General features: G+C 36.3%; 1 protein-coding gene, 1 long non-coding RNA gene and 1 pseudogene across 2 annotated transcripts; all 3 read right to left on the bottom strand.

Moving 5' to 3' along the window:
- Window positions 1-38,388: 38,388 nt before the first annotated feature.
- Window positions 38,389-45,776, bottom strand: LOC101696769 (olfactory receptor 8H1). Its single transcript, XM_021251594.1, has 2 exons — window positions 45,696-45,776; window positions 38,389-39,363 (listed from the first exon to the last, which is right to left on the bottom strand). The coding sequence occupies exons 1-2, from the start codon at window positions 45,774-45,776 to the stop codon at window positions 38,389-38,391; spliced, it is 1,056 nt and encodes a 351-aa protein (XP_021107253.1).
- Window positions 45,777-61,114: 15,338 nt separating this feature from the next.
- Window positions 61,115-67,301, bottom strand: LOC147828851 (uncharacterized). The gene is made up of 3 exons (XR_015449996.1): window positions 67,217-67,301; window positions 65,222-65,294; window positions 61,115-62,832 (listed from the first exon to the last, which is right to left on the bottom strand). It is a non-coding gene; the product is annotated as an uncharacterized LOC147828851 (long non-coding RNA).
- On the bottom strand, window positions 63,006-64,137 carry LOC101714550 (olfactory receptor 8H1-like; annotated as a pseudogene).
- Window positions 67,302-72,089: the final 4,788 nt, after the last annotated feature.

Raw genomic sequence — 72,089 nt, 5'->3', positions numbered from 1 at the left:
TGTCCCATGTTTCCAAACTATGATATCTTTAGCGACATTTGGTCTCACATTATAGGAGCCAATCATTATAAAGCCCCAGTTAGGCCAGTAGAAGTCATTTGGGGACTTGCAACCATGCTGTCCAAATGGATTGAATCTGAGATATGTATAAAAATCAGGAATCTTTAGGATTTGTGTGATTGAGAACACATTTCCAGAGACATATTTAATTAATGTCAGACTCTAAAAGATGGAACAATACAATTTTCACTAGAAAATATTTTGTATTTAGAAGTATGACATGATGCTAGAAGTAAGGCCTATTCATTTTTAAAAAATAGAAAACTGAAAATTTTTGACAAAAATGAAAGAATGCAAGACTTGTTAACATTTTGTTTACATACTAGTAATTTTCCCCATTATTTTCCTTTGTGCTCTTGAAGCTTATTTGGATGTGTGGATATAGCTCTATAGGACTAATGTATTCAGTCTCATTCTAATATTTTAAATAAAATATGACAATCTAACTTGACGTATGTTAGGTCAGCCTTTCACTATCCAACACCTCCCTGTGTTACATAACCATCAATTCACAGGTCATAAATGCGTATTCTGAGGCTCCACAGGAATGGGAGGGAGTCTCCATTCCAATTGGCCAGTTTCACCTTTTTCACCTACAAATTCTATGTGTGGAATGTATTTTCCTGTTTTGTGGCACTTGTTTTTGTTTTCTATTTTACAAAAGTAAAATGACTGGAAAGACAAAATCAGCACGGAATCTAGCATAAATTTTGTAAGGAATTCAGCAAATAAACACTTGATTTGGATATATATAATCAAATCAAATGTTTTAAAAAGATAAAAATAAATAAAATATAATAAGAAAACTAATATTTCTTTCAATATTATCTGTAGAAGAAGAGGAAGCAAACATAATATTGGAAAAAGTAAAGAGTGAGAATCAAGGAGCATAGATATTGCAAATCTTGCATTAAATCCCATGAAATCAACTGTGACTTATATAGAATATTTCCCCTCTGAGAAAAAGAATGTGTTCTGGAAATTTCAAGACAAAATTTGTCATGTTGAATTAAAGCTACTTCTGTCAAGTATTATATTTTTCAGGGACTTGTAGAAATGCAATGCTGTTCTTCCACATTGTAACAATCTTAATCCTAATCCTATCCATAACCCTAACAATCTTAACCTAACTGTAACCATAACCTTAACAACCCTCACCCTAACCCTTTAACTAACAATGAAGTTTAGGCCAAATGAGAGGCTGAGGGTGAATATCTAAGCTACTTTCATATCATTAGGCATGAGATTGCAAGATGCCACAAGGAAGGTTATTTTACTCAACATTTTCTATCATTGCAACACATTAGGGCCATATGTAAAGTTGCTTTAGATAGCAGAGGAATTCTTGTAACTTCTGTTTCACAGCAGCAGCCAAAATCATACCAAGGATTTATAATCCCTTTCATTATAAACATTTCTACAGTTTAACTACTAGTTTACACAGTTTTAATTCCTACTTATTTACCTCTTTTTTGTCTTATCTCCCCTCACTATCTATAATATTGTTGCGGTAGTTTTATTTTCTTTCATCTTTGGCTGGTTAAATAATCAAAGTTTTGTTTATCTTATTTTCATTCCTAAATGACAAAATTTACACAAATTTATGAGGTAGATTATAAAAATTTGATTTATGCATATGTGTAGCAATCAACTCAAATGTATTAACATATCCATTAAAATACACCTTTATATATCATTGTAGCAAGTAATTTACTAATCTTTTCATTTTTTGATAAAGTGTATATAATTTTTGGAAGAATTAGTTTTATATGTTGCATGGTACTAAAATATTTCCATTCATTGTATGCCTGTCTGTATTTTTCACATATGTGTTTTGGGTTGGCTCTCTACCTTTCTTGTACATTACCTATGTAAAGTGTATTTTCCATTTTAATGGCTAAATAGAATATGAATTTCTGAATTCTCTTTAAAATACATATTAGTTAAAACAATACATATTAGTTAAACATTTTTCAATCTCTGAAATATAATTTTTATGTTCCATTCCATCATGGGTAGAAAGCAGGACTCATTTTACTTAAGTTTAGCAAACTTATAGAAATCTATGGAACACTTGTCATCAACTGGTATAAATAACTCATAGATCAGGTAAAGATTCAAAAGGTGATCTGGGGATCTGGTTTTGACAACAGTGGTAGTCATAGATGATAGATTCCCCTCAAAGCAGAAAAATACAAAAATAAGTGATACAACATATTAGATCAAAAAAGTACTATAATTGAAGAAATTACTAGTGAAAGAACTCAGTAGTAAATGGGGTTCAGTAGTAGGAGCAGTACAAAGCAATGAGCAACAGTGTGATCAAGGAAGAATTCAATGGAAACGTGTCAAGGAAGCAAACAATTGAAAGAGGTGTCTTCCAAGTAACTGGGAGGAAGTTGTTCCAGCTGGACACACTTCAGTTGAAAAGACTGCATAAATGTTGGTATACAGAGTTCGAGGAAATCCACGGAGGAATATATAGTAAAGGTAAAATGATTTGGACTTAAATTGTAGTATATGCTATTAAAATGAATTCACACATCTTCATTGGAAGAAGTAAAGTTATGTAGCAGAATCTATATGCAAAATTTCTCTAAAACTAAAGCCATTTGATTTTCAGGCACACAGTACTGACTACATTACAATGTTATGAATGAAAACTAAGCTAATCAGAGTCATAGTTACTTCAAATTCATTCTCTACATCATAGCATTTTTTCATTAAGTTTATTGTTACATTTTAGGTATATATTATGGTCACATTCATCATTGGGAATTTGTACCTGTACATGATATATCTTGGTTCTTCCTTTTCCCATTCTCCTTCCTTCCATTTCATCCCTCACCCTTCCCTATATATAAAAAAAAAAAAATTGTTTCCATTTTTTCCTTCTTTACTCATTTTTTTAAATTCCCTTCTTTCCTTTCCCCTTCACCCCCTACCCTCTTCCCTCTTCCCTTTGGAACACTTCATCCTATTTCACATTATTGCTTATACATTTGGTCCTCATTTACACTTTCAGTTTCTCTAACCAGAGCAAACATTCAGTATTTACACATTTGTGTCCTATTTAATTCACTTAAGAGTATGGCCTCAATGTGCATCCATTTCACTATAACTGTCTCCAATTTATTCTTCTCTATGGCTGAGGAGTACTCCATTTTATAAAAAAGAACAACAGCAACAGAAAACAAAAACATCTTCTTTATCCAGTCACAAGTTGATGGGAATTTGGGCTGTTTCCAAGACAAAAGCTGGTGTAGTTGTGGGGGAAAAGGAAACTTTCTGCACTGTTTGTGGGAGTGCAGACTGGTTGAACCACTCTGGAAATCAGTGTGGATATTCCTGAAAAAACTAGGACTAGAGGTTCAATTTGACCTATCTATTCCCCTGCTGGGTATCACTCAAAAGGGTAAAAAACACCAGACCATAGTGATATATGCACACCCATGTTTATAGCAGCACAATTTGTAATAGCTAAATCTCAGATCATAATATTTTAAAGAGAGTTTTCTGGAAGAAAGAAATAACCTGCATGATATTTCTGCATATTCCTGAATTATAAAATTCAAAAATTGTCCAGCATTACAGGTTCATTCTTTAAACTCTTTTCATGCAACAGTTCAAGAAATGTTTTAGCCCAGGTTGTCCTCTGGACTATCAGTGTGTAGTGCTTTGACATTAAGCCTAATAAACATTATCTAGGTAATGAGAATGGAGAATGAAAAACTAGGGCGATGTCATCATATTTAAGAATCTGGTTGGTATTAGTAACAAATTCATCAAGTACTGATGTTTAGTTAACTTGCAATAAAATTCAAGGATCAATTTTATTTGTCACTACCACAGAAATCAAATTTTAGAGAAAGCCAGTTTCTTTTATCTGTTATTTTCTAGTTCAATATAACATAATGTAAAATAATGAGATTACTCAACATTCAATTTACTAAAGTTTCATTTCTCAAGGATAAGCTACTTTTCCATTTACAAAATAATTTGATTTTCACTATTCCTATGCACTTTCTCTCTGACCATGTAGCAGATTTATTGTATTATTTTGGTTGTGAGTTTTGGTTACAATTTAGATTTACTAATATGCTGCCCTCAAGTTCGTGAAGCTATATTGTGTCTAATCAGCTCCAGAGTTGCACCATGTGCCTGAGACTTGTGATTAACTCATAAATTTATTAAGTGAAGAGTGAATGAATGAATGGATTATGCTTGTCCTTATGTGCAGGGATTGTTTAATATTCTTATATTAGTTCTTTCTGTTTCCCTATTCTCCTTCCTACCTCTGCCTCAGTCCTTGTATGAACAGTTTAGGGTCCACGTACCCACCCCACTCTCCTCTCCATTCCCAGTGCTCTACTCTCAATTTTTGTGAATCTTCTACGGAAGCTCAATATGGAAAAATTATTACAGATCAAAACATAGCCCCACTAGGTTCATGTCTTTGGCAGACTGAGCACTTTGAAATTAAGTAGTTGGGATGATTCACAGAAGCAATATCTCTCTAACCTTCCTCTAATAACGCTTCTCACTGCTTTCACCCTTAAAGCTGGCTGTATCAATTACCACTCAATTTCTTGATCTCTACTGTATCTTCCTTAATATCTCTAAATATTTAAATATTTGATTAATTCAGCTCCTTAGTTGCATCATCTTTGCTGTCACTGATAGATCATTTTCACTGTCACTTGTCAAAATTTTTGAAATTTCTTCCACTGCAACAACACAATGATCAATTTTTGAGAGTGGATTATGAATTTGGGAAACACTGTTTCCTTGTTTTCTGATGATTCTTTGAGTGTGTGTGTGTGTGTGCGTGTGTGTGCATGTGTGCACTGAAGTTTGAAGATCACTGGAAAGGCAAAGTAGAAGACCTATTGTGTGGAGATCTTTTGAGTAAGTGGTTTGTTTCTGTGATGCATCTTAGGCTGTGGTGTCTCAGCATGATAGCATGCAGTCCAGCCCATGGTTTGGAACTTTGGCATGGGTTCAAGCTCTTAGCACTTTATTTTGAGGATGCAATAGCCACCAATAATGTTAATATCTGACCAACACACCACATATCAACATGTAATTTAAAACTTCTTTGAAAAACTAAATACCCAGGAACAGAAATGGAGAGTAACAAGGAGTGAGAGGAGGAAAATAGGCCTGCATGAGAATATTTATGTATAAGAAAAATGGAGGGAGGGGATATTTGAGAGAGTATCTGTAAAGAAGGAATAAAAAAAGAAGAGAAAAGAGTATAAATAGGAAATGAGAAAAGGTATAAAGAGGTTGAACCCAATTAATAATCCAGCATATGCATGTAACTGACAAATGTTATGTAGGGGTCTATAGGAATGGAAGGGACTCATTAAGTTTTTTGGCTAATCCTGACTAGAAAGAATTAAAGTGTTGCTGGAGTGAACAATGAACCAGACAAGAGAGAGCAGAAAAAACAGAGCACTGAGGCAGATAGCAGGTGCCATAACCAGCTTAGCCTCCTGTCCCCACCTCCAGTAAAATTCCATGGAGTTGAAAGGGAGAGTGGACTACATAACACTTATTTAGTATATATCTCTATATATTTTTTTTCACACTTTAGGATCAATGTATTACTGCCCTAGATACTTAATCACTAACTACAAATTGTATGTAAATTTCCTCCTCACCAATCTATAAATTCCAGAGATAAATCCCTGATAAGGACAAGCTGGCCCATCTAGGAATGTGCATGTAAACAGTGGAACCTCAGGGTGGGGTTCAGGGCCTGGAATCCATCTATGCCAATCCAGAGAGCAATCAGGTTGTGACAAATTCCAGCCATGGACCTGGGAGAGAGAATCATTTTGATTAAAGAAAGCTGAAGACAAAGGTTCACAAGTATTAGCCTTTTTGAAGCCCCTATGTATATGTCACAGGGTAGCTTTCTGTGTTCTCCTCACTTTCCTCTTTCCTTGCAAATACAATAATTAGTTTTTCTTTTTGAACTTTGTTTCCTTAACTTCTTGGGGCTTAGTATAAGATCCCAATGATCTACTCACACAGCAAATCTGTGGAGTATATCCCCAGACATAACAGTTAAGAAACCACATGAAACAACCCTGATATGAGAAAAATTGACCAAAGTAACACCCTATAGCTACAAAAGCTGTAGTTTTAATTATAATATAATTACACACACAATCACACACACACTGATTATTCCTCCTTGTGGGGGGACTCCTGACATTTCAATGTCCTCTGTATTGAGAATGAGGGTGACAGTAAAAGAGAGAATCTGTATAATCTGTGTGCAAGTCCTGACCAATGGCCCAGGTTCCTCATATACCCAGCTCTTGCTGTGGTTTGTGTGGCTGCCCAATGCCTATGAGCCACTCAGGTTAATCAGAATGGCACCTATAGATCAATAGATTACAGTAGGTTCATGAAATAACATATTATAAATGTTTTCCACTCTATGTAATAAAGAAAATAAATCAGATTTAATTTAATTTAAATTAAAGAATTTTTTAACATAAATGTTGCCTAAAAAGTCACACATTCTATTGATGGGTTTGCCAAGATAAACTGATACAATGTATTTTCTAAATCATTAAAATACAATTAAATGGGTATAAGATAAAACTATGGCTTATAAAAATAGGTGGAGTTTGGAGAGTGAAGAGTTGAAATAGTCCATAAATATATGAAATTACCAAGACCTTTATGTGATAAAAGAAGACCCCAGCAATATATCAAACAATAAATATTTATTAAATTCTTAATCCTAATCACAAAGACAACCAGGAGTATCTAGAAATATTGATGGTTAGAAAAGACAGATATTTAAGGTAAATAATATATGATTTTAAATAATATTGATGTAATAATAGGCATAATTTTGTAATTGATTTGAAAATAATTTATATTTTAAAATTATTAAAACATTGATAAACCTTAATTCTTAATGTACAGATTTTGCACTTTAGACACCTAAAATGATGAAATATGTTTTATATAAAATAACTTCAATTTCAAAAAGGTGATATTTTTATTATCACGTGTTTGGAGTGAAGCAATCTGTGTAATAATTTTTATACAAATTTAAATAAAATATCTTCCTTGGAAAATGGAACTGTATATTACAAATAACCTTGAGATTCCAAAGTGAAATTTTAAACTGACATTACAAATCCAGATATAAAATTTTTTTTTTTTTTTGGTACCGGGGATCAAACTTGGGTCCTTGCACTTGAGCAGCAGGCGTTGAAACCACTGAGCTAAATCCCTGGCCCCATAAAATATTTTTTTAAATAAGGAGATTTTTATCCCTCTTCTTGATCTCAACTTATAGACTGCCACATATTGTAAATTCACTGTCAATTCTTTCCTAAGCAACAGATTTAGTTTAAAAGTATAACATATGAAGTGAACATAATAAGCATCAGTTTACTTTAAAAGAGTACTATAAAGCTGATGAGATCAGGAGAAAGGCAAAAAAAGCCAGTGGCTGAAGCCCATTGTCATGTCACTGAAAGGTTTTTTCTCATGGCTCACAGGAACACACCTAACTGCTACTATTGCTCACTGATATACAAATTGGATAAATTCAGTAGATTTCAGGTTCAAAGCATTATAAAATGAGAGGTAAAATTTTTCTCATATACTGAGAAAAATTAAATACTTGCTCAAGGCCACATATCTCTATAGAGTTATGTCCAAATTACAAGTTAAGTTGCCTAGCAACAGAGCTTAGGTATTTAAGTTTACTTTGCATAAAGAAATGAAGGAATTGCCTGATATTTTCACTTTAGTATTGAAGATGTTCATTAACTCAGTGACTGAAATAACCGTGACATTATATTAATACATACAAAATACTTTGTAGGAGTTATTTGCACTGGATTTGATGTCGTTGCAGTGATTGGGACATTACACATTTTGGTCTGAGTTAATAGGATACAGTCCCAAAAATATAAGAAAAAGGAAGGAAGGAAGGAAGGAAGGAAAGAAGGAAAGAAGGAAGGAAAGAAGGAAGTCAAGTGAGGAAGAAAGAAGAGAGGGAGGGAGGAAAGGAGGGAGTGAGAGAAGGAAGGAAGATCGCAAGAAACAGGAAAACCAGAGAGAGAGGAAGGAAGGGTGGAGGAAACATGAAAGAAGGAATAGAAGAAGGAATGAACAAAGAAACAGTGTAGCAGCAGAAAAGAGTGGCTAGGGTTCGTTAGAAAAGGGCTGAGTTGAGGTACCATTACATTTTCAAGATTCAGAAGTGGATAGTGCACTGATAAATGTGGTGTTATACAGAGAAAAGACTCTCCAAGTAATATCATGGTAAGAGATGGATAAGAGATGTTCCATTTGCACATAAGTTGTAAAAACCTACAATAACACTTCTTCTACCCTTGTTTAACATCCAGTTAATTTACAAAACTGATAAATTTTGTTGAGCCTTTTGCAAATTTGAATTCACATTCATTCACATAATCTAAACTCCAAAGACAAGTCCCTTCCAAGAATACATGGAACCCATGAAATTGCCCAATTTGTGCAAAGTGTGGAAGTAAAATGTAACCACTGCAGTCACAGGAATCTCAGCTACATATTAAAATGTAGCTAAAGCCAACTACAAGTAGATGTGAAGCCAGTGAACCTGTAATTGAGAGAGCTTGTATTAGCTCTCCAAGTGTTCTCCGTTTATCACTATCAAACATGTATAAAAATAACTAATATGATCAACTGGTTCAAATACACATGTTCCTGGTAGTATTTGTCTAAAGGCATCCAGAGTCATTTTTGTAAGTGTTCTAGTCATGAGGGTAAACAACATGCATGAATTTGTCAGCATTTGCACTAGGTAGATTGAAGTTAAGGAAAGTATTCGGTATCACACTGAAATACAGATGCATACACACATGCACTCACCAACTAACGCACAAAATCAGATTCATGGAATCTTATAACAGGGTCATCAGTGGAGTCACAGCACATTAAGACATAATCATGAAGTAGAAAATGAAACAACAGAACTTATCTGAACAGAATGAACATTAAGAAAATAGAATAAATAAAAGTATAAAGTAACTTCAGGGCACTCTCAAGTAATCTAACATAAAGCAGTAAAGGAACAGAAAAAATGTGAGGATATACATGTTAACAGTTTTTTAACAATATGAAATTTAGGAAGCCATTAATTAAGCAGTTCAAAGGATCCTGGAAAGGATAACTATGAAGGACACTTGAGTCTATGCAGAAACAGAAGTGACAAATGTAACAATATAAAATGAAATTTGGCAAACATTTTAAATTTTAATTTTAATTACTTCAAAACTAAATGACTAAGGAAAATTATACTATTGGATTATGAATTTAAGTCACACATTAAAATAACATTTATGAGAAAAATAACAAAGAATTGTGGAAAATTGATCAATATTATTGAAGCAGTATTTTATTGCTGATTGTTTAATAAAGGATGGATATGTACCTTAAAGGTATAGTGCTTCCTATTATTGTTCATGACATGGGTTCAATTCCCAACACCAAAAAAGAAGAGTTATATATAGTTTGTTTTTGGTAGATATTATATAATATGGGGTTGAAAACAAATGTTGTTACTACATGGAGAATAACAAATATAATATCAAGAATAAAAAAACCCACAGGGTCCCCACAAAAATTAAAATGGAAAGTAAGATATAATATAAAAATATTCTGCTAGTAAATTTGATGATAAAAAAATAAAGTTCATCAAAGGTACATTAGAAGAAATAAGTAATATGAGTAATTATCTATTTAATAAAGTATTTTATGAAAAGCATTCATACGAATACAACCTGCACTATGGTTTTTCCTTTGTAAAACATATTCTCACCTGTGCTTCACACTGAATATTGGATGAACTCCCTCTGATTATGTGGGAGAAGATAATGGAGCAAAAACATAGGAGAACCTGAGCACCGAGTTACCTGCCAAAAACAGTCAATCCAAAAGTAATCTGAGCAACTGGGTGAGTATGAAACACCAATAAATTCAGATGATAGCCATGAACATTGTTTTTTGTTGAGTGAGTCTATTCCTGAATATTTTATCACATGAGGAAAACTGTTTCCTAATACAGTTATCCTGCCTGTCATCATCCACCATCAAATAAGTTATTCTTTATTGTACCAAACTCATTTTCTGTATCTAATTTATATTTGTGTCTCTGGAGCTTTATCTCCCAGTGCCAACCACAGTGTCTTCTATTAGAAACTGTACAAAACATTGAACTTTTCAATAATGTCTGTATTAGTAAAATATAATAGCAGTGTTTCTATCTAGCTATTAATTATTAGGAAGCAAAACTAGGTGTTCATATTTTGGAGTACTGCATTGTGGCCTTTTAAAAACTCATATTTATATTACATAGCACACTAACCTGGCACCATGAAAGAAGGCATGAGATCTCACATCATTTCAGGAAAATAACTTCCACTATATGAGCCAGGTAGTGATATGAGAAATAAATGTGTGGGCAAATGCAAATAGTTTAAATGTATCTTAAGGCTGAGATTTTATTATGCTTATTTAATAGCATGTTATAAATGCTTTATACCCTATGGAATAAAGAAAATCAAATACCACTAATTTAATTAATATTTAGGAATTTCTTCAATTTAAATATTGTTTTCCAAGTCAGAGATTCTATTGGCAGGTTTACCAAAAAAATCCATAGTATAAATTTTCTAAATTATATAAGTACATTAAAATAAATTAAGAAAAAAAACACATTTATGAATGTATGAAAGCGCTTGAAGTGAGAGTCTGAAAATTGCTCCTATAGTGAAAACACATTAATCTTGCATGATACAATCAGGCAGAATATTGGATAAATAACTTTAAAGTAAACAAAGAAAGCAGCAAATATTATACAAGAAATTAAAGAAAAATTATAATTAAACATGTAGACATATATTCATAACCACTGATCTAGAAGAACATGCATAGGAATATCAATAAATAGCATGACATTTATCTTTTCTCTAGAAATTGTCATTGTCCAAATTGTATTCAATATAAGGACACATTACTTTCCTATAACTTCATTCTAATTCAATGTTTAACTTTATGCTGAATCCAAAACTGGGAACTCCTGGCTTCTGTATTTTCCTTTTCAGGTGTTTTGGTTATATATTAAATTAATAAAAATTTGCATAACATGAAGTAATATTATTCAAAAATGTATTATGTATTAAATATCATAGTAATGCATATCAACTGATCATAATAGCCAGTATTCATTGTTATTGTCCTCAATGATTTACAAACACATTCTGACCAGACAGATGGAATTATTATACCTGTTGTGCAGTTGTCTATCTTCAATTTTAGAATTTCAATGAATTAATGTGGGCTGTATGCTAGAAAGTTGGCAGATCTAGAATCTAAATGACTGAATATTGATTTTAAATCCATTTCTCAAAACACTGCTATTTAATCTCTATTATAAGATGAATGACTAACAAAATTCTCTAAAATCAGAGCATGCACTAATATGGTGTGATGTCATTTTCAATAAGACAAACATATTTTCTTGATTTTCACATTAGTTGCCCTTAAGCCACCTGTATTTCCTCACAGATTAACTCATATTTCATGATTGCCAGATGAGATATAAATGTCTAAACATCTGTGCCTGGAAATGTCCACCCTCATATTTGATAAGGAAAGTACAGCTCCACAGGAAAAAAAAAGAATAAAAATTCTCACAATTTTTGGATGAAAAACAGACTAAATAATTTCCCACTAGAAAATGGAAAAGACAAGTGTAGATACTCACCACTAATGTGATATAAACTGCCTGCAACACTCTCTCTTATGCATGATTCTAACAGCAGAATTTTTCACCTCTTTGTTTCTGAGACTGCAAATGAGGAGGTTCAGCATGGGGATCACAATCATGTAAAACACAGAAGCCACCTGATCCCTTCCTAAGGAGTAGGACATCTTTGGTTTCAAGTAAGTAAAGACGATAGTGCTGTAGAAGATGGTGACTCCCAGGAAATGGGAGGCACTGGTGGAGAAGGCTTTTTATCTTTCCAGTAGTGGAATTAATTTTCAGGATAGTGTAGAGAATGGATACATAGAATCCAGATATGGTGACAAGGAACAGCACTATGGTGGAGCCAGCACAAATGAATACAATGAGTTCAACCTCGAATGTGTCACTGCAGGGCAGGGCTAAAATTGGGGATGTGTCACAGAAAAAGTTTTGGATGATATTAGAGTTGCAGAAGTGCAATCTGCTTATAGAAACCACATTCACAGTGGAATCCACAAAGCCAATAGCATAGGAGCCAGTGAGCAGGGCACAGCACAGTCCTGTGGACATAATGACTGGATAGTGCAGGGGGCAGCAAATAGCTACATAGTGATAATAGGCCATTGAGGAGAAAAGAAAGCATTCAGTGCTACCCAAGAGAATAAAAAAGAACATCTGGGTGAAGCAGCCCAGGAAGGAGATGCTCTTGGTGGAAGTCAGTAAGTTCTCTCAGGTTTTAGGGATGACCACACTTGAATAGTTAAGGTTGAGAAGTGACATGTGAGTGAGAAAAAAGTACATGGGTGTGTGCAGCTGGGGATTCAGGCAAATGATCAGTATCATCCCCACGTTCCCCAGTATGGAGATCAGGTCAATCAGGAGAAAGAGCAGGGAGAGTACCAGCCCTGTCTCTGCAGTGTTTTCATTAGGATGAAAACAGGCACAGTGGTGGAGTTCCTTCTATTCATGGTGTAATGTTTTAAACTATTGTGAAATCCAATTCCATCCTTAGCTTGAGTGACTGAAAACAAATTTTATTTGTATGAGTAGCCCAGTATTTTTTTAATTAGTTTACTCTTCCTTGGCATTGACAAAACTTTGCTAAATGTTAAGAAAAAATTCAAATGTCAGATAGACAAGGATATGGTATGACCTGAGACTTGATTCTGACATAATAAAAGGTTCCATCCTATAGAATTAGCTTTAATATGATACACTCTAAATGTTTTCCTCATTAACACATTTAGTTCACATATAAATTTTATGCCATGATCACTGCTATCCACAGAATTTTAGATAACAAGAAGGGTACAGAAAATAACTTTTTGTGAAATCAGAGCAGTTCCTTCTTATCACTGAAATCCTACCAAGATATTTTGCCTCCTGAGATAATGCTAAAATTTCTATATTCCTGTTTATAGCTTGTTTTTGTAAACTTGTGCAAGGATATATAATAAACTATAAGGAAAATAACTTCAGTTTACCTTTTATTCTCATGTAGTTCCCAATTCTAATGGGCATTAATTACAAATCAATTTCACATTTCCAGAAACTCAGATGAGTCCCCCTTACATTATATACTAAATATAGTTATGAATTGCTGAATAAATCTATCAAAACTCAGAGGGTAAAATAACTTTTTAAACATTAAGATAATTTTAAACTGGCTGCTGCCCCACATTCCTTCGGCTGGCTATTTATGCCTTTGGCCTTAGGAAGCCACTTTTCTCTGAAAGAGGAAAAAAAAAGCTGTAAGATTATATTTTGCAGTGGTGATTACAATTTTAACATCTCTCTATTCCTGCTTTGTATATATAAATTTTACTTAGATAAGATTTAAAAGTAGTTATATGCTTATTCTTATGATAAAAATCCCTATTTTATTATATCTTTTCTAAAACACTCCAATTTTAAGAATGATACTTACTCTGAGTCAAGTTTAGTGAAAACAGTATTTTCCCATACAGTCCATCTAGAAATTTTGAAAATTACAAATTTTTTTCTGACAGAAAAAGTGATAACAATGTAATAACCTGAGATGTACTGTAAAATTTCTTTTTCTTGATATAAATTACTTTTATATTCTTTTGACGTAAGTGACTGTTATATTTTTGTGTATTCTTTTTAAATTCTGAGGTAAATTAAATCGCCCTAGGAGATATGATCAGGTTATGTTGTTCCTGTTCCATTAATAGGAAAATAATTAAAGTTAATACTTAGCCTAAGATGTTCTTGGTGCCAGGGAAAAATGAATTTTTAAGCATTGGGATACTTAATAATAGGCTACTTCTTCAAATTTCTTCCACTCAGAATTCAAATATCCACCACTCCTGATGTCACCTCAGAAGAGCAGCCAGAGAAGTGATTCTGTGTCAGAAAATTATCAGATCCCTTTGAAAGTCATGTGCAGATTGAGGCATCAGGAAGCCAAGGTCTGCATTAATTTGTACAAGAGAGGAAGGGAGCTGTGAGTGATCAGGATATAAACTCCCTGGGAGCCCTGGCATGGGAGGTAGAGATTCAAAATATAACAGATACCATTACCTAATTTGAAGCTAACTATTCAGAAACACTTTTCTTCCAAGCAAAATAAACTTTCTCCCACTTTAATGATGTTTAGGGGTGGGAGTGAGGGCAGTATGGATATCTGTCTTCTACCACATTTTCTTAACTTGACTGTTCAAAAGGACATTTCTTCAAAATATTACATTTTCAAAATATGTACATTGCTTGTAGATTATGAAACCACCAACAGTGTATTCTTGCTTCACAGATCTTACCATTACTCACAGTAAGTCCTAAGAGATATGGGAATACAAGTTTTTCTGATCAAATAACCATTTTATTTTTTAAAGATGTAATCAACTCCAATGTAAACAGTGGTACTTACTGTGACACAAAGTTGCTAAAAAATAAAACTTCTTCCAAGATTATCTGGGTAAAAGGTGTTCAACCTCAAAATACTCTGAGAAATAAAATATGAAAAATATATAAGTTTGAAAATTTCTCAGCCATATTGGTTTTACTTGATGTAATTTATTGTTATATATTAGTGCAGTCATTTGTTAATGAGTAAATTATATCACAGTAGAAATTTTTTTTCAAGGCCTGGTCAAATAGAAATTTCAACAGGAAGTCTTGTCTGAAAAGAATGGGGAAAGGAACAGTGAATATATAGCAAAGAATGCATACCTTCCCTCCCACCTGGTGACCTCAGGGTACCTCATTTAATGGGCATTCAGAACACTAGATCATTTGGTCATCCTCAGGGCACAGTGTCCTAGGAAGGATTACTTGGTCTGGTTCCAAGGACAAAAGTTGAAGGACTAAGTAAACAAAGTCTTTGCCTGTTCCATCAGATGCTATACCCTGAAAGCCAAAATCACTTCATGTCCTCTGGAGATGCTCTAAACAGTGGCTGAATTGCATTTTATTTACTTCTTAAAATGACACAAAACTGTATTAATTTCCAAAGAACAATATGTACATTCACTTGTCTAATCAGGAATTTTTTGGATCAGAGTGATGGGGAACACATTTCCAGAGACATATGTACTTAATGATGGACTCTAAAGGATGGAACAACACAATTCTCACCAGAAAACATTTTGTTCTTAGAAGTAAAACATGATGAAGTAAGGCATATTCATCAGAAAGAAATAGAAAACAGAAAATTCATTGACAAAATGAAGAAATGCAAGATTTGTTAAAATTTTCTTTCCATACTAGTAATTGTCTCCATTATTTTCCTTTGTGTCCATAATACTTATTTGGAAGTGTACTTATAGTTCCACAGAATTATTGTTTTCAGTCTCATCCTAATATTATGAAAAAAACACGATAATCTAACATGACATATAGGTCAGGCTTTTACTACCCAACACCTCCATGTGTTACATATTCTATGGTGCCTCATCCTTCATTAAGTGAACCATCTATTTACAGGTGACAAATGCACATTTTGAGGCACTACAGGAATGAGAGGGAACCTCCATTCAAATTGGCCAGTGTCACCAGTTTCAACTGCAATCTATATGTCTGGAATGTGTTTTCCAGTTTTGTGGGCACTTGATTTTGTTTTCTATTTTTCAAAAGTAAAATGATCAGAAAGACAAATCAGTGTGGAATAAAACTTAAATTTTGTAATGAATTCAATGGATAAAAACTTGCTTTGGTAATATATAGTCAAATGCTTTGCAAACTTAAAAATAAAATATAATAATTAAACTGAAATATTTCCTTGAATATTATCTGTCCAAGAAGAGGGAGCAAATGTAGGATTGGAAAAAGTAGACAGTGAGAATAAAATTGTATAGGTATTGTGAGGCTTGCATTAAATCTCATAAAATCAACTGTGATTTATTGAGAAAAGTGTCCCTCTGAGGAAAAAGATTGTTCTGGAAATTTCAAGAGAAAATTTTTCATAGTAAATAAAAATTACTTCTGTTAAGTATTATAACTGTTCATGGAGTTGTAGAAAGGCAATGCTGTTCACCCACATTGTAACCCTAACAATCTTAATCCTAAAACTAATCCCTAACAATCTTAACCTAACCCTAACCATAACTTTAACAACCCTCACTCTAACCATAAACCATGACCCTAACCCTAACCCTAACATCAAGGTTTAAGCCAAATGAGAGGCTAAGGGTTAATATCTAACCCAATATTACCTCAATAGTCATGAGATTGCAAGATTCCATGAAGAAGATTTTTTGACTCAAGATTTTCTATCATTGAAACACACTGGGGCTGTGTGGAGAGTTGCTTAAGACAGCAGAACAATTCTTGTAACTTTCGTTACACCAGCAACCAAAGTCACACCAATGATTTATAATCCCTTTCAGTGTAAACATTCATGTAGTTTACCTACAAATTCATCACAGTTTAAATTCCTACTCTTATTTACCTCCTTATGCTTTTCTCTTTCTGTCTTTCCATCGCTCTTTATAATATTGTCATGGTAATTTTTCTTTTATTTCAACTTTGACTGGTTAAAGAATCAACTATTTGTTTATCTTATTTTCATTCCTGAATGAAAATATTTACACAAATTCCGCAGGTGGATTTTGATAAATAGATTTATGTCTATGAGTACCAATCAACTCAACTGTATTAGCATATCCATCAAAATACACCTTTATTATTTCTTTGTGGCAAGTAATTTGCTACACTTTTCATTTTTTGATAAGCAGCATGCAATTTTTGGGAAATTATATTTTCATTTCTGTGTATTATTTCTCCAATTTTTCTAGATTTAACTTATTTTTCTTTCTAGTATATAGTACTATGAACTGCTCTTCTTAATTTGTATGATTCATAGTACTAAAATATTTCCATTCATTGTGTGTCTGTCATTGTATTTTTCATTTATGTGCTTTGGTTTGGCTCTCTACTATTCTTGTAATTAACTACACAAAGTGTGTTTTCCATTTTTATGGCTAAATATAATGTGAATTTCTGAATTCATCTTTAAAATACATATTAATTAACCATTTTTATCTCTGAAATATAAATTTTATCTTGTATTCCATCATGGTTAGAAAATATGACTCATTTTAATTAAATTTTTCAAACTTATAGAAATCTATGGAACATTTCTCATCAACTGATATAAATAACTCATAGATCAGGAAAGGATTCAAAATGTGACCTGGTGATCTGGTTTTGACAACAGTAGTAGACATTGATGATAGATTCCCCTCAATGCAGAAAAATACAGAAATAAATGATGCAACCTATTAGATCATAAAATTTACTACAATTGAAGAAACTACATGTGAAGGAACACAGTAGTAAATGGGGTTCAGTAGTTGTAGCAGTACGAAGCAATGAGCAACAGTGTGATCAAAGTAGAATTCAATGGAAAGGTGTCGAGGAAGCAAACAATTGAAAGAGGTATCTTACAAGGAACTGGGAGTAAGTAGTTCCAGAGGAACACACCCTCAGTTCAAAAGACAGCATAGACGTTAGCATACAGGATTTGAGGAAATCCAAGGAGGAATATATAGTAAGAGTAAAATGATCTGGACTTATGGTAGCATGTGCTATGAAAATGGATTCACACATATTTATTGGAAGAAGCAAACTTTGGCAGCAGAATCAATGTGCAAAATTTCTCTAAAACTAAAGCAAGTGGATTTTCAGGCACACGACACTGAGTACATTATAGACACAATTTTATGTAATGAAACCTAAGCTACTCAGAATCAAAGTTCCTTCAAATTAATTTTCAATATCATAGCATTTTTTATTCATTAGATATATTGGTACATTTTAGTTATATATTATGATAATATTAATCATTGGGAATTTGTACCTGTACATGATATATCTTGGTTTTTCCTTTCTCCCATTCCCCTTTCCTACCTTTCACCCTTCACTGTTCCTTAATTGAAAAATCTTTGTTTCCATTTTTCCTTCTTTATTCAAATTTTTTCCCTTCCTTTTTTTCCCCTTCACCCCCTTTTCCCACTTCCTCTTCCCTTTGGACATTTTCTTCCTACTTCAAAATGTCTATTGTACATTTTTGTCTTTATTTACATTTTCAGTTTTTCCACACTAGAGCAATCATTCAGTATTTACACATTTGTGGCCTACGTAATTTACTTAAGTATATGTCTTCAATATGCATCTATTTAGCTATAACTGTCTCTAGTTAATCCTTCTTTATAGCTGAGTAGTACTCCATTTTATTAAAAAAATCTTCTTTAAACAGTCACTAATTAAGGGGCACTTGGGCAATGTACAAGGCAAATTCTGGGGGGAAAGGAACCCTTCTTCACTGTTTATATGAGTGCTGAATTGTGCAACCACTGTGAAAATCAGTGTGGCAATTCCTCACAAAATTGGGATTAGAGATTCAATTTGACCCAGCTATTTCCTTGCTGGGTATCACCCAAAAATATTAAAAGCATCATACCACAGAGATATATGCCCACCCATGTTTATATCAAGCACAATTCATAATAGCTAAATCTCAGATCATAATATTTCAAAGTGAGTTTTCTGGAAGAAATAAATAACCTAACTGAACATTTCTGCATATTCTTGTATTAAAAAATTCCAAAATTGTCCATCATTCCTTGTTCATTATTTAGACATTTTTCATGCACAAGTTCAAGAAATGTTTTACTCCAGGTTTTCTGCTGGAACATTAGTGTGGTGTTCTTTGACATTATGCCTAATAAACATTATCTATGTAATGAGAAGGGAAAGTTAGAAACTGAGGTGATCACATTTTATTTAAGAATCTGGTTAGTATTAGTAACAAATTCAAGTATTGATGTTGAGTTAACTTGCAATAAAATTCAAGTATCTTTTTTTATATGTCACTACCACAGAAATCAAACATTGGAGAAAGTCAGTTTCTCATTATCTGTTATTTTTTAGATCAATATAAAATAATGTAAACTAATTAGATTATTCAACATTCAGTTGAATCAAGTTTCATTATTGAAGGCCAAGTCACTTTTCCATTCAGAAAATAATTTGGTTTTCACTGTTCCTATGCACTTTCTTTCTGACAACTCAATAGCTTTACTTTATTATTTTCCTTGTGAGTTTTGGTTACAATTTAGATCTACTAATATGCTGCTGCTGAGTTCATGAAGCTAGACAAGGTGTCTGTTCTGCCTCAGAGTTTTACCTTGAACAATTGAACATGTTCCTGGGACATGCGATTGACCTACAAATTTATTAAGTGAAGGATAATTGAATCAATGAGTTATACTTGTCCTTGTGTGCTTGAATTGTTTAATATTCTTAGGTTAGTTCTTTCTGCTTACCTATTCCCAATCCTATGCTGTCTCAGTGCCCATATGAATAGTTTACCATGCATTTACTAACCCCACTCTGCTGTCCATACCCAATGCTCCACTCTCAATTTTTGTGAAACTTCTATGGAAGTTCCACTTGGGAAAATTACTACACATCAGAACATAGTGCCACAAAGTCCATCTGTTTGGCAGACTGAGCACTTTGAAATCAAGAAGTTGGGAAGGGCCTCAACAGCAATATCTCTCTAGCCTTCCTCTAATAACACTTCTCAGCATCTCCTTTTACCCTCAAAGCTGGATCTATCATTCACCATTCATTCTGAAAGTCATATGCAGTAAAACTCCTGACCTCCCAAATAGTCCATAACCTGGAAATAGCTCTTGGGCCTTCTACCACCATTTCTGTGTATAAGATGGCCACAAAGAAATTCTATGATGTATGTTATGTGGAAGTATGTCATCTAATTCCCATTCTGGAAGGGTCTTGAAGTGTACTCCTGGGAAAGAAATGCTGTACAAGAGAGCCAGGAAGAACATGGACAGTGAGACCATGTGAGGTCCTCTGTCCTCACAGAGGATTATTATGCCATACATCACCATTTTCTAATTACAGTTCTATAGGGAAGCCCATTCTTAATTTTGCATTTACATAAAATGAATGTTTCCTCGTGTCTTTAGTTTTTCCTTTCAGCAGTTGCATATGCCATGTAGAACTCTTTTAAATTGCAGCAAAATTAGTAATACAGTATAGAAAGATTTGTTTGGTTATATTGATGAATTCATATGATACATTTTCATCTGATTATAAATTTACCTCCCCATTTCCAAATTCACTTCACCAATTCAGCAAATTAATTTTCTAGTTTCCTGTCTTCTCTTATTCATTTATTTTTGAATTATTAAAATGAGAGGAAATGTGATATATAGTCTTCTGTGAAAGACTTATTTTCTTAATATTATGGTTTCCTGTACCATTAATTTAATGTTTTCTTATACCTAGATCAAGTGACATTTCCCTTTTTAGTTTTTCTTTTTTTTCTTTAGAAAATGTATATCAATTTCCATACTGATTATATTAGTCTCCCCTCCCAACAAAAGAGAGGGCATATTCCCCTCTCATCCTTGCTTACCTTCTTCTGTTTTAAAAAATTAACAATTTTATGCATTCTGATTGGTGTAAGATGGAATCTAATTGTTTTAATTTATTTCCATAGCTGCTAAAGTTAAGCAATTTTATAGGAATATTGGATATTTCTACTTCTCTTTTTAAGAATTTTCTGCTCAATTAATTTACCCTTTCATTGTTTGGAATCTTTTCTTTCACTGCTGTTAATTTTTTTGATAAGACATAATTATCCTCTACCAGAAGAGGAGCTAGCTCTGATTCCCTTTCATTCTGGGGGTTGCCTCTTCAGTTGGTTGTTTGCTTTGCTTGCAGAACTTTTAATTTGATATAGTCCCTTTTGTGGACTCATGATATTACTTCCTCATGCTATTGGGTGCTATTTAGAAAGTCTTTGTCTGTGACTAAACATTCTAGAGTTTCCTATAAGTTTTCATCAAGCAGTTTTCAAATTTGCAGATTTATATCTACTCTCTGATGATTTCTATTTTAGTACAGGTGGACAGTCAGAGATTCTATCTCTACCTTCTGCATGTGAATATCCAGGTTTCCACTGGCTTTTAGTAAAGAGGATGTTATTTTTCCAGGATCAGTTTGTTTTTTCTCTTTGTCAAAAATCAGTTGTCTGATGGTGCATGTGTTTGTTTTTGTGTTTTCTGTCTTATTCTATTGGTGTTCATATTTCTTGTTGTGTCAGTATTAAATATTTGTGTGTGTTTCCACCATGGAATTGTATTTTAATTTGAAATGTAGTAGTGTGATGCCTTCAAAATAATTCTCTTGGCACTGGAATATTTCAGAATTTCTGTATCTTTGGAGTTTCCATATGATATTCAGAGTTGCTTTTATCTAGAATGATAAAGAGTGGTGGTACTTTAGTAGAAATTACATTCAATCTCCAGATCACTTTGGGTGATATGTTGTTTTTAACAATGTAAGATATGTTGACCCATGAACAATTGGGTTCTATTCCCTTCCAATATTTTTTTCATTTTTTTTCACTTTTCCATTATTTTCACTTTTATATTTTTATTACCTTAATCTCAGGGAGCTGGTACACATACATGACATTTCCTAATTCTTTTATGTAAGTTTCCCATCCCATCTCTGCATCTCTTCAACCTCCTGTCTCATATATACATATTTCTTTCATTCCATTGGACTTGTTTGATTACTGCTTGTTATTCTAGGAACTTTAGTTACATCAGTAGGTTCTTTATTTATGAGCACTTATTTTCTAACAGAGGCACAGCTCTAAACATTTTTCAGATCTATTTTCAATGAATTACATTCAATCTTCAGATCACTTTTGGTGATATGGTGTTTTTCAAAAAGTAAATTATGTTGATCCACGCACAGTTCGGTTCTCTTCAGTTCCAATATCATTTTCATTTTTATAATTTTATTCATACATTTTTGTAGTACATAAATTTTACTACAATCTCAGGGAGTTGATACACACACATGACATTTTGTGATTCTTTTATGTAAGTTCCTCCCCACCCCATACCTGCATCTCTTTAACCTCAACTTTCATATGTATATATTTCTTTCCATCCATTGTACTTAAGTTTGATTACTGCTTGCTATTCTAGGAACTTTAGTTACATCATTAGGTTATTTATTGATGATCCCTTTTTTAAGGAAATAGGCACAGTGCTAAACTTTCTTCAGAACTATTTTCATTGTGTCTTTCAGATTCTGATATATTGCACTAGCATTATCATTTAATTATATGAATTATTGAATTTCTCCTTTTATACCTTCAGGAACCCATTGATTATTCAATAGTGTAATTTTCTTTCCTTTTTTTAATTGTTTACCCCTGATATATATACACATCTTTTGGTACTTGCAATGGAGGTGGCAGAACCACTGAGCTAAATCCCTGGCGCAATAGTGTAATTTTTGATCCTTTTTTCTGTGTTTCTTTGTTGTTGCTTTATAGATTCATCTTACTCTGATACTAAATTAAAAGTAATTTGTTTTCTTTGTTACATGGGGTGAAAAAGACCATTTATTCTGTTCCTGTGAAGTACTTCAGTTCCTCCTCTTTTTAAATACCACATATCTGAGTTTCACTGTATTGCGAACTCTCTTATGTATCAACCTAGTGATGTTGTGTGTCCCCAATCTTCTCACAGACCTAATGGTCTGTTGGCTTGGACAAATATCTTCTTTTTTTATTTTTTTGTATTAAATTCTTTTATTGGTACATTGTAGGTATACAACACAATTACATTTCTCATTGGGAACTTGTACCTTTATATAATGCATCTTGGTTCTTATTTTTTTCCCATTCCTAGCCCTCCCTTCACCCCCTCCACCCTTCCCTATTTACAAAGATTTTATTTCCATTTTTTCCATTTCTCAGCATTTTTTCCTTTCCTTTCTTTACTTTCCCCTGGCCCTCCCACTACCCCTACCCCTTTGGACCTTTTCTTCCTATTTTGCATTATCGATTATTCATTCTAATCATTGGTACATTTTAGGTATACAATATAATGACATTCATCATTGGAAATTTGCACATTTACATAGTCTCTCTTGGTTCTTATTTTTCACCCTTGCCCAGCCCTCCCTTCAACCACTCCAGTCCTCCCTATTTACAAAGATTTTGTTCCTATTTTTCCATTTTCTCATATTAATCCCATTCCCTTCTATCCTTTCCCCTAGCCCTCCCACTTCCTTCCCCTTTGCCCCTATTCTTCCTATTTCACATGACCTATTATACATTTAGTCCTTATTTACACTTTCAGTTTCTCACACCAGAGAAACTATTTGGTATTTACACGTGTGTCCTATTTATTTCACTTAAGAGTGTTGCCTCAATGTGCATCCACTTAGCTATAAATGTCTCTAATTTCTCATTTTTTATGGCTGAGTAGTACTCCATTTTATAAAAAAAAAAACCACATTTTCTTTATCCAGCCACCAGTTGATGGGCATTTGGGCTGATTCCAAGTTTTAGCTATTACAAACTGTTCTGCTATGAACATGGGTGCAGATATATCACTGTGGTATGAATCTTTTAATTCTTTGGGGAAGATCCCCAGCAGTGGAATAGTGAGGTCAAATGGGACTTCCAGTCCTATTCTTTGAGGTTTCTCCATACTGATTTCCACAGTGCTTGCACCAGTCTACACTCCCACCAGCAGTGGAGCAGGGTTTCTCTTTCCCCATAGCCCCACCAGCATTCGTTATTGGTTGGTTTCATGATAGCAGCCATTCTTTCTGGAGTGAGGTGGAATCTCAGTTTTGTTTTTATTTGCATCTTTCGAATGACCAGTGATGTTGAACAATTTTTCATGTATTTATGTGCTATTTCTACTTCTTTGTCTGAGAAATGTCTGTTCATTTCAGATGCCTATTTTTTGATTGAGTCTTTAAATTTGGGAGGTCTGATCTTTTTAAGTTCTTTATAGATTTGAGATAGTAGACCTTTGTCTGAGGAAGAGCAGGTGAAGATTTTTTTCCCACATTGTGGGTTGTCTCTTCACACTGCTGGTGGTTTCTCTTGCTGTGCAGAAGCTTTTTAATAAGAAGAGATCCCATTTGTTGATTGTTTGTGCTAGTTCACGGGCAACTGAGGTTTTGTTCATAAAATCTTTTCCTACACTGATGTCTTCAAGGGTTCTACCTAACCTCTGTTCCAACTGGTTCAGAGTTTCTATTTTACTATTTAGATCTTTAATCCATTTTGATTTTAGTTTAGTGCACGGTGAGAGATATAGGTCTAGTTTTAATCTTTGGCGAGTTGAAGCCCAATTTTTCCAGCACCATTTATTAAAGAGGCTATCTTTCCTCCAGTGAGGGTGTTTGGCTCCTTTGTCGAAGATGACATGGCTGAGTGTGTCTGGTGTTGTTTCTGCATCTTCTAATCTGTTCCACTGGTCCTCAAGTCTGTTTCTTTGCCAGTACCATACTGTTTTTATCACAGTAGCTTTGTAGTATAGTTGCAGGTTGGGCATTGTGATACCCCTTGTCATGTCTCTGTTACCTAGAATTGCTTTTGCTATTCTGGGTCTCTTCTTGTTCCAAATGAATTTTTGGATTGTTTTCTCGAGGTCTGTGAAGTATGCTGCTGGGATCTCAATTGGAATTGCATTAAATCTATATAGCAGTTTTGGAAGTATGGCCATTTTCACTATATTAATCCTTCCTACCCAGGAGCAGGGGATGTCTGTCCATTTTCTGATATCATCTTCAATCTCTCTTTTCAGAGTGCCATAGTTTTCAAAGAAGAGGTCTTTGATTTCTTTCGTGAGGTTGCTTCCTAGGTATTTCAGTTTTTTGGATGCTATTGTGAAAGGAATTATGTGCCCTATTTCTCTCTCAGTGAGTCTGTCATTGGTGTAGAGGAAAGCTATTGCTTTTTGTGTGTTGACCTTGTAACCAGTTACTTGACTGAATTTGGTTATTAAGTCTAGAAGACTTTTGGTGGAGTTCTTGGGGTCTCCTATATAGAGTATCATGTCATCTGCAAATAATGACAATTTGACTTCTTCATTATCTATCTTTATTCCTTTTATTTCTTTCTCTTGTCTAATTGCCATGGCTGTTTCCAGAACTATATTGAACAAGAGTGGTGATAGTGGACATCCTTGTCTTGTTCCTGATATTAGTGTGAAGGATTTCAGTTTTTGACCATTTAGTATGATATTGGCTGTTTGTTTTTCATAGATGGCTTCTATCAGTTTGAGGTAGAGACCATCTATTCCAATTTTTTGTAGGGTTTTTATCATAAATGCATGTTGGATTTTGTCAAATACTTTTTTTCTGCATCTATGGAGATAATCATATGGTTTTTGTCCTTGGCTCTATTGATATAGTGTATCACGTTAATTGAATTTTGTATGTTGAACCATCCCTACATCCCTGGGATGAATTCCACTTGTTCAGTGTATATGATCTTCTTGATGATCTTCTGCATTCCTTTTGCCGGTATCTTATTAAGGATTTTTGCATCTATGTTCATTAGTGAGATTGGCCTATAGTTCTCTTTTTTAGTTGGGTCTTTCTCTGCTTTGGGGATCAAGGTGATGCTTGCTTTGGACAAATATCTTTAAAGCATGCCTTCTCTTACATGAGAAACACAACACATAGAATGTGAAGAACAAAGGAAAAAAAAGAAAAACAAGGTATAGTGGTACATTTCTATAATAATAGCACAAGGAAAATTGAGGCAGGGGATAACTGAGGTTTGATGTCAGCCTGAACTACATAGCAAGACCTTTTTTCAAGTGTTCTCCCTGTGAAAAAATGAAAGAAGAAAACCTAGAGGTAGTTGTGACAGCCAAACTGACTCCACCTTGAGCATCAACATCAGCTTATACCTGCTTGGCCAAAGTGCTTGTGCTTGGACAAAGCACAAAAAATCCCCACATCCAGTTTGGCCCTAAACTTGCTGCAGTTGCAGGATGTTTTGTAGTTCATCTAGTGTATCTAACTTCCTTCTGCCCATCCCCCCAAAAAAGTGGCATGGTTCTGCTTCTGTAGATTCCACTTTCTCTCCCATGAAATTTCACCAAATGAAATCATGATTTAAAAGGAAAAATCAAAATGCTTCCCATTTCTGAGAGAACTATCTGGGAAATAACTCCCCTCAGACACTGGATTTAATAAAAAGATTCAAATCTGGCACAAAGTGTGGCACATCTCCATTGTTCTAACCCACTCATCTATAAGAGCTGGAGGCCCCAGCAAGATGGTCCTAATGGGTGGACTGGCCTTGATGTGTTTCCTCCTGTATGAAGCAGCAAACTATAGGGGAGACTCCCCTGAGACATTTCAGGGCACATAGTCTCATTGCTGATAGTGAGAACACTGCAGATATGCCTGAGACACCTTCCAAATATTCTGCAGTAAATTTGGTTTGGTTTGCAAATAAGGATCCTTCTGGTTCTTGTGGGGAAAATAGTCCTTGATGAAGGCATTCCCCAGCCCCCTCCTAAGGTCAGCCCAATGACTGAAGTTGCCCTCTGGTCTGCTCTGGTCTGGTAAGGTCTGCTCTGGCTGCAAGTCAGCCAATTTGTTAAATCCCCAGTGATGGGTGTGGAAAGGTTTTGGCTGCTAAATGATTGCTGTTTGAATGGGGGAATGAATGGCAACACACAGTATAAACTATGGAATCTTCTGTCATTCTCCATGACAAAGAGGGAGATTCCCCCTCTGAGTTACAGGGTCTGAATGAGTTTGTGCCATCATTTGTGGGCACATCTAAGAAAGGCCAAACGGGACCTTGTGTGGTGAGATAAATATACTCTAAAGCCTGGACAGTCCTTAAAATGGCTGAGAGTCCTTGGCCAGTTGACCAACTGGGTGATTCCTCCCACAGAGAAACACCCCCTTCTTTTGTCTGTCATGACATCATTCAAGGCTTCACACATAAGCACTAACGCTTCTTTCTCTATGTCTCAACATCTTCATTTTTTATTTGTTCTTGAAGATCCTATTCTTGGCTATCTCCTGCCAGCACTAAGTCTCTCTACCATAGGGTCATCATCTTCGCAACCTGTCACACCCATGGTCTTCATGCAGTCTGTTCTGCAGCAGTCAGAAACTAAAGAAGTCTTCCCCAATCCACCTCCATAGAATCCTAGTTCACCACCCTCTCCTGTCCTTCTAGACCCTACTGCCACCAACTCCCTCATTTTTTCTCTACTTTTACTGCCACCTCTCCCCCTATAGGAGACCATCTCTCTTCCTGGGAAGAGAGCACCACCACAGAAAGATGCAATCCAGAGAATCTCTTGCCTTTGAGGGAGGCCCCTCCTCCCAAAAGGGCAGGCTCAGGAATAGGCCTGCCCTGGTATATGTTCCCCTGTCCACTTCTGACCTCTACAACTGTAAAACCCAGAGTTCTGATTTCTCTGATAGAGTACATCTCTAGGACTCATCTAAACAACTGGAATGACAGCAGTTGTTATTGACCCTATTCACTGCTGAGGAATGGGAAAGGATGTGGTTTGAGGCTAGAAAGGTTTTATTGAGGGTGGCATTCAGAGAAGGAGTCCCAGGAATTGCTGAACAATGTTCCCCCTTGGACAGCCTGAACAGGATCCAAATTCTTCAGTGGGAAAATAGGCTTTCATCACTGTTTACCTGAACTTGTTGAATGGTATTCAAGAAGCACTTCTGAAACCCATAAATCTGTCAAAAACAAGTGATATAACACAGGGACCAGAGGAGTCCCCTGCCGCATTCCTGGAGAAACTCCAAGAGGCTTTCCAGGTTTATACTCTTTTGACCCCTCTGCTCCAGAGAACAGTACAGCTATAAGTTTGGCTTATGTTACTCAGTCTGACCTGATATTCAGAGAAAATTACAAAAATTGGAGGTATTTCAAGGAATGGACACACCTCAGCTGTTAGAAGTAACTCATAAGGTGTTTGACAATAAGGAGTCAGAAAAGCAATAATTGGCCACAAGTATGGCAGAAAGATCAGCCAGGAAACAAGCAAAGATCTTGGCAGCAGCCATCAGAGGGGACCCCGGGGGACCTATCCCCTGGAAGTCCAAAGGGCATGTGCATATTAAGCCAGAAGGATGCCCACCATTGGGCAGAAATCAATGTGCCTATTTCAAGGAGGATGAGCACTGAAGAAATGAATGCCCACACAGGCCCTAGGCCAATATCCCTCCCCACAGCAAAGGGAAAGGAAGATTCAGGCAGAGGGGCCAGGTCTCCTCTCTTGGTCCCTGGGATCCCGTGGTAAATGTTGAAGTAGGGGGACAAACTGGTCCCTTTTCTGGTGGACACTGGTGCTGAGAGGTCAGTGTTAAAAAATTTTCTGGGAGAGCTTTCATCAAAAATCATCCCCATGTAGGGGGCTATGGGACCAGTGCAAACCTGCCATACTGGACTGTGCATTCCCCTTGCTGGAATGAGACCTCCACAATACCCTATCTCTCAGAAGGCCAGAAAGGTGATAGACCCTCACATTAAGAGTTTTCTGGACTTTGGGATATTGAGTCACTGTCAGTCTCCATGGAACACCCCATTCCTACCAGTAGAGAAGCTGGGGACATCAAACTACAAGCAGGTTCAGGACTTGAGAGAAGTTAAGTACCGAGTGGTAGATTTTCGTTCCACTGTCCTCAACACTTATACCCTCTTGAGTTTCCTGTCTCCTGAGCAACAAGTGTATACTGTGCGAGATTTAAAGGATGCTTTTTTCAGTGTACCCCTTGGCCAGCTAGCCAGCCTATCTTAGTAATCCAGTGAACTGACCCTGTTTCCAAGGACTCTTTCCAACTAACCTTGACCTGCCTTCCTCAAGGATTAAAAATGCACCCACCCTGTTCAGTGAGGCCCTTCAGAAGGTCTTGGTGAGTTTTGGATCCCAGCACCCTAACCTCACTTTGCTTACATATGTGGATGATTTATTATTAGCTGCTGCTACCTATTCAGAATGTCTGCAGGGGATACAAGGGCTTCTTCAGCTACTAGAGGAGTTGGGCTATTGCACTGCAGCCAAGAAGGCACAACTCTGTGTCCCTAAAGTATCTTACCTTGCATATGAATTTTCAGGAGGATGAAGAGCTTTGTCACAGGCCAAGAAGAGGACCAATATCCAGATACCCACACCAAATACCAAGAATCAGGCATGAGAATTCCCATGTGTAGCTGGATACTGTTGCCTGTGAATGCCTGGGTTTGCTGAGATTCCATTCTGCCATGGAAAGAAATCAACCCCTAGGGTGGGGAATAAATGAAGAAAAACCTTCTAGAATCTGAAAAGAGCTCTGGTATCAGCCCTGGCTCCAGTACTACCCGATGTTACCAAGCCTTTTCATCTATTCATTCATGAGGTAAGAAAGATTGCTAAGGACATCTTAACATAGTTCTTGGAACCCTGGAAGTGCCCTGTGGCCCATCTCTCTAAAATATTTGGTCCTGTGACCTCAGGATGGCCTTCATGTCCCTGGGCAGTTGCATACACAGGTTTATTGGTCAAGGAGGTTAATAAGTTGACCCTTAGACAGGACCTACTCCTAACTGCCCCTCATTCAGTAGGGATTCTGCACAGGGGCTAACAAATAGATGTCAAATGGTTGCCTCACTCAGTATCTCAGCCTCTTGCTCAACATAGTCTTCTCAGCAGGACAGCTTCTCAATCTGGCTACACTCGGGCCAGGTGATGACCCCAACAGCCCAATTCATGACTGTGAAGAGGTACTGGACCAGACTCAGGGGTACAATAGAATGAGACTTATCAGACACCCCCTTGGTTGAGTCAAACGCCACCCTCTTCACAGATGGAAGAAGCATGGTGGTAAGCAGGGTGCAGAGGGCAGGAATGCAATGATTACATTTGATCAAGTCATTTGGGCCCAGCCTCTGCACAAGGGGACTTCAACCCAAAAGAAAAAACTGAGTACCTTGTCCCAGGTCTTGAGATGGGGAAAAGAAAAGAAGATAGATGTATACTCTGTCAGTAGCTATACTTTTGCTACTGTAAATATCCACTTGAGCATTTCCAAGGAGAGAGGGCTTTTCACAGCAAAAGGACAGACTGTCAAGAACAAAGAAGAGATATTGTCTCTCCTAGAGGTAGTATGGCTTCCCAAGGAGGTGGCCATCATTCACATTCATGGTCACTAAAAGAGCAATACATCCAAAGCTTAGAGAAATCAATTTGCAGATCACACAGCAAGGGAGGCAGCCCCGAGGCCAGATGAACTCTTAGTCCTCCTGCCTAACATGAGTCTTCCTCCCCCTTTGCTCCCCACTAGCCCCACTTACAATACAGAGAAAGATAAAGAAGCAAGCTGGATGCAAGCAAAGCAAGTTCCCCAAGGCTGGTGGAAATGTCCAGATCATTGCCTCTACCTCCCCCAGACATTAGGATGATAGCTCATCCAGCAGCTGCATTCAGTCATATACCTGGGGGATTCCAAGATGGATGAGCTTCTAGCTCCAAGATACTGCTTTTCAAAGCTACAGGAAGTGGCCCACCAGGCCTCTATCAAGTGCCCAACCTGTGTACAATAAATCCCAGGCAGGGTCTGTCTGTACCCCTAGGGGTCAGATTCTAAGGTTGAAATCCTGGAGAACACTGGGAAGTGGATTTCACAGAAATCAAACCACCAGCAGGTGTCTAGCACTACCTCCTGGTTTTCACTGATACTTTCTCAGGTTGGGCAGAGGTCTATGCTACTCAGGGTGAGACTGCTTCTGTGGTGACAAAGAAGCTTCATCAGGAATTAATTCCCAGATTAGAACTACTGCTGTCTATTAGATCTGACAATGGCCCCACCTTTGTAGCCTCTATTATTCAGTTAGTCAGTAGGAAACTGGGTATAAAGTGGAAATTCCACTGTGCCTATTGACCCCAAAGCTTGGGGCTAGTGGAACTAATGAATCAGACCATAAAATCAACTCTGACCAAATTGATGTTAGAAACTAGTGAAGGGCTGGCCAGCCTGTTGCTCTTATCTGTCTTTAGAGGAAGGTGGACCCCTTATAAAGCAGGTTTTACTCTTTATGAAATTATGTTTGGAAGACCCACTCCACTTCTCCCCAAAGTCTAAAGTGAGGTACTAGAAGAACTTTTAAGCAGTCCCTGTTAAAGTATCTACAGTCTCTCCAACATGTACAGAAAACTTTTCACTCCCAGGTACCAGGTACTCAGCCCCTGCCCAACTCTACACTGTGCCACCCATTCCAGTCTGGGGATTCTATCTTAATCAGGGCTGTTTGGAGTGAAGGACTGACTCAAACCTGGAAAGGAGCCAATGGGTCATCCTCATGACACCCTTGTCTCACAAGGTTAACAGAATCTTGATGTGTGCTCACAATTCACTCATTAAGAGGGTGAAACAGTGGACTACTGAGCAGGGACCTGGTCCTTTAAAGCTAAGGCTACTCTGATCATGATTGTAAAGCTTGTCCTTATTGTCTTTGGGCTGAGGAGGCTGAACTCTGGGGAAAGGCAACAAGGTGAGTTGTACTCCTTTCTCCTAACCTCCTTTAGCTCAGGAAAAATTGTAGGTAATGTCACTCTTGGTTGCCCCCAGCAACCTCTCAGGTTCCCTGAGTTCGATCTCTGGAAATTAGTTGCGAGATTAGGGAAGGTACTACTATCAGTACAAAAAACTGGGAAGCAATGACTTTTATGATTGCCCCAAATTTAATCCATTTGGACAGCAGGGCTGTGGGTCCCCAACTTATTTATGCTGCCCTAACTAGAGCTGTGTAAAGATTACCTTCTGTAGTGGGAGACCAAATGTCACTAATGATGTCATAGTTTTGGAACATGACTGCTTAGTCATGATTCTGATACAAAGGCCCCTGGACTCTTAATGGGCCACAGGATGGAACTGGTGGCTCCTCTTCTGGTTCTCTAGAGGACTAATTCATCACCCAGGGAAAATAATTACCTTTCGGACCATGTTGCTAAGCCAGGCAACAAAACAACACATAACCTCTGTAAACCTGATGTATATGAGATCCTACTGTAATGCCTTGTACAATCTCTTGCGCAATTAAGAGGCTCTAATTGAGTCAATGTTTTGACATCATACTTAGAGAAGTTGGGAATATGATAGCTAACCCGACTCCACCTTGAGCCTCAACATCAGCTTGTATGTGTGCTTGGACACCTGCTTGTGCTTGGACAAAGCACACAAAACCCACATCCTGTTTGGCAATAAACTTTCTGCAGTTGCAGGATGCTTTGTATCTCACCTGGTGTGTGAAACTTCCTTCTGATCCCATTAACTTGGCATGGTTCTGCCTCTGTAAGTTTCTTCTTGCAATCCCCTGAGCCTTACTCAAAAGAAATTGTGATTTAAAGGAGAAACCAAACTGCTTCCCATTGCAAAGAGAACTTTCTGGGCACTAGCCCCTCTTGGCTGCTGGCTTTATTAAAAGACTCAAATCTGGCAGAGTGTGGTACATGTCCATTGTTCTAACTCGCTGGTCCCTATCATAGACATGGTGACTCTAGTCTATAATCTAAGCATTCAGGAATCTGGGGTAGGAGGTTCATCCACAGCAGCCTCCATCCTTAGTTCACAGCCTAAATTAAACTACATAGTGAGGCCCTGTTGAGAGAGAGAGAGAGAGAGAATATGAAATAATAAAAAACATTTTATTGGTGATGGGACAGGGGATCAGGTAAAGGTAAGAAGAGAGACAGCAGAAGAGCTAGGATGAATAATATGATTAATATTTATATTTGTTACTAATTAAAATACTCTGAAATGAAAAAATAATCTGAAATGAAAAAATATTCTCAATTAAATACACTCTGACCTGAACTGTGAGAGGTGTTGGCCTTAGCCTTGCCACTTTCTAGCCTATTGTCATGGTAAATGTTATGGAATAAATTTGCATACTCACCATAGTTAAATTGCCTTTGTCTTAACATTTTCACAACTAAGCTGAAATTCTAGGACACTGAGGAAAATTTCCTGCCTTGCAACAGTAATAAAGTGCATATCTATGCAGCTTACTAGCTACTGCACAATGTCATTCATTCCTGTCTTTCTGTGTTTATATCTTCACAAAATTGTTATACTATTTCATTGTATCCCAGATAAAAATACCATATACAAAAATTTTAAATACTTGGCTCAAGGCCGCATGTCTCTATAGAGTGATGTCCAAATTATAAGTTAATTTGCATAGCAACTCAAGTTTTTAAGTTTACTTTGCCTAAAGAAATGAAGGAATTGCCTCATATTTTCACTTTAGCAATGAAGATCTTCATTAGCTCAGTAACAGAAATAACAGTGACAATATCTTAATGTATAATATAATGTAGAAATGATTTCCACTTGATTTGATAAGTCATTGCAGTGATTAGGACATTACACATTTTGGGTTTACTTGATAGGATTCAGTCCCATAATATAAGAAAAAGGAAGGAAGGAAAAGAGGAAGGAAGGAAGGACAGAAAGAAGGAAGGAAGGGAGGAAAGAAGGAGAGAGGTAGGGAGAGAATTAAGGAAGATAACAAGGAACTGGGACAACAGGGAGATAGAGAGGAAGGAAGGATAGAGGAAACATGATAGAATGAATAAAAGAAGGAATGAGCAAAGAAACAATGTAGCAGCAGAAGAACAGAGTGGATAAGATCAGTTAGAAAAGGGCTGAGTTGAGGTACCATTACATTTTCTAGATTCAGAAGTTGATAATGCACTAGTAAATGTGGTGTTATGCATAGAAAAGATTCTCACATTCATAGAATGGATAAGAGGGGTTCCAAATGTAAAAACCTACAATAAGTTGTAAAAACATAAATTGTAAAAACCTACAATAAAATTTCCTCTACCATTGTTTTAAAATCCAGTTAATCTACAAAATCATAATTTTCAGTGAGACTTTCCAAGTTTGAATTCACATTCATTCACATAATCTAAACTCCAAAGAAAAATCCCTTCCCAGAATACATGGAACCCATGAAATTGCTCACATTGTGCAAAGTGTGTAAGCAAGATGTAACCACTGCAAGCACAGAGGAATCTCAGCTACATATTAAACCATAGTTAATGCCAACCATGAGCAGATGTGAAAACTAGTGAACCTTTAATTGAGAGAGTTTATATTAGTTCTCCAAGTCTTCTCTGTTCATCACCATCAAAAATGTATAAGAATAAGAATCAAACATATAATAGATAATGTGAAATAGGAAGAAAAAGGTCTAAAGCGGTAGAAGAAGTGGTAGGGGAAAGGAGAAGGGAGAAGCAAAAACATGAGTAAAGAAAAATGGAAACAAGGTCTTTGTAAGTAGGGAGGGGTAGAGGGGAGGGGTTAAAGGGAGGGCAGAGGAATAAAGAAAAAATAAGAACAAAGATACATCATGTGAAGGTACAAGATTCCAATGATGAATGTAACCTTGTTGTATATCTAAAATGTACCAATAAACAAAATGAAAAAAACAGAATAACTAATATGATCAACTTGTTAAAATACACACATTTGTGGTAGTATATGTCTAAAAGCATCCTGAGTCATCTAGACTCTAGTAAAGAGGGTAAGCAACATGCATGAACTTGTCAGAGTTTGAACTAGGTAGATGGAAGTTATGGAAAGTATTCAGTATCACATTGGAAAGACACATGCAAACACATCCATGCATGCACTATCACACAAAATCAGATATGTGGAATCCTACAACACGGTCATCAGTGGAGTCAGTGCAGATTAAGAAATAATCATGAAATTGAAAAAGAAACAATGGAACTTATCTAAGTGAAATTTTTGTTAAGAAAATGGAATGAATAAAAATATAAAGTAATTATAAGGCATTACTAAATAGTCTAAAATAAAGCAGTAATGAAACAGGAATAACATAAGAATATACAGACCAACACTTTTTTGACAATAAGAAATTTATTAAGCCATTGGTTAAGCAGTTTCAAGGACCTTGGGAAGGAAAACTATGAAGGATGCTTGAGTCTATGCAGAAAAGGAAATGACAAATATAAAAATGTAAATTGTAATGTGACAAATAATGGAAATTTTAATTTTAATTACTTTAAAACTAAACAACTGAAGGAAAATAATACCACTGCATTATGAATTTAAACCACATATAAAAATAACATTTATGAGAAATATAAATAAGATTAGTGGAAAAGGCATCAATATTTTCAAGTGGTCTTATATTGCTGTTTATTTAATAAGGGCTAGATATGAAGCTTAATGTTAATTGACTATTGTTATTCATGGCATGGGTTCAATCACCAACAACAAAACGGAAAAGCTATATATAAGCTATTTTTAGACATTATTATAATATTGATTTCAAAACCAAAGTCTTTACTCCATGGAGAACAAGAAATAGAATATCAAGAAAACAATAAAGATATCACAAAGTCCTCACAAAAATTAAAATGGAAAGTAAAATGTATTATGAAATTATTCTGCTGATGAATTTGATTATGAAAAAGTAAAGTTTCTTAAGGATTCCTTAGAAAAATAAGCAATATGAGTAATTATCTACTTAATTATTTTATGAAAAACATTCATATGAATAAAATCTGCATAATGTTTTTTCCTTTGTAAAACAAATCCTCACCTATCTTTCATACTGAATATTGGATGAACTCCCTCTGACTATGCTGGAGAAGATAACAGAGCAAAAACATAGGAGAACCTGAGCACTGAGTTACCTGTTATAAACAGCCAACCCAAAAGTAATCTGAGATACAGGGTGAGTATGAAATACCAATAAATTCAAGTGATAGCCATGTGTATCATTTTGTGTTGAGTGAATCTATTCCTGAATGTTTTATCACACTAGGAAAACTGTTTCCTAATAGAATTACTCTGCCTGTCACCATCCACCATCTGATAAGTTATTCTTTCCTTTACCAAGTTCATTCTGTATCTAACTTTATATTTGTGACTTTTTTTTGGTTTTTTGTATATCATTTTATTGATACATTTTAAGTATACAATGTAATGACATTCATCATTGGAGATATGCACCTTTACAAACTCTCTTGGTTCTTATTTTTACCCCCTTCCCCTGCTCTCCCTTGTGACTTTGAAGCTTTAGGCCCCAATGCCAAGCACAGTGTCTTCTATTAGCAACTGTAAAAAACATTGAACAGTGTACACGTTTCAGTGACTGCTGCTTTAGTAAAGTATAATAGTGTTGCTCTCTAGCCATTAATTATTAAGAAGCAAAACCAGGTGTTCATATTTTGCTGTACTGTGTTATGGTCATTTAAAATATTATATATATATTACATAGCACACTGACCTAGCACCATGAAAAAGAGCATGAGAGCTCTTATTATTTCAGAGAAATAGCATATCACATGAGCTATGTAATGATATGAGAAGTAAATGACTGGGCAAAAGCAATTAGTTTAAATGTTTCTTATGGCCAAGAGATTATCTTTGTTTATTTCATATCATGATATAAATGCTTTATAACATACATAATAAAGAAAATAGAATAGCACTAATTTAACTTAAATTTAGGAATTAATTCAATTTAAATATTGTTTTCCAAGTCAGAATCTATTAACAAATTTACCAACAAAAATCAATAGTATAAATATTCTAACTCACTCAAATACATTAAAATGAATATAAGAAAAAACTCCATCTTATAAATGTATCAAAGCACTTTCAGTGAATCTGAATATGGCTCATATACTGAAAACTTGTTAACCTTGCATGATACAATTACAGATTGTTGAATATGAAACTTTAAAGTAAACAAGGAAAGCACTAAATACTGCACAAGAAATTACAGAAAATTATATTAAATTTATAGACATATTAATAACCACTGAAATGGAAAAATATTAATAGGACAGTCAATAATTAATACAACATTTTTCTTTTCTCTAGTAATTATTTTCCAACTCATTTTCAACATTAGGACATAATACTTTCCTGTAACTTCATTCTAGTTAAGCATTTAGCTTTATTCTGAATCAAAAATTGGGAACTCTGGGCTTCTGGTTTTTCCTTTTTAGGTGGTATGTTTATATATTAACAAAAATATCATAAAACACAAAGAAATATTTTTCGAAAATATGTAATATATTAAATATCATAGTAATGCAAGTCATCTTATGATAATACCCAGTATTCATTGTTACTGGCTTCAATATTTACAACCACGTTCTGACCAAACAAACATGGGATCATTATATATCATTTGCAGTTGATGATACTGACTGCTAGAATTTCAGTTAATTAATTTGGGCTGTATGCTAGAAAGGTGGCAGTGATAGAATCTAAATGCCCAATTCTTTATTGTTGTTGTGCCCAGATCGCGAGGTCCCCAAAGACCACCAAGGAACCGATTCCGATGCAAACACATGAGGGTCCTTTATTCAAGCTCGAGCAGGGACTCTCAACTGTCACCGATGCAGCGGGTCAAGATTGAGAGCCCTGACTCTAAAACACCAGGGGTTTTTATAAAGGTTACAGCAAGGCTCGGGGTTCTGAAAAGGGCTCGGGGTTTCAAATCACATGCAAATCACACAATTGGCTAGCATTTAGCAAGTTTTGAAAGTTTAAACCTAATTGGCTGGGCCTTGAGCACTGAACTGCAAACGGCTGCTCAAGTCATCGAAGAGAACATCTGGGATACTGGGGTATTGGGGTAACTACTGATTAGCTGTTGCAGGCCGTCGAGAAGAGCATCTGGGACATTGAGGCAGCTACCGATTAGCTGTCACTAGGCTAGTTGCTAGGGGACTGTAGACATTATCACAGGTAGGTGGCCAAAGTGCATCTTGTGGTTTTTCTTGGAACTAGAATTTACGTCCAGGCCACCTTTACTCTAAAATGGGGCCAAAACTTTAAAATGGAGCCACTCAGGTTTCACAATTGTAAACACATTTCTCAAAATATTGCTACTATTAATCTCTATTATAAGCAGAATTAATAACATAAAATTCTCTAAAATTAGAGGATGCATGAATATGTCATTTTCAGTATGACATATTTTCTTCTTTTGCACATTAGTTGCCCTTGAAGCCACATGTATTTATTTACTGACTAATGCATATATCACATTTGCTAGATGCAATACAAATGTCTAAACATCTGTGTCTGGAAATGGCCACTATCTTATTTGGTAAGGAAAGGACAGCAAATGAAACCACAATTTTTCATGCAAAAACACTATAATTTCCCACTTAAAAAAAGAAAAAGACAAGTGTAGATGCTTAGCACCGCTGTGATATTAACTGCCTGCAGCCCTCTCTCTTCTGCAGGAATGTAGCAGCAGCATTTTTCACCTCTTTGTTTCTGAGACTGTAAATGAGAGGGTTCAGCATGGGGATCACAATTGTGTAAAACACGGAAGCCACCTGATCTTTTCCCAAAGAATAGGATGACTTGGGTTTTAGGTAAGCAAAAATTGTAGTGCTGTAAAAGATGATAACACCCAGGAGATGGGAGGCACAGGTGGAGAAGGCTTTTTTCTTTCCAGCAGTGGAATTAATTTTCAGGATAGTGGAGAGGATGGACATATAGGATCCAGATATGTTGATGAGGGACAGCACTATGGTTGATCCAGCAAAAATGAATATAATGATTTCAACCTCAAATGTGTCACTGCAGGACAGGGCTAAAATTGGGGATGAGTCACAGAAAAAGTGCTGGATGATGTTAGACTTGCAGAAATGCAGTCTGCTCATGAAAATCACACTCATAATGGAATCCACAAAGCCAATAACATAGCAGCTAGCAAGCAGGGTGCAGCACATTCCTGTGGACATAATGACTGGATAGCGCAGAGGGTTACAGATAGCTACATAGCGATCATAGGCCATTGAGGAGAGAAGGAAACATTCAGTGGCAGCCAAGAGGATGAAAAAGAACATCTGGGTGAAGCAGCTCAGGAAGGAGATGCTCTTGGTGGAAGTCAGTAGGTTCTGTAAGGTTTTAGGTGTGATGACACTTGAGTAGCTGAGGTCAAGAAATGACAGGTGAGTGAGAAAAAAGTACATGGGGGTGTGAAGCTGGGGATCCAAGCAAATGATCAATATCATACCTGCATTCCCCAGCACTGTGATCAGGTAAATCAGGAGAAAGAGCACAGAGAGGACCAGCTGTGTCTCTACAGAGTCCGTCAGCCCCACAAGGATGAAGCCAGGCACATTGGTGGAGTTCCTTCTGTTAAGGAATATGTAAAATGACTACAGGCAACAGCACCATCCCTAGATAAGGAAATACCTGCAGCATTTCTTAACCACAACCCCCCACTTGAATTGGGCCAGGTGTCCAAACAAAAAAACAATTACCATGCCTTGCTAGTAAAAGGACACATAGACCTGAAGCTTCTGGTAAATCACATTGATAGAAAAAGTTTTAAGTAGCTTAGTAGATTGACTATGAAGGTAATTGTAGAAGCAAAATAAGTAGTGTATTCCTTTAAGATTTGCTTTTTTCTACTGCTCTTGATGTTTAAGGTGTTAACCAGTAATTTAATTATAGATAACATTTTAACCTAACAAAGTTGCAAAAGCCTAAGTGAATTTAAAATGTATATGTGCCTATCTTGTGTCTGTGACTTGTAGGTAGGAACTGGAATTGTATTTACACATCAAAGACCACAAGGAAGGAAATACTGATTAACAAAAGTATAAAGAGAAGAGACTAACAAAAGAGGGGGCAGACTTTGACCAGACCAGTTTCTGGTGATCTTGCTGGCTTGAAAATAAATCTTATTTGTTTTACCTGAGTTCTGTGTCTTTGAGCATTTCTTTCCAAGATTCCTGTAACACTTCTACCCTTGGTGTCCTCTGTACTTATCTGTTGAATAATCTTTTCAGATGTTTGTCCAGAGTGACTTCAAATATATTTTAGTGTGTGAATGACAAAACTTTTTTGTAATATAGTTTAGAGTTTCTAGAAATTATATTAACTTTATTGGGTAGTTTGTAAAACATAACATAGATATGGATATAAATTGACATTTGATGTTAATATTTTAAAATATTACAGCCTGGGTAACAAGGATGAACCTTTTAAAATTGTGAATGCATTCATTATTTAGCACATTTAATCCATATGAAGATGATTTACCTAGACACTAGTATATATCTGTATAATCTATATCAGAGCAAGGACACAGAAAGCAATATCTGAAATGAGAGCAATTCCATGTTCACAGTGTGATTGTACCTGTGGAACTAGAATGACTCCATTTTGGAACAGTCTCCTTTGTTCTCTCAAATTTGTGCTTGAACTGGGACAAAGGACATAATCCACAACTCGGGATTCCTAAGTTTATCACTCAGCCATCTGTTTGCCCTAGAAACAAATGTCCCGGGCCCACTATCTATAGGACAATCTGTTAACATGCTGACTGTCCACACAGGGTGGTCGTGGCCATTAGTCAGGATGTCTGCTGACCATCAGTACGTGACAGTAGACCATTAACCTTTGTCCCCATTCTTCTTGTAAAAACCTATACGTAATCCCCTTCAACCCCCAATGAGCTTAGCCAATCAAAATTCTACACTTCATACTTGCTAAATGTTAACCAATCATATGGCTGCTAATGACCAAAGCTTGCTGTAACCTCAATAAAAACCCTGCTAATTTGGAACTCGGGGCTCTCAGTCTCGATCCGCTGTGTCGCTGACAATTGAGAGTGCCTGCTTGAGCTTTAATAAATGACCCTCGTGTGCTTACATCGAAAACGGCCTCCTGGTGGTCTTTGGGACTTCGCAATCTGAACACAACACACCAAGCAATCTTGACTGCAAATAGAATGCCTTAGAAACCCCTTTTCCTACTTGTAAGTTTCTTTTAGCACACCGGAACAAGGATATGTAATAAATAGTTTAAAAACAGTTTAAATGTGTTAGTAACCCTACCTTAGTTTTCAAAGCCATTTGATATTTATCACAAATTAAATTTCTTACTAGGGACTGAAGTGAGTCATATTAAAGTTACATCCACACATTATTACTGTCTATGATAGCAAAACTCAAATTAATTTTTGAACATCAGGGTTTTTTAAAGGTGGGCTGCTTCTCCAGCATCCTCCTGCTGAGAGTGGCCCTCTCCACTCCTGCTGTTCCTCCTCTCAGAGGAGTCAGGCAGAAGTCCTGCTGTCCAAGAAGACACCAAGTTCCTCTGAGCAAGGCACACAGAGCTGCCAGGAGGTCAGCATCTGCTGTAATCTAGACATGGGAGAGAGGGAGCCCAGAGAGATCTAGTGTCACAGCCCCTGTCCAGATGTGAGAAGCTAAGTACCCCACACCTCTCCTTCACAGTAGCTGTGAATAATCTCTTCTCTTTCCACCAAAAGAAATTTTCTGCTACTTTTTGTGGGGATAAGGGGCAGTACAGACCTGCAACTCTGTTAACACAATATCTTCTCCCAACTTGATCAATCAAAATCTAATTTATTTTAAAAATACCTTTTCAAATTATGTACATGTGCTGAAGACTTTGATTCTACCCACTCTTTGTTCTAGTTTCACAAATCTTATCATTACTCAAGGTAAGGCCTAAGTGATACATGTATGCTAATTTCCCTGGTAAAATTTCCATTGCATTTTATATAATCTAATCCCTTTGAATTTGAGGAACAATACTTACTGTAAGACAAAGTTGCTGTAAACAAATCTTTCCAGGGACATCTCTGTAGAATCTTTTCCAGTTCAAATTATTCTCAAAAATAAAATGCTAAAACCAAATAAGCAGCTGAAAATTTCTAATAGATTTGTTTCTTATGTAATTTATTTTTATGCTTTTGTGCATTCATTTTTCTATTCTGAGGTAAATTATATTCAGTTCAGCTCTTGATGAAATGGAAACTCTAAGAGGAGCTTTTATCCAGAGAGCATCTGAGGGCAGAAGTGTGTATGTGAACATGACAGTGTGCTCCTTCCCTCCCCACTAATCACTCCAGGCACTCACATAATGGGCTCTCAGAGTAATGTGACATTGGTCAACCTCAGGGCATAATTTCTAGGGAAGGTTGCTTGGCCTGATTCCAAGGACAAAATTTCACAAAGGATTTTTTTTCTCCCTTGGAAGAACCATAAATAATTCATCTCTTTTTGTAATCCTTGAATCTGTGGCTGAAATTCATTTTTTCCTTTTCAAAGTTACAAATAATATATAGATTTTCAGAAAATCACATTTGCATTGAAGCGACCAGTCAGGAATTTTTGAATAAGTTTCTGGAGAAAATATTTCTAGAGATGTATTTATGAATAGCACTATAAAGAATGCAATACAAAAATCTCACCAGGAATTATTATATACTTAAAAGTATGACTTGACCATAGAAGTAAGTCATCATTATTTTAAAAAAAGTAAACAACACAATTCAAAGAAAAGCATGAAACAATTCAATACTTTTTAATATTTTGCTTACACAACAATTTCTCCATAGTATTTAGCTTTGTGCCTATAAAGCTTATTTGGATGCATAATTCTAGATTTACCTAATTATCATGATTCTGTGTCTTCTATGTCATTCTAATTAAATAGCTGAAATATCATAATATCCCATGACTATGGGAGGTTGACATTTTATTAACCAACACATTCATGTGTTACATATTCTACGGTGTCCCATCCCTCACTGAGTAAACTGAGTGCTCCCAGCTGATAAATGGATATCTTAAGGCATCACTGAAATGGGTCCAAATCTCCATCCCATTTTGTCTGTGTCACCTGCTCCATCTATATAGTCCATGCTGTGCAATGCGGTTACTGCTTTAGTGTGTTTTGTTTTGTTTTTATTTTGTAAAAGAAAAGTGAACAGAAAGAGTCAATCAGCCCTGAAGCTAACATAAAATTTTGCAATGAATTCAGTAGACAAACTTTTTTTATGGAATCAGGTCAAATGACTTACAAAGAATAAGAAGAAATGAAGACATAACAGTGAAACTGAAATGTTTCATTCAGCATTATTTATCTTAAAAGAGGAAGCAAAGAGTGAATAAGGCACAGTTTGAATCTAAGAAAAATTATTGTGAATTTTGTGAACAAATTCATGAACAACTATACATTAGAATCTCCTAGGAAAAGGTGCTCATGTCTGGAAGTATGTGGTGGTGGATAAAGGAGTATTCCTGTCAAGAATTATATTGCCAGTGGACTTGTTTAGATAAAACTCTATTCATTGATATTTTAGATTCTACTGAGACAGGTAGGTTTAGAAATTTAGAAGCCAGTATCACACTATGTGCCTACCACACAATTTGGAATTTAATCCAAATGAAAGACTAAAGATGAATTTCTATGCCAATATCTTCTCAGTAGGCATGCAATTGAAAGATGCCATAAGATAGGTTTTCTTATGCAAGATTTTCTATCATTGAAACACATTGAAACATATGGGCCATGTGTTGAGCTACTTATGATGGCAGAGAAATGTTTGCAACAACTGTTTCACAATAGCAACCAAATGGAAGCCAGGAATGTATAATCTCTTTCACTTGAAACCATGATATATTTTAGCTACTTAGTTGTGGGAAATTGTAAAATTCAGCTATCTAGTTGTAAGAATAGATCACAAGAAGTTTAACTAAGAAAATTAAGTCATTTCTGGGAATTCCACAAGTTTTTTTGTTAAAAGAATGGCAGAAAACTTTAAGAGATGTTGTAAAAGTCTCCCAGGAGAAAAACAGGTTTTCCTAGTTTTCTTATTTACCATTTTCTGGGATCAGAGGACCATGACCCAATGACTCTACAGGTGGTAAGAGAGATAGGACTCACTATGCCATCTGTGATGTTTATGGTGGACCAGTGGGCTTGATTTTGGCTAAAGTCATCCTGCTCTCTTGATACTATTGATAAGAAGAGGGCTGTGATGTGCTCTTTGATGTACGGGATTGGTGAACAGAAACAGGGGACTTGTGAATTCGCCTGTAGCTTTTATGAGTCACTTAAAGTCATTTGTCACCAGAGGTTAAAATCAGAAAGATGATAGCCAGAATAACTAAGCTGCTTTCCTACATGTATAAAAGCCTTGCTTCTTCCCTTTGTGATTGTCCAATAGTGCCAGAGGAATTAAACTGCTGTTTGTGCCCCAGGCTGTGTCCCTTTCTTTCTTTAAGAGTTGGTGCTTTCCAGGATTCCAGGTCTCCCTCTAGAGAGACCACCCACACTTAGTCATCACATTTCTTTTCGGATTTTATTTTCTTAGTAGGAAATATGGACATAGATCTTTTACAAGTGGGAAAGAGTCATCATATTTTAAATTATCCCTTTTTAAAACTCATTTTTCTCTTTCCCTTCCTACAGTCTCCTGGATTATTCTTACTATATATTTTTTTCTCATTCATCTTTGGTTCATTAAATATTGGAATATTCTTTTCTTTATTTTTAAATGACATAATAGTTACACAAATTTATGATGTAAAATTTGACATTTTGATTCATGCATATCAATAGTAATCGATTGAGATTAATTACTTTGTGCAACACCTTCCTCCTTTGTAATTTCTTCATGGTGAATACATTGGTTATCTTCAGTCTTTGGTAAGTGCTATTTTAAAAGTTATAATAGAGCCAGGGATTTAGCTCAGCAGTACCTCACCTCCCTTGCAAGCATAAGGTCTTGACTTCAGTCAGCGGTACCAATAAATAAATAAGTAAATAAAAATTAAAACAACAAGTTATAATACTTTGATTGCTCTATTTTATTATATTGTTTCCCCAACTTTATTCAGTTTAATTCACTTTTCTTTCTCACATTTAATAGTAGTAGCTACTTATCTTATTTTTGCTCTGTTCAATCACCCTGAAAAATAATATTTGCATTTGTCTTATGAGTGTCACTTTATTTTTCACTCATATATATTGCTTGGATTATTACTATTCATGTATATTTTATAGGTAATTTTTGTATAACAATATTCTAAAATCATGTTTTATTTTAAAAATATTGGTTAACAGCTAGTGTTTTATTTTTTAAAAAATTAATTTCATAGTCCATTATACAGGAATCAGAAAATATGACTTCTTTTAATTAAATTTATTAAACTTATAGAAATATATAATAACTCATAGAATCCGAGGATGATGAAGAAGTAGATGTGGACATCTGAGTGTAACAATTGTAGAATTGGCAGATTATAAATACCCATCAAGGAAAAAGAAAATTTAAAAAACCAAGTGATAATGATAATATATTGTCATAAAATGCACTCTAAATGAGGAAATAGCATGGGAAAGAACACTATCAATGGAGGTTCAGTAGTTGGAGGAGGAGGCAGCAATGAGTTATCATGTGGTCAAGGTCGACTTCAACACAAATATGTCTATTGAGAAGAGACTTGAAGGAGGAGGCCTACAAGTACCTGGGAGGAGCCTGTTCCAGGTGGAGGCCCAACAGGGGAAACCCATGTGCAGATGCGACTGTGTAGACTTTGATTACAATCAAGAAGGCCCACAGAGTTCAAGTACTGTCTTTGGTAGTGTTGGGAGGGGGACTGACTGTGTTGCCAATGAAACTAGGGATCTTTTGGTTAAATTAAGATGGAATTTCTGAACTGACAAAATGTAGCTCTCCTTGCAATTCTGCTGGCACAAGATGACACTGGATAACCTTCATACACTGCAGTCTTGTGCTGACCATGGTCATCCACCTGGGTACTGATCTTTGCTGGTTTCCTCCTTGTGGTGCCAGCTTCTGATGGACAAGGTTTGGTGACTCTATCAAGTGCTGGCCTGTGAGGCTGCCAGTCACTGCCTTCCAGAGCTAGTTTGTACCAAACACTGTCTGTGAACCCTGCTGTGTGCTGGTCTCCACTGCTGAACTTTGTTGGCTGCTGGTTTCTGCAGTTCCCCAGTGCTAACTTCCCCTAGTGCTTTTTACTCTTTCTTTAGAATCCACCCCTCTACACACCTTACTTATGAACATGAGTCCTGAGCAGATAGACAAGATGTTGAACCCACATTACCCAAAAGATAAGGAGCTTGTTGACAGAACCACCAAAGCAAGCCTTTCTTTTATGGGGACCTGTGCTATAGCACAAGGGTTCAGTCCACTGGAGGAGCCTTCTAGACTGACCCAAGAAGTGGTGGGCAGTGCTGCTCATACAGCAGCTGCAGGCCTGTTATTTGTACCTGACTCCACAGAGCCTCTAGATTCATGGCTGGGATCCAGTGAGGAGGCATTGCTGAAGCCAGTGAATCCTATAGAAGGCCATTCCTCGGACTGCAGATGTTAGCAGTGGGCCAAGGACACTCCCTCTATGATCTCAGCTGTGTCATGTGGCTCTGTCCACCACCAAAACACAGCACCAGCTTCTCAAGGGGAGGGCACCACACTGACAGGAGAGTTGCAGCCTTGTTGGTGTCTGTTGGTGGATGATGACTTGTAAAGAAGGAACAGCACAATTATCTTGCTTTTCTTCTTTCCTATCTCTTTCTCAGTCTCTGCACAAACACTAGAAGCATGTTAGGGGCACCTGGAGCTGAGTTCTGCCCTCTGTGGTGACCTCTGTCCTCTGCCAGATTTGCCCTTGGGGAATCTGGACCACAGGTGCCCTCATCCCCTCTGCTCTTAGGATCAAAGGTGAGGGGAAAACATAGTATCTCCATAATCTGTGCTCAGGTCCTGACCATGGCCCCAGCACATCAATTCCCAGGCTAGAGAGGTACAGCTGGCCCATGTCTATGCACTGCCCTGCTTACTCTAAATGCCTCCCAGCAGAGCAGAGGGCTGGGCAATCAGGGGCTTTCTTCTCTGTCCTTTTCCTGATTTTTATGCAGAGGCAGAGGAAGTGGGGACTTCTAAGATGACTCCTGACACAACACTGTCTGAGACAGAAGGAAAGATCAGATTGGCACTGTTGGCCCCCTCACTTGGCTACACTCTGGTTTCCTCCTGCTCAGGCTGTGGCTCTGTTAGGTGTCAAAGCCAGCAGTCCTGAGAGTGTTCTGAGGCCTCTCTTACTGCAGGCACAGGAGAAGTTCCCTCCCTCCCTCCCAGGGCATCCACACACTCAGGGCTGTGCATTACTTCCTTTGTTCATCACATGAAACACCAATATGCCCAGGCTTAGCCTGGTTCCTCATTCACTGAAATTGCAATGGAGTAATTTTCTCCAGTTCTTCTATCTCCGTACAGAGCTAGGTATCTGTTGATTTGCACAAATATCCTGAATTGCATGATTTGTCATGTATGAGAAACTGAAGTGTAAATAATTTAAAAATTAACATGAAGGAGAGAGGAGGAAACAGGGTGGTAGAGAATTGGTGATGAGAAAAGGGAGAGATGATGGTGGGGAAAGTAAGGGAATTAAAATGATCAGGATGCAGTATGTAGATATACCAACTCCCCAAAACAAAATTAACTACTCTGCGCATTGAACACAGGTGGATTATTTTTTTAATACCCAGGAATATTTTGTGGGTGCTGCCTCCTGTCTGCCACTTTTCAGCCCTCCTTTATGTAAAATTTTATGTAATAAATTTTCATTCATTCTAGGTAAACTCTCTGCTTGTTTTATTCTCACTGGCAGAAACCCTAGAATGGTTAAGGATCCATTCTTCCCATGCAAAAGTAATAACATGGATTTATATGAACCTTATTAGGTTCATGGCAATTGTGCTAATACTTTACATATTTTAATGTATCAATTTTCTGCAGTAAAATCTCCAAAAAATTACTATACTATTTCTTTTTATCACAGATGAGAAAACAGCATACAAAAGTTTTAACTACATCACTCTTTTGTGGTGTTTTTATTTTTGAGACAGGGTCTCACTATGTTGTTCAGACTGGCCTTAAACTCATTATATAATTGACCATAGCTTTGAAGTGAATGTCAACTGTGAGCATGTAGCAAAAGTGGAGAATGTGGAGCTTATTTAATCTCAAAGGCTTCTTTTCAGGTAGCTTTGAAAAACATATCAGAATGACTAATAAAGTCAGCCAGTTCAAATACTGCCATTCCTCTAGTATTTGCCTTCAGGCATTCACAGCGGCTTGAAAAACAATTTTCCTGGAGAAGATAAACAATAAATGCATGAATGTATGAATGTTATCACTAGACAATTGGAAGCTTCTGAAGCCCAGGGAAATAGGGAAATACATCCAGGAGACAAGAGAAAGGCCTCTGGCTGGAAAAAAGGCATGTCAGGATCCCACAGTCTACACAGCACCCCGCTCTCAGGACCTTGTATGTAGAAGTCTTCAGAGACCCCCACCAGGTGTGGAGGGCATAAAAGGACATAGCCATGGTGTCTGTCCTTTGTTCTTCAGGGTGTAGGTTTTGTTCCTTCTGTTTTTCCATCTAAGTTATCTGTGCACAGCCAATGTCTCATCATTCACTTTTACTTCTTCAAACAAACTTTGTAAACATTTGTGCTTGTCTTATTCAATGCATTTCTCCAAATTAGGAGAAGCTAAACACCTTCTCCAGAAGAAGACTCAAGCCCTCCAGAAGCCACCCCCACACACACACACACAAGTAATCAGACATCAGATACATAGGGCTTTCCTACAGGCCCATCAGTAGTGTCAGTACAGATTGAGAAATCATTGTGAAATTGAAAATAAACCAAAACAAGTTGACTAAACAAAAATAATGTTAAGGAAATGGCAGTAATAAAGTATACAATGATAAGTTGCATGCATGTAGAAAGGTGGAGATTCAGTCTTTCTTCTGAGATATTAAAGATATACTGACATTCTCCAACTGAGAACTGTTTCCTTGAAACTGTCAAACTATGTTATCTTCATAGGAGAGAACAATGCCGATTATTGTTCTCTCATCTCGGTTAGCCCTTCAGTACATTCTCCAAAGTTCTAGAACTTTTGTTGTTAATTACCCACAATTTGTTTTGTGGTGATGCAACAATTCTCTTGTCACATTCCTTAATTAGCTCTTGAAATATAAACAGTTATGTTTTTTGGTATTTTTTCCCTTAAATTCTTTTATTGGTACATTTTAGGTATACAATACAATTACATTCATCATTGGAATCTTGTACCTTTACATGATGTATCTTGGTTCTTATTTTTTCCCCATTCCTTATCTTCCCTTCACCCCCCTCCCCCTTCCCTATTTACAAAGACTTTGTTTCCATTTTTTCCTTTTCTCATAATTTTTCCTTTCCCTTCTTTCCTTTCTCCTTCCCCTACCATTTCCCCTACCCCTTTCGATGGTTTCTTCCTATTTCAAATGATCAATTATTTGTTTTAATCCTTATTTACACTTTCTACATTCATGCATGCAATTGTAAAACTTTTTTCATAATGTAATTATTTTTTCTGTATTGTACAAGTGTCTAGAATAAAATATTAAAATTCTACTCTTTAGTTCTTTGTCTAATTTAGAAATTGACACCTTCATAAGAAATAATAATTTAAAATGAAACATTTTTCATTTTTGTTTTAAATCTATTTATTTTGATTAAAAAGTTTTAAATAATTATGGACCAATAATAAGTATTCTAATGTAGAGAAAACATTATACAGAAAAAATTTGAGGAAATACTAGTCAGTATCTGTTAAATAAGAAATGCCTGAAACCATTTGTCAAGTTGGTCAGAGAACTCTGCAAGGATCACTATGGAGAAATTTGTATGAAAATAATGAAAAGAGATGAAAAGTATAAAATACAAACAAAAATATGAGAAATATGAGAAAATGTCATTTCAATTACTTTAAAAATAAAGGGAATGGAATAAAATCATATTAATATAATATGTATTTAAACCCAACATATTAATAAATCCTTGTCAAAAATCACAAAGTGTTGGAAAGAAAAATTTCATCTGTTCTCAAAAAGTCTGATTTTAAAGGTTATCCTAAATACCATTTTAAGTGGAAATTAATACATTTTGGAATATTATGCTCAAAGGTTACCACTTCAAAGAGAGAAACAAATATTGTTGTATCAAGAATGAAATAAAATTCTCACTATAGTAATCAAAAATATCAAAATGGAAAGTAAAACATATTGTAAACCAAATTTTGCTAATAAATTTGGGAATTAAGAAGTACAATTCTTTGAAGATACATTAGAAGAAATAGGTCATCTGAATAGTCCTATAGCTATCTTAATAAATTACATTGTTGTATGAGAGCCATTCATTATTCTGAAAGGAAATTGTAATAGTTTTTCCTTTGTAAAATAATTCTCATCTATTCTTCACATGGAAATAGTGGACAGGTAATGGTTTCACTATTTAACCATGGGTAAGAGAGAGATGGTCACAAAGTAAGAGAGCAAAAGCAGAGAAGAGCCTGGGTCCCAGAATCAGCTTGTGAAATATAGCGATCCCAAAATTATAATCAGAGCAAGAAGAATAAATAACTAAACACTAAATAGACTTCAGATTATATCCAGGCATGGTTTTATATGTTAAGCCAGTCTTCCTGAGTCTTGTTGTTATTTTAGGAAAGCTTGCCTTCTAATTAACACAATTAACCTTCCCATCACCAACCATCATATATTCATTCTCTGCTTGACCAAGTTAATTTTTCTGTAAATAAATTTATACCTGTTACTTCAAAAAATTAACTACTAATAAAAATCACTGTATCTTATATCAGAAATTCCACAAAACAATTCACAACAATGTACTTTGTATGTACAATGTATTAAATGATGTTATATTTTTTGTTAATGTATTAAGGAATTCAACCTGATTTTAACAGGATATTATTATAAATAATGTCATGGAATAGGATAATGATTGGTATTGCTGCTCTAACTTCAAATGTGCATGAGTTGTAACCAGTGGAGAGACTGCAAATGAGTTAAATTTTCTGTGCTCCACTCAGTGGTATCCTCTATAAATTCAGCCTCCAAATACACTTACTGAAACCTTGCTCTAAGTGCTGTGGAAATATTTGGGCCCACAGCCTTATGTGATCTCATGGAAAAACAGATACACAACAGAAGGCAAGAGCAAAGGAATGAAAATGGGAAAACATTGCTATGGAAAAGAAAGCACAGAGAGGGATGTGGACAGATTCAGTTATAAATACGGTGGTAAGGGGTAGACTTGTCTTTGATTGCTGATATTTGACAGCAGAAAGTTTGAAGCCAGACCACTGAAAGTGTCCTGGGTCATTTGGGGACCTACATTTCAAGGGAAGATTGAGAAGATCCCTCGGTGGGAACCAGGAGAGTGAGAGTGTTGTATGGTGAGCATTAGAGGTGTAGGAAGAGTGAGCAGTGTCATTTCTTAGCAGTGGGTCCTTGAAAAGGCTTAAACATGTACATCTCATGTGATGAAGTCCTGTAGGGTTTGAGAAAAGGATACACTACCATGAAACAATATTACTCTCTAGTGGTAGAGATGAGACTGTGCTTAGACTCTGTGTTTTACCTTCATTCCTTTGGAGGTTTTTTCAGTGTGCTTCCTAATTGACTAATTTAAGCCAGCGAGAAGCTAAGGTGCTACTGCAATAATTTTTAAAATGAAATGATTGTTCCTCATTCCAAGACAGTAACAGAGAAAGTGATGAAGTAGACTCCAAATATGTCCTATGTTAAGAATCAAATTATTCTGAAGAAAAGGATATGAACTCAGTCAGAAACAAAAAAAATCTAGAAAACCGTATTAAGCCTTTGCTTGAACCAAGAAAGGGTGATTTTCTATTACATAACCCTCAATCTGTAGAGCACCAGTACTTATCTGAGAGTTACTCTGTAAGGATAAATTATGTGAATTGGATGTCTTCAGCCTGTTCAGTTGCTGTCTGAAATGTGGTTAGTGTTTAGCAATATAACACATTACTGGTATCACTACATTAAATGTATAGAAGTAAAAGCAGCTGTTCATATTCTGCAGTGCTATATTATGTTCTTTTAAAAATTGTTTTCACTGGACCTGGGATTTAGCTCATTGGTTCTACTGCCTGCCTTGAAAGCAAAAGGTCCCAAGTTCTATGCCTGGTACCCAAAAAAAAAAAAGTAAAAGAAATTGTATTTATATTATATAACATTTTGACCTGGCACCATGTAACAGTTTGATAATACATTATTTCAGGAAAATAACTTTCATTACATGAGCTATCCAGTGATATAATAAAGTAACTGGGCAAATTTAAGTCATTTAAATGTTTCTGATTGCCATTGAATTTTATTATGCTTATTTGTTTATAACTGCTTTCCAGCATATTTTTTAGGAAAATTTGTTAGTCTCAATTTAACAAAAATTTAAGAATTTCTTCAATGTAAATATCATTTATAAAGTCATAATGTCAACTGGGTGCTTTACAAAACAAAAGCTTAATCTGTCTAAATCATAGAAATTCATACAAATTAGAACAATATAAAATCACATCTTATAAAAATGACAGGAAAGAGGAAAGGGATCATAAATATATGAAATTATGAGGATATGCATGTGATAACAGATGAGCCCAACAGCATACTGAAAAATACAAGCTTATTAAAACCTTGATTTGAATTGAAAAGAAAAATAACCAAGAATACCTATAAAATGGATTCCAAAACCATAGGTATCTATATTTTTATTTTTATTTTATATTTGTATTTAGTTCATATTTATATTTATTATAAACTTATTCAATGCGACATATTAAAAATTCATTCTCAATCCTTTTGTTGCCATATTATTCCCATTAAAATTTAGTGTTGGGCCAGGGATTTAACTCAGTGGTTCTGATGCCTACCTCACAAGCACAAGGTACCAAGTAAGAATCCTGGTACCCAAAAAAAAAAAGAAAAGTAGTGCAAATGATGCTTAGAATGTCTTCACTAATTAATTTTTACATAACATTACAATCTAAAGACATCTGTTGAAAGGCAAAAACAAAATCCGGGAGGCTGAATATTTTCTGTTGTCACATAAAGTTACGATTTTAGCATGGTTAGCAAATGTGCAGCTAACAGATATTACCACATGCAGATTTTTACCTTGGTGAATTCACAGTATGTTAGTTTCAAGCAATGCACAATGACAGTATTAATTTTGCTGATATACTGAAAATATATTCATCTCTTTTTCTTCAATTACAGAGAAATTCTTGGATTATAAACTTTCAAATGAATACAGAAAACAGCAAAGATCACACAGGAGAAGTCAGAACTCATACTAAATAATAAATGTTAATAAGCAGTTATCTACAGGAATATGCATAACATTTTCAACAATTGCTATGGAGTATCTCTGCTTTAAAAGTTTTCATTATTTTGCAAATGATCTACAACATTAACATGTATAAATTTTTATATTTTAATTCATTTTCAATATTTTGTTTTACTCTGAATAGAAAATTGAGAACTAATGGCTTCTGTTTGCTCTTCTAGCTATTTATGTGTTGGCCATTAAATTAGCCAAGAGAAATTTGTAAAATACAAATAAAAAAATTATTAAGCACTAAAATATGGTAAGAATCCCAGTCTTCTCAAAATAATTCCAGAATTTTTATTATTGCCCCAAAAGTTTTATATCTATCTTCTGATGAGGTGGATGTAGAATTATTATTTATCTTGCGCAGGTGGATGAAATGAGCCATAACATTTCAGTAAATTAATGAGGGTTATAAACTGAAAATGTGGCAGACTCAGGATCGGAATGCCAGAATGTTTGTCTTGAAAGTGGTTGCTGCTAACTACTCTTCTCTTATTCACTGTGCTATCAATATAACGAGTTGTGGGGAAAATAGAGCTCTGTTTTATTATAAAATTCTCTAAAGACAGAGTAAGGACAGACATTGTATGATATTAAAATGATAATAAAATGTTTTTTAAATGACAATCAAATTTTCTTATTTTGCACATTAGTAGCTCTTAACATCACAGGAAATTCAATAATAAACTTGACACAGACTTCATTATTCCCACTTAAAAATGAATTTATAAAATAATGCTCATTAAAATGTCAAAGTATGTGTTAAGTAAAAGTTAAGTAAAACACAGCTTCAGCAAAAAGGAAGAGAATGATTAAATTGCTTTAAGAGAGATATCAAACAATTTCTAAATTGGAAAAAGAGAAAAGACAAGTCTAAATAATTAGCATCACACTTATTTTAATCCCTTTCTATCTTGCATAATTCTAACAAGATCATTGTTCACTTCTTTGTTTCTGAGACTGTAAATGAGAGGGTTCCGTGTGGGGATCACAATCCTGTAAAACACAGAAGATACCTGATCACTTTCCAAGGAGTAGAATGACTTTGGATTTAAATGAGTAAAGATTAGAATGCCATAAAAAATGGTGACACTCGGGAGATGGGAGGCACAGGTGGAGAAGGCTTTTTTCTTTCCAGCAGTGGAATTAATTTTGAACAGAATGCACACATAAGATCCAGATATGGTGAGAAGGGACAGCACTAAATTAGAGCTACCACAAATGAATATAATGAGCTCAACCTCAAACATCTCACTGCAGGACAGGACTAAAATTGGGGATTTGTCACAGAAAAAATGTGGAATAACATTAGATTTGCAGAAGTGCAGTCTGCTCAGGCAAACCACATTGATAGTGGAATCCACAAAGCCAATAACAGGAACCAGTAAGCAGGGCATGGCCCAGTCTTAGGAACATAATTTCTGAATAGTGCAGGGGGCTTCAGATAGCTACATAGCAATCATAGGTCACTGAGGAGAGAAGGAAACATTCCACAGCACTAGACTATAAAAAAGAACACCTGGGTGAAGCAGCCCATTAAGGAGATGTCATTGGTGGAAGTCAATAAGTTCTGTAAGGTTTTAGGGGTGATGACACTTGAGTAGCTGAGCTCAAGATATGACACATAAGTGAGAAAAAAAGTACATGGGGGTGTGAAGCTGGGAATCCAGGCAAAATATCAGTATCATCCTTGCATTCCCCAGCACTGGGATCAGGTAAATCAGGAGAAAGAGCATAGAGAGGACCAGCTGTGTCTGCCGAGGCCATCAGCCCCATGAGGATGAAGTCAGGCACACTGGTAGAGTTCCTTCCACTCATTGTGTTCCTTTGCCATTATCTGGTAAATAATTACAGTTAATACTTGCTCTAAGATATTCTTGGTGTGAGGGCAAAATGAATTTTAAACTATTGGGATTTTCTAATGATATGCTGTTTCACCAAATTTCTCCCATTCAGAGCTCAAATATCCAACTCTTCTACCTCAGCTCAGAAGAACAGACAGAGAATTGATGCTGTCAGAAAATTATCAGATCCCCTTGAAAATCATGTGCAGATCCAGGCATCTGGAAGCCAAGGTCTGAATTAATTTGGACAAGAGTGGAGGGGAGCTGGGAGTGACCTGAATATTAAATCCCTGGGAGCCCTGGCATGGGAAGGTTCATATTTGAGGCATAAGAGACCCCATTACCTAATTTGAAGCTAACTATTCAGAAACACTTTTCTTTCAAGCAAAATAAACTTTCTCCCACTTTTGTGAGGGTTAGGGGTGGGAGTGAAGGCAGTATGGATGTTTGTCTCCTACCAACCTTTCCTAACTTGACTGTTAAAAATGACATTTCTAACCAATGCCAGACACACTCAGCCATCTAATATTTGACAAAGGAGCCAAACACCCCCACTGGAGGAAAGATAGCCTCTTTAATAAATGGTGCTGCAAAAATTGGGCTTCAACTTGCCAAAGATTAAAACTAGACCTATATCTCTCACCATGCACTAAACTAAAGTCAAAATGGATTAAAGATCTAAATAGTAAAATAGAAACTCTGGACCAGTTGGAACAGAGGTTAGGTAGAACCCTTGAAGACATTGGTGTAGGAAAAGATTTTATGAACAAAACCTCAGTTGCCCTTGAACTAGCACAAACAATCAGCAAGTGGGATCTCTTCTTATTAAAAGGCTTCTGCACAGCAAGAGAAACCACCAGCAGTGTGAAGAGACAACCCACAACATGGGAAAAAAATCTTCACCTGCTCTTCCTCAAAGGTCTACTATCTCAAATCTATAAAGAACTTAAAAAAAATCAGACCTCCCAAATTTAAAGACCCAATCCAAAAATGGGCATCTGAAATGAACAGACATTTCTCAGACAAAGAAGTAGAAATAGCACATAAATACATGAAAAAATGTTCAGCATCACTGGTCATTCGAGAGATGCAAATGAAAACAACACTGAGATTCCACTTCACTCCAGAAAGAATGGCTGCTATCATGAAACCAACCAACAACAAATGCTGGTGAGGCTGTGGGGAAAGAGGAACCTTGCTCCACTGCTGGTGGGAGTGTAGACTGGTGCAAGCACTGTGGAAATCAGTGTGGAGATACCTCAAAGAATAGGACTGGAAGTCCCATTTGACCCTCCTATTCCACTGCTGGGGATCTTCCCCAAAGAAGTAAAAGAATCATACCACAGTGATATATGTGTGCCCATGTTCATAGCAGCACAGTTTGTGATAGCTAAAACTTGGAAACAGCCCAAATGCCCATCAACTGGAGACCCGATAAAGAAAATGTGTTTTTTTTTATAAAATGGAGTACTACTCAGCCATAAAAAATGAGAAATTAGAGACATTTATAGCTAAGTGGATGCACATTGAGGTGATACTCTTAAGTGCAATAGATAGGACACACATGTGTAAATACTGAATAGTTTCTCTGGTGTGAGAAACTGAAAGTGTAAATAAGGACTAAATGTATAATAGGTAATGTGAAATAGGAAGAAAAGGGGCAAAGGGGAAGGAAGTGGGAGAGCCAGGGGAAAGGATAGAAGGGAATGGGATTAATATTGTTGTGCCCAGATCGCGAGGTCCCCAAAGACCACCAAGGAGCCGATTCCAATGCAAACACACAAGGGTCGTTTATTCAAGCTCAAGCAAGGGCTCTCATCTGACACCAATGCAGCGGGTCAGGATTGGGAGCCCCGACTCTAAAACACCAGGGGTTTTTATAGAGGTTACAGCAAGGCGTGGCATTTTCAAAAAGGTGTGGGGTTTCAAATCACATGCAAATCACACGATTGGCTAGCATTTAGCAAGTTTTGAAAGTTTAAACCTGATTGGCTGTGTCTTGCGCGCTGAACTGCAAACCGTTGCTCAAGTCATCGAAAAGAACATCTGGGATACTGGAGTATTGGGGTAACTACTGATTAGCTGTTGCTAGGCAAGTTGCTAGGGGACTGCTGAACATTATCACAGGCAGGTGGCCAAAGTACATCTTGTGGTTTTTCTTGGAACTAGAGTTTATGTCCAGGCCTCCTCAATCTAAGATGGGGCCAAATTTTAAAATGGAGTCACTCAAGCCTCACAATATGAGAAAATGGAAAAATAGGAACAAAATCTTTGTAAATAGGGAGGAATGGAGTGGTTGAAGGGAGGGCTGGGCAAGGGTGAAAAATAAGAACCAAGAGAGACTATGTAAAGGTGCAAATTTCCAATGATGAATGTCATTATATTGTATACCTAAAATGTACCAATGATTAGAATGAATAATCGATAATGCAAAATAGGAAGAAAAGGTCCAAAGGGGTAGGGGTAGTGGGAGGGGCAGGGGAAAGGAAAGAAGGGAAAGAAAAAATGATGAGAAATGGACAAAATGGAAATAAAGTCTTTGTAAATAGGGAAGGGTGGAGGGGGAGAAGAGAGGGCTAGGAATGGGGAAAAATAAGAACCAAGATGCATTATGTAAAGGTACAATTCCCAATGAGAAATGTAATTCTGTTGTATACCTACAATGTACCAATAAAAGAATTTAATTTAAAAAAATGACATTTCTTCAAAATATTACATTTTCAAAATATTTACATTGCTTTCAGATTTTGAAATCACAAACTCCATATTCTTGTTTCACAGATCTTACCATTACACATAGTAAGGCCTAAATAATATGTGAATACAAATTTTTCTCATGAAATACCCATTTTATTTTGTAGGATCTCATCCACTCTAGTGTGAAGAATGATACTTACTGTGACAAAACATTGCTGAAAAACAAAACATCTTCCAAGATTATCTGAGCAGAAACTGTTTGAGCTCAACTTACTCTGAGAAATAAAACATGAAAACCACAGAGAAACTGAAAATTTCTCATATGTATTTGTATTTCTTGATATAATTATTGTTATGTTTTAGTGCATTCATTTTTTAATGCGATGAATTATACCATGGTAGAAATTTTTTTTCAGGTCCTGGTCTCATGGAAACTTCACCAGGAAGTCTTGTTTGAAAAGAATGGAGGAAGGAGCAGTGAATATACAGTGAAGAGTGAACACCTTCTCTCCCACCTGCTGACCTCAGGGCACCTCATTTAATGGCCATTCAGAACACTGAATAATTTGTTCATCCTCAGGGCACAGTTTCCTAGGAAGGATTACTTGGCCTGTTTCCAAGGACAAAAGATCTTTGACTAAGTAAACAAGGGCATTGCCTATTCCATCAGAAGCCACACCCTGAAACCCAAAATCACTTCATGTCCTCTGGAGATACTCTAAACAGTGGCTGAACTTCATTTTTTTTTTTTTTTTTGGTATCGAGGAGTGAACTCGGGTCCTTGCACTTGCTTTGTAGAAGGTGAAACCACTGAGCTAAATCCCTGGCTGAACTTCATTTTATTGACTTCTTAAAATGACACAGAGCTACATTGTGGGACTGCATAACTCTGTAATCATAAAACTCCCCTAGGCCTACCTGTGATTGCATGTGAGTAAATAGATAAAGATGCTTGTTAGTTCTGGGACACTAGATAAGATCTGTATCAGCCATAAGGTCCCAAAGTAAATTACTCAACTCTTTGTTTGAAAACTGATGTTCCAGACACCACTATCTATAGAACAATCTACAAACATCTGCTGACCATCAGTACGTGTCAGCTGACCACTAACCTTTTTTCCTCTTCTGTAAATTTTGCCTGTTAACTTCCCCTGCAACCCTCTATAAAAAGAGCCTAGGAATCTGGGCTAGTCGCCTCTCTAAGCTACTTTGCTTTGGGAGTGCCATCTGGCCAGACTAAGGTCTGTTTTACTTTCCAACTTGTCAGATGTGTTCCTTCCTGGGTGTTCTTCACTGCAATCAGTTCCTTGGAGTGTTTGGTAAGGCCCTCGGTCTTACAACATTAATTTGCAAAGTATAATGTTTACATTCAAGGGATCAGTCAGGAATATTTGGAATCAATGATGGAGAACACATTTCCAGAGACATATTTACTTAATGACAGACTCTAAAGGACGGAACAATACAATTTTTAGCAGAAAACATTTTTATGTAGAAGTATGACATGATGCTAGAAGTAAGGCATATTCATTAGAAAAAAATAGAAAACAGAAAATTCATTGAGGAAAACGAAGGAATGGAAAATTTGTTAACCTTTTGTTTACATACTAGTAATTTTCCCCATTATTTTCCTTTGTGCCCAGAAAGCTTATTTGGATGTGTACTTAGAGCTCTACAGAACTACTGTCTTCAGTCTCATTCTAATATTATAACTGTCAGGTAAAAGGCCAAAAAGTAAGACCAGACCAGGCCACAAGAAGTCTTTATTGTAGGGACAATCTGCCAGGCTGTCTCTGAACAAAGGAGAGACAAAAGCAATATGGCCAGAACAGGAAGTACCTTTTATAGGAGCAGGTGTGGGGCTTGTAGGAGCTGAGGTGGGGTTGAGTGAGGTAATGACTAGAGACTGGAGGAGCATGAGATGTCACTAGTTGCTAGGAAGAGAGCAAGTATTAGGTTATTCTTTTGGTGGGAGTAGGGGAATGTTGGAATGAAGGTAGCTATTATATACAGCACCCACTCTAAATTCGAGGGGAATCTATCAATAACAAAACCCCATAATCTAACACTACATATGTTAGGTCAGCCTTTTACTAACCAAAACCTCCCTGTGTTACATATTCTATGGTGCTTCATCCTTCAGTGAGTGAACCATCTATTCATAGGTGATAAATGCACATTTTGAGACCCTCAAGAATGGAAGAGAACCTCCATTCCAATTGGCCAGTGTCACCAGGTTCCACTACAACCTAAACATGTGCAATATGTTTTCCTGTTTAGTGGCACTTGATTTTGTTTTCTACTTTACGTAATTAAAATAATTGGAAAGACAAATCAGCACAGAATCTAACATAAATTTTGTAATGTATTCAGTAAACAAAAACTTCAAATGTTTTCAAAAGATAAAAATAAATTAAAATATAATAAGAAAACAAATATTTCTTTGATTATTATCTGTACAAGCAGAGGAAGCAAATGTAGGATTGGAAAAAGTAAACAGTGAGAATCAAGAGGCATAGATATTGTGAATCTTGCAATAAATCCCATGAAATACACTGTGACTTATACAGAATAGTTGCCCTCTGAGAAAAAATGTGTTCTAGAAATTTCAAGACAAAATTCGTCATGTTGAATAAGAGCTACGTCTGTTAACTATAATATTGTTTGTGGATTTGTAGAAAGGAAATGCTGTTCATCCACATTTTAACCCTAACCATCTTAACCCTAAACCTAACCATAAACCTAACAACCTTAACCCTAAGCATAACCTTAACAACCCTCACCCTAACCCTAAAATGATTTGTTTTTCCTTTTAAACCTTACTCTCTTAAATTCTGGTGCCTTAGTTTAAGACCCCAATGAGCTTCTCAGACAGAAAAGCTATGGTGCACATCCTCAGACACAACAGTTAGGAAACCACATAAAACAACCCTGTTATAAGAGAAAATGACCAAAACAATAACACCCTAATGCTATAAAAGCAGTAGTTTTGATTATAATATAATTTCAAATGCACACACACACAAACACACTCCTTCTAGGGGCACTCCTGACACTTCAATATCCTGTATAGTGAGAATGAGGGTGACAGTAAGAGAGAGTAGCTGCATAATCTGTGTGCAGGTCCTGACCAGTGGCCCAAGTTGCTCACATACCCAGCCCTTGCTACTGATTGCATGGTTATCCAATGCCTATGAGCCACTCAGTTTAATCAGAAAGGCTCCTATAGATCAAAATATTATGTTAGGTTTATATAATAATATAATATAAATGTTTTCCACCCCATGTAATAAAGAAAATACAACAGATATAATTTAATTGAAATTAAAGAATTTTTTAACACAAAGGTTGTCTATAAAGTCATATATTCTAGTGATGGGTTTACCAAGAAAACCTGATACAATATATTTTCTAAATCATGAAAATACAAATAAATGAATATAAGATAAAACTATGCCTTATAAAAATACCTAGAGAGTGGAGCATGCAGAGTTGAAATATTCCATAAATATATGAAATTACTAATACATTTATGTGATGAGATAAGAGGCCTAACAATATATCAAACAGTAAATATTTATGAAATTATTAACCTTAATCACAAAGAAAGACAACGAGGAGTATCTACAAATATCAATTTTTAGAACACAGATATATAAGGTAAATAAAATATGATTTTAAGTAATATTGATGTAATAGGCATAATTTTGTAATTGATTTGAAAATAATGTATATATTTAAATTACTAAAACATTGATAAATCTTAATTCTTAACATAGAGATTTAGCACTTTAGACATCTAAAATGATGAATTTTTTTTTACATAAAATAACTTCAATTTCAAAAAGGTGATACTTTTATAATGGCATGCTTAGAGTGAAGAAATCCTTGTAATAATTTTGTACAAGTTTAAATAAAATATCTTACTTGGGACATGGAGCTGTCCATTATCAAATAACCTTAAGACACCAAAGAGAAATTTTAAACTGACATTACAAATGTAAAGATAAAATATTTTTTTAAAATAAGGAGATTTTTATTATGCTTCTTGATCCAAGTTTATGGACTGCTACATATTTTAAATTCACTGTCAATTTTTTCCTCTGCAACAGGTTTAGTTTTAAAAGTGTACCATGAGACAAATGTGATAATCATTAATTTATTTTAAAAGAACAATATAAACCTGTAGACATCAGGAGAAAGGCAAAAATTCCAATGGCTGAAACTCATTATCATGTTACTGAAAGGTTTGGTCTCCATATGGCTCACAGGAACACATGTTACAATTATTATTCCTCACTGATTTTCAAATTGATAAATTCAAAACATTTCAGGTTCAAAGCATTATAAAATGAGAGGTATAATTTTTCTCATATACTGAGTACATTGTAATCTTACATGTTCTAATTATACAGTTTATTAGTAAACTTTAAATTTAATAAAGACAGCAGCAAGGATTATACAAGAAATGACAGGAATTGCATTAAATATATATATATACACATATATTAGTAACCACCAATATAGAAAAACATGCACAAAACAGGCAACAATTGATACAGTATTTCTCTGTTATATATAATCATTTTCCACATTGTCTTTAACATTAAGATATATGACTTTCCTGTAACTTAAATCTACTTCAATATATTACTTAATCCTAAAGTGGGAACTGCTGCCCTACTTTTTAGCTGTTTGTTAGTTTGTAAATTAGATGGAATAAAAGAGACTTATAAAACATAAACCAGTATTGTTCAGAAATATGTAGTGCTTATAATGTCAAAATATTACAGGAATGCAAGCCTTCTGGTGATTATGGCCACCGCTTACTTTATTGTCCTAAAAGTTTAAGTCCATCCTCTGACGAGAGGGACATGGAATTGTTATATATCAGGCAGATAGGCAAAGAGAACCTTATTATTGCAGTAAATTAGTGTTTCTCAAATGCTGCAGAAGCTCTAGATCCATAATCAAAATGCAGTAATCTTGATTGAAAGCACTTGAGCTAAACATTGCTGCCAAAAAGCACTGTAAACAGAATGACATGTGAAAAATTAAGTGACTTTACATTAAAACATATTTCAAAATTTAAGTTTGGAGAAATATTATATTGATATAGTTTATAAAATTGGAAAAAATATGTTTTTCCAAAAAGTTTTCCTTAACAACACAGAGTTTTTACATCTTAGATATAACACTTATTTGATGACTCCAAATTATAATGTGAATTTGTAAGTACCAGTGTCTCGAATGTCCAAATTCATGTTTGTTAATAAAGAGTAGCTGGAAAAGAAAAGAAAAGATTTAATTTTTTTTTAGAATGAGACCAAGGAATTTCTTAGAAGAAAAAAAGGAAAGTGGAAAGTGGAAATATCAAGCATCACTGTTATTTTAATTGTCTAGAACCCTCTCTCTTCTGCAGGACTCTAACAGCAGCATCTTTCACCTCCTTGTTTCTGAGACTGTAAATGAAAGGCTTCAGCATGGGGATCACAATCATATAAAACACAGAAGACACCTGATCCCTTCCCAATGAGTAGGATGACTTAGGTTTTAGGTAAGCAAAAATTGTAGTGCTATAAAAGATGGTGACTCCCAGGAGATGGGAGGCACATGTAGAGAAGGATTTTTTCTTTCCTGTAATGGAATTAATTTTCAGGATAGTGGACAGAATAGACACATAGGATCCAGATATAGTGATGAGGGACAGCACTAAAGTGGAGCCAGGAGTAATGAATATAATGATTTCAACCTCAAATGTGTCACTGCAAGAAAGGGGTAAAATAGGGGATGTGTCACAGAAGAAGTGTTGGATGACATTAGAGTTGCAGAAGTGCAGTTGGCTAATGGAAATTGCATTCACAGTGGAATACATAAAGGCAATAAATAGGAGCCAGCAAGCAGGGCATGGGACAGTCCTGTGGACATAATGACTGGATAGTGCAGGGGGCTGCAGATAGCTACATAGCGATCATAGGCCATTGAAGAGAGAAGGAAACATTTGGCAGCAGGAAACACTATAAGAAAGAACATCTGGGTAAAGCAGCCCAGGAAGGAGATGTTCTTGGTGGAAGTCAGTAAGTTCTGTAAGGTTTTAGGGGTGATGATGCTTGAGTAGCTGAGGTCGAGAAATGACAGGTGAGTGAGAAAAAAGTACATGGGGGTGTGAAGCTGGGGATCCAGGTGAATGATGAATATCATCCTCATGTTCCCCAGCACTCTGATCAGGTAAATCAGGAGAAAGAGCACAGAGAGGACCAGCTGTGTCTCTGCAGAATCTGTCAGCCCCATGAGGATGAAGTCAGCCACACTGGTGGAGTTCCATGTACCCATGGTGCCCTCCTGCCCTTATCTGTTGAATAATAAATTTTAAAATTTACCCTGTCTCAAAAAATACTTTGGTTTATGTGAATGGCTCAGTATTTTTCATAGTGTTCCTAGAAATTGATGAAAAACATTTTGAACAAGGGTGAAAAAATACAATCGCCATGTATAGATATGGGTATAAAATCACATTTGTTTCTGATACATTACAGGGTTATATCCTGTTTTTAGCATGAAACTGTCACTACCTAAACTATTTCCATTATTAATACATTCAATTATCAGGAAAATATTATACGATAACTACTCTTATCTTCATACTTTACTTCTGAAAAAGGGAACAGAGGTTATTTATGCAAAAAAGAGCAGTTACATATTACCACTGATTCTACCTGGATATTTTGACTTCAGAGAACAAATTTACAATACTGTATTCCTGATCAGGACTTGTTTTGCCAAAACTGATTGAGGATATATAATTGACCATGCTAAAAACCATTTTTAGTGTCTTATTCATTTTCCTTTTGTTTAAAAAACTTAGTAAACTGATTAAAGTAATTTCTTTCTGGTGAATTAGGTGACTCACATTAATATTAAATTCCTGAAGATATAGTGGAAGAGAAAAAATTATTCAAAACTTTTTGATTTTTAAAAATAGGCTTCTTCTCCAGCTTTCTCTGGCCCAGAGCAGGAATTCTCTTCCTGTCCTCACTCAAATGACTGCACAGAGAATTAATGCTCAGTCTCAGAAATATCATCACTGCCTGAGAAGAACATTTAGACACCACCCCAGGAGGTCAAGATCTGCTTTAACTTGGAAAAGGGAGGGAGGGAGCTTAGAGTCACCTGAACATAAAAGCACTGGCAGAAATTAGCACAGGGAGACAGAGATTTGTGGGGAGCAGAGGCTCGGGTCTCTCCTGTGGAATAAAAAACCCTTTTCTTTCCACTAAAATGACTTTTCTTCTCATTTGATGTGGCAGTTGAAGGCAGTGTGGACCTTCAGCTCTGGTAAAAATGTACTTTTTAACCTGCCCAGTCAAAATCCCCTTTATCTAATATAATCCCCTTCAGTTCTCTGAATGATACTTACTGTGCCCTCAAGGTGCTGAAAATCTGTCTTGCCATGTTCTCTGTTCAGAAATTTGTCAAGCACCAAATATTCTCTGAAATAAAGTAGGAAACCATATAATGAACTGAAAACTACTGTAATCTTTTTGCTTTTCTAGGAGTAATTTATCTTTCTGTTTTTCTGCAATAATATTTTTATTCTGAAGTAAACTGTATCACCCTAGAAATTTTGTTCCAGTATTGATCAAATGGAAAGGTCACCCCAAAGTTTTCTCTGAAAAGAGTCTGAGGGAGACCTGTGAATGGAAACAGACAAGTGTGTGCCTCTCCTCCCAGTTGGCCTCATATACTGCACATTCAGAACACTGCAGCCTTTGCTCATCTTCAGGGAGCAAATTCCAGGGATGATTCCTTGGCCCATTTCCAAGGACAAGAATTCAAAAATTTACTGAACATAAGATTTTGTCTTTTCCCTTAGAAGTCCCACATTTAGAAAAGGAACACTTCATCTTTCATGTGATGCTGCAAGTTTCTGCTGAACTTTGTTTATTTACTTTTTAAATTGACACATATTTATATAAACTTGCCAGAAATAATATTTCCATTTGAGTCATTAATCAGGATTTTTTGACTAGGAAATTAGAGAAGAAATTTCCTGCATGGTACTTTCTTTACAATTTACACTATGAAGGATGGAACAATAAAATTTTTGGCCTGAAAATGTTTTATACCTAAATGAATGACTTGGCCATAGACATAATGATTATTCATTAGCAAAAATAGAAAACATTATAATAAAAGAGTAAAGCAATTGAAGACTTGTTACACTTTATGTAATAGTAATTTTCTTCAGCCTTTTTTCTTTTGGGAGCAAAACTAATTCAGATGAGTACTTTTAAGTTTGCATAATTATTATACTACAGTGCATTGAATATTTCATCCTAATTTTGTGGCCCAATATATTCTGCCAAGACCAGGTATGTTAGCCTATTACTAAAGAGCCCCCTCATGTCTCATACATTGGACAGGACTCCAGTCTTCACTTACAGAACTGTGAGGATAAATAGGCATCCTGAGACCACACAGGCATGGGGCGGAACCTACATTCTGGTTTGTCTGTCTGACTAGTTTCATCTATAGGTTACATTCGTGTAATATATTTTATCATTTTAGTTTACTTGATTTTTTATTTTGTAAAAGAAAAATAAGCACAAAGACATAACTAGCCAGGATACCACCATAAAATTGGTAATGATTAGTGGGAAAATACCTGTGTTGTTATATATATATTAATGAAAGATATTGTCTTGAGAAGAACAAGAAAGTTAAACATAAGAGTAATGCTGAAATATTTTATTAAGCATTCAAGTTAGAGCATATTCCTGTTGCACAAATTTATTGTGAGGTTGAATTCTTAACATTTCTTTATGAAGACAGATAATCATCACTAATGTCAATATCTAAAGAACAAATCATTCGCCATCATATAATTTATAATTTGTTTGAGAAACTCTCCAAATTATTTCCTAATTTAGGATGAGAATGGAGAAGTGAGGAATTAGGGAGGCTGGGGGGCAAGGCCTCCATGAGAACATTTACATACAAGAAGAAAAGAGGGAAGGAGGGGATATACAACAGGTGTGGGACTAGGAGGAATATAGAAGAGATAGGAGGGGAATATAAATGAAAAATGAAAGAAGTAGGGGAAAGTGGATCCAGTTAAAGAATTAGTAGATACCTGTGTGCTAGAATGTTCAAAACCCTGTGAAACAACCCTGTCAGGAGAGAACCTAAAAAAACAAGGTAAGACCATGTAGGAGCACACACAATAGCATAATAACAATAGCATTACAGCACAATAGCATAATAACAAAATACACACAAAATAACACACAAGGTGATTCTGCCTCCTTGTGGGGACATCTGGACTGGAGACCAGTATTTCCTGTAGAATGCCACTGTGGGACAGGGCCTAATAGGATCAACCCAGAAATCCCCTTGTTTTCCCCTATGTTACCTTCTCAGCCTCTGTCCCAGTGGGAGAGGCCATTTCCTGCAGTCCAGAGCTGATCTCTGCCCTCAGTGGTGACCTCTGATCTCTGCCATGTTTGCCTTTGTGGAGCCTGGACTACAGCTGCTCTCATGCCCCTTGCTCTTGGGACCCAGGTTGAGGGGAAATATGGTGTCTGCATAATCTATGTGTGCAGGTCCCAGCCATCGCCCCAGTGCCTCAGTTCCCAGATCTAGCTCCCAGATGCTTGGATGCCCAGTGTCTATGCAATGCTCTGGTTGCTCAGAAAGCCTCCAAGTAGAACAGAGAGCCTAGGGGATCTCCATCTTCACTAAGATAAGGTACTTCACACCCCCTGCCTTCCACACCTCTCTGCAGCCCTGCTCCCAGCCTCAGATTCCACCTCCCACAAATCTTCCTGTGCCTGAGCTCTGGCCTGCAGCAGTGTTCAGAGCACCTTGTTTTCTATACCCTGGCATTTTGTTTTCTGCTGTCTGCTTTCACTGGGCTGGACATGTTCACCCCCAGCTGGGCTCATGCTCCCTGTCTCACTCCATGGAGAATTTCCTACCCTGGTTTCTGCTCTCCAGTCAGCCAAGCAGGAGGCCATTTTCCTTAGTCCTTGATTTCACTCTTTTGGTGTCACCTGCCCTTCTTTGTGATCCAACCTAATTCTTAATAAGGTCTCACTCTCTGTCTGGAGAGAAGCCATTGTTGTATCCTGAAGACTAGAAAATGTGGAGGTGTCTGGTCTCCTACTCCACCTACCAAAATTGAGAACATGATTCCAGCTACCTCTCAGCATGAGTGTTGTCAAAATCCTCCTGCTTATTCTACTTAGGCAGAGGGAGAGGGGGCATCCAAGATGGCACCAGACCCAAGGCTGTCTCACTGCACAGGGAAATACTGGGAAGCATTAGTACCTTCCTACTTGCTACACTCAACTCAGGTCTCCTCTTCAGGCTCTATCTCTGGTTAAAAATTTGTCTCTTGTAATATAGGAAGGTTTCTCTCTTATCAGCATGAGCAAGGGCAAATTCCCCTCCACACTGAACAACCATTTATTCTGTGCCTGTGAAGTACTTCACTTACTTGTCTTTTAAAATGCCTTATATCTGAGTTTTACTTGATTGATAGCTCTCTCTTGTCTCAAACTATTGACCCTGGGGCTCCCCATTATCTTCACAGAGCTGAATATTGGCTGGCTTGGACAAATATCTTTGAATGCATGATTTCTATGGTATGAGAAACACTACATGTAAATCATGTGAAGAGCAAAGAAAATAAAGAAAAAACCAATACATAGTAGTGCATTTGTGTAATCACAGGATATAGCAAACTTAGGGAAGATAACTGAGGTTTGATGTCAGCCTGGACTACACAGAAATAAATTTTATCAAATGCTGTCCCTGTTAAAAGTAAAGAAGTTGGGCAGGGGGGTTTAGCTCAGTGGTTTCGCCACCTGCTGTGCAAGTGCAAGGACCTGAGTTCGATCCCCGGTACAAAAAAAAAGTGAAGAAGTAACGTAGAGGTAGGCCTGGTGACACCATTCTGTAACCTAAGCACTCAGGAATGTGGGGCAGAAGGTTTGTCTCCAGTGGCCTACATCATGTGTTCACAGCCTAAATGAAACTGTGTATTGAGACACTGTCTCAGGTACACAATACATACACACACACATACACACACAGAGAGACAAAGAGAGATAGAGTGAATACGAAATAATAATAAAAATGAAAAAAAACAATTGAAAATTCTTAGCACACCTGTGGTATTAACTTCCTGCAGCTCTCTCTATTCTGCGTGATTCTAACAGTAGCACTCTTCACCTCTTTGTTTCTGAGACTGTAAATGAGAGGGTTCACCATGGGGATCATAATTGTGTAAAACACAGAAGCCACCTGATCCTTTCCCAAGGAGTAGGATGTCTTCAGTTTTAGATAAGTAAAGATCATAGTGCTGTAGAAGATGGTGACTCCCAGGATTTGGGAGGCACAGGTGGAGCAGGCATTTTTTTTTCCAGCAGTAGAATTAATTTTCAGGATGGTGGAGAGGATGAACACATAGGATCCAGATATGGTAAGGAGGGACAGCACTAGGGTGGAGCCAGCACAAATGTGCACAATGATTTCAACCTCATAAGTGTCACTGCAGGACAAGGCTAATATTGGGAATGTGTCAGAAAAAGTGGTGAATTATGTTGGACTTTCAGAAATGCAGTCTGCTTGTACAAATTGCATTCACAGTGGATTCTATAAAACAAATTGTATAGGAGTCAGTGAGCAGGGCATGGCACAGTCTTGTGGACATAATGACTGGATAGTGCAGGGGGATCCAAATAGCTACATAGCAAACTTAGGCCACTCAGTGCCACCAAGGAAGACAAAAAAATAACATCTGTGTGAAGCAGCCCAAGATGGAGATGCTCTTGCTGGAAGTCAGTAAGTTCTGTAAGGTTTTAGGGGTGAAGATGCTTGAGTAGCTGAGGTCAAGAAATGACAGGTGAGTGAGAAAAATGTGCATGGGGGTGTGAAGCTGGGGATCTAGGCAAATGATGAGTATCATCCCCATTTTCCCCAGCACTGGGATCAGGTAAATCAGGAGAAAGAGCATGGAGAGGACCAGCTGTGTTTCTGCAGAGTCTGTCAGCCCCGTGAGGATGAAGCCAGGCACCCTGGTCAAGTTCCTTCTACCTGTGGTGCAATGTTTTAAACTAAGGAGAAATCAAATTAGTTACTTACATTGAGTGGCTGAAAACAGGTTTTGTTTGTATGAATGGTTCAGCATTTATTTTAGTTTACTCTTCCTTAGAATTTGCAAAGCCTTTGCTGAATATGAACAAAAAATTCCAATGTCAGATAGCAAAGGATAGAGTATGAATTGCCAATTGCTTCTGACATAATAAAAAGTTATATCCTATAGAGTTAGGATAGATATGATACACCTTAAATGTTTTATTAATAAATTTAATCCACACATAAATTTTATGCCATAGTCACTCTTATCCACAGATTTTATATCACAAGGAAACACAGAAAAGAACTTTTGTGAGGTCAGAGCAGTCACTTCTTCTTAGTGGAATTCTACCAAGTTATTTTGCCTCCTGAGAGAATGCTAAAAATTCTGTATTCCTGTATATAACTTGTTTTTTGGAAACTTTAGTAACAATGTGTCATAAACTTTAAGGAAAATAACTTCAGCTTACCTTTTATTCTCATTTATTTCAGGGTGTTATTCCACATTTATTAGCAATAAATTTCACATTTTTGAAACAACCCAAGTGCCCATCAACTGGAAACTGGATAAAGAAGCTGTGGGTTTTTATACAATGGAGTACTACTTAGCCAGAAGGAATGACAAACTAGAGCAATTTATAGCTAAATGGATGCATGTTGAGGCCATACTCCTAAGTCAAATAAATAGGACACATATGTGTATATACTGAATGGTTTCTCTAGTGTGAGAAACTGAAAGTGTAAATAAGGATTAAAATGATTAAAATGAATAATTTATAATTTGAAATAGGAAGAAAAGGTCCAACGTGCTAGAGGAAGTTGGAAGGGAATGGGAAAGGAAAGAAGGGAAAGGAAAAATTATGAGAAAAGGAAAAAGTGGAAACAAAGTCTTTGTAAATAGGAAAGGTTGGAGGGGGTGAAGGGAGGACAGGGAATGGGGAAAAATAAGAACCAAGATACATCATGTACAGGTACAAGCACCCAATGATAAATGTAAATATATTGCATACCTAAAATGTACCAATAAAAGAATTTAAGCAAAAGTAAGTAATCTGTTAGGATTCTGTTGTGTTTTGTTGTGTTGTATTTTGTTTTTGTTGTTGTTGTTGTTTACTGAGTGTAGATGAAATTTCCAGAAACATATTTATTTTATGGCTGGCATTATCATTGGTGGAATGATAACATTTTCATGAGGAAATTCATTGTAATTAAAACCATAATTCTATTATAAGAGTATTACATCTGTCGTGAGCAGCCATCCTGATGGCAAGCAGCACCAATAAAGAATTAGAGGGAAGAAGTTAATGAAATGAAGATGCTTTATTTGTGCAAAGGAAGAAAGAAAGCAAACAGAAATAAGCTGCCTTGGAGAGACACAGGGCCTGGAAAAAGTTGGACAGGGCAAGCCTTTGTCCCAAGGTCTCATTAATTAATGTTAGACCCTAATCCATCCATCCCAAGCCACAGCATCTGGATCATCACATCTATCATCCTCAACCATTAGGAAGAGAGCTCATCCAGCAGCTACATTCAGTAACACACCTGGGGAGTTCCAAGATGGATGAGCTTCTAGCTCCAAGACACTCCTTTTCAAAGTTACAGTAGCTGGCCCACCAGGCCTCTCTTAGGTGCCCAACCTGTGTACAAGCAAATCCCCACCAGGCCCCATCTGCACCCCTTGGGGTCAGATTCTGAGCCTGGACCCCTGGAGAAGACTGGGAAGTGGATTTCACAGAGATCAAACAACCAGCAGGTAGCTATCACTATCTCCTGATTTTCATAGATACCTTCTCAGCTCGGGTAGACATCTATGCTACTTGGCAGGAGACTGCCCCAGTGGTGGCAAAGAAGCTTCTTCAGGAATTAATTACCAGATTAAGACTACCAGTGTCCACCGGATCTGACAATGGGCCCACTTTTTAACCTGTATAATTGTTAGTCAGTAGGGCACTGGGTATAAATTGGAAAATCCACTGTGCCTACTGACTGCAAAGCTTAGGGCAAATGGAACAGATGAATTGGACCCTAAAATCTACACTGACCAAATTGATATTGGATACTGGTGAAGGGCTGGCCAGCCTACTGCCGTAGTCTGTCTTTAGAGTAAGGTGAACCCCTTATAAAGTAGGTTTTACGCCTTATGA

Source organism: Heterocephalus glaber, unplaced genomic scaffold (assembly GCF_053883595.1).
Source record: "Heterocephalus glaber isolate CG9 unplaced genomic scaffold, H.glaber_assembly_v1.0 deba00000896, whole genome shotgun sequence".
Classification (NCBI taxonomy): domain Eukaryota; kingdom Metazoa; phylum Chordata; class Mammalia; order Rodentia; family Bathyergidae; genus Heterocephalus; species Heterocephalus glaber.
This window is presented reverse-complemented; position numbering and strand designations above follow the sequence as displayed.

Excerpts from the sequence above, each read along its gene's own strand:
- LOC101696769 (XM_021251594.1), bottom strand. The coding sequence starts at position 45,776 with ATGGTCAGCACAAGACTGCAGTGTATGAAGGTTATCCAGTGTCATCTT. Across the intron at positions 39,364-45,695 it reads TGCAAGGAGAGCTACATTTT|TCATTTTACATATTCCTTAA; the intron begins GTCAGTTCAGAA and ends TGTTGCCTGTAG.